Below are 72,089 nucleotides of genomic sequence, written 5' to 3'. Positions count from 1 at the left end.
TCCACCTCCGCTGGCATTGTTAGCTTTGATTTGCGCCATGGCGGCTGTCACGGCTGCTGTGACTGCAACTTGAAAAGTTGTAGAGTCTATCTGTAGAATTGGTGCCTTGCTAGTTGACTGGTTACCTCCTTGTGAAAACATAATTTTGTTGCATGGCGAGAAACGATCTTGTGAGTAGAGATGATTATTACTAGATACATTCTTACGATTTATATACACATATGTAAATTTCGCACTTTGCTGAACTATTCTCAATGTTTCTGCTAAACATTCTTGGGACGGGGTTATGGTGGTGGGTAAGTTTTGTATGTGTGTTAAGTTTGTCCAAACTAGTACTATACTCGCTCAAGCACGCTTAACTGCAGAGTTCTGATGGGATCCGGTGCATTAGTGCTGGTATGATCGCACCCTATAGGTCTACGAAGAAGACATCTTTCAACCATAAGGTTTAACGATGTAATGAATGTAAGTCTTTTAGTAGTGGTATAAGTCGAGTGTAGTTTAAACTAAGTTATCTTAGTTCCGTCATAAGTTTGTAAAGACGAACAGACGGTAAATTTTCAATAGCAGTGACAAGTCGGATGTTATTGAACTAGATTTTTCTGTATTATGGTTCGACTTAAAAGTATCTTGCATGCAATTCATAAAGAAAGTCCATATGAATGAATTTATGAGTTTAGTAGTAGTGACTCGACTGTAATCTTATGATTTGTTCCATGCCTGATCCACTCCTAAGATCACCCGATGTATACCGATTGTGTGCAATGAAAGTTTAATAGGCCGTTGAACTTAATGAGTCTGCCCTAGGTCCATAACCAAACAAGGAACAGGACCCAAGGCGGACTCATCATTTCTAAGTCGATCGTCCCTTAATTACACATAACCTTGAGGTATACATTAAGTACTTTTAGAGTTATCATAAGTAAATCGTTTGTAATACCAAGTTATGAAATGTATGGTAAACTCCTAATGAAATGAAATGCATGCCAATTTTTATTGATATAATTAGGTGCATAGGGTTCAGGAAAATTTGACCTTTAAAAAGGTCTACATTTTGTAAATGAAATGGGAAAATTTTTGACGGTGACACGACCCCTTGAATAGTGTAGTCTCTAAATTTGGAGAATCGAATTCATGTATAGGACGGGGCAGTGTTCAAACGCACGCCAGGAGTTTGAGTCTATAATGATATGTCAGTAGTGTACACACTACTCGCGGCGGGTGATGTTCCGTGGGCCATAGAATGAAGACATGAAAGTTTGCATTGTCCTAAACCTTGGCCTGGCTTCTGCCATTTGATGTTCTGTTTTTACCACGCGTTTTCTATAACGTTGTTTGACGTTCCCGATATTCTCTAATCTCGGCTCGAGTTGTGGTCACTTCCCTCTGAAGGCTTTGACGTGGTTTCTGATCTGTTCATGGCCTCCATCCAGGTGACGAAAGCGAATTGTAGTGATCTTGGTGGTAGCGCAAACCTCCATGATTTCGGCTGACCGATGCTCGTGTTTGTACGCTCTAGTGAGTGATGCAGCGTACCATGAAAAGGAGATCCCTGTCTACTAATCCTCCTCTTGTTGGGGTTGTAAAATCCTCATCCATGTCATACGGAGGTGATGGGTTTTGAGCATTCTAACACTTCCTAAGTGTACATGCAACCCTAATAACCTTGGATCTATGTTTGTCTAATAATCATGCAAAGTTGAATTCCAAGGTTATATTCCTATCTAGCATACATGGGGAACATTTTTAACTTGAATGAAAGATAGAATAACTTACCTTGTTGTTGATTATGATCCCTGAAACCTTGTGAGCCTAGCACCCCAAGTGTGATACCTCAAATGCTTCACACAACACCAAATGCAAAGGAGTAAACTTTGAGAGAATCTTACACTTGCAAAATCGGCTCTAGCCCTCTTGTTTCTAAGTGTTCCCGATTTTGGTGGAGAATGGGTTTCTTATATAGTGTTGACACATCTAGGGTTACACCATGTAAACCCTAATGTGTCATGACTCTTCATTTCCATGACCCATGGGTTTGTAACTCCCATGGAGCATCCTATGGGTGGAACCCAACTTGATAATCCATGGAGCCTCTTAGCCCACTATATAAGATATGGAATATTTACATAATCTACCCATATATTTAATTAGTTATCTTTTGATCACTTAATTAATTCTAAATTAATTTTTGATCAAACTAATTAAATAATATTATTAATATATTAGAACTTATAATATATTAATAAACCATAAGTGTTATTTCTCTCATTTTAGTTTATCCAATTGCATGGTGTCATGCAACTCAAATGGACCATGTCGGGTCGGGTCAAGTACATACCAGAAATAGTTATGGACTTATACACCTTATCCAACAGTCTCCCACTTGGATAAGTCTAATAACTATAACTGCAATACTTCAGGAACCGATCGGCAATCGTAGCTCTTTCAAGGTCTCTCGGAACTGAGAAGATGATGATACGCCATTTAAGATAAGTGATCATATAATCCTCTGTTCTAGATATCAGCCGGACAAATACATGGAACAATGTCTTACTTATTGTCCAGCAGTTTGTTTCCCAATTTCCGATTTGTTTGACAAAGAACTTAATCGAAAACATCAACTTAGTTCTGACCGGGCCCGGTACATAGGTCAAAACAAAATCATCGAGGGGCCCATATATCAGCTTCTAATCCAAGAAGGAACAGATAAACTTCGACTCATATGTTTGTTCTACTACTCATTGAATTATACACAAGAGCACGTTTTATAACATCGAGTTACCAATGCGTTTTCGTACACTCAATGCATAACCAACTCATAAGTAACAAATCATATATCTAGGTTTGAAGACTTATATGATATTACCGTCTCACGATCACTCGAGATAAATTCCATGAAGTGATTCCAGTGAGTGTGGGTTGAGTCCAATGCTCAGAACTTATGAGCACTCATGAGTGTTGTAGCCATGTCCAACAACTTATACCTCTGCAACCAATCATGACAGTCTTGATTCATACCTACTTCCGAAATATGACCGACTGTGGAGGTTCGAATAATATGATATACCAAACATAATTATTCTGGAAGTAAAAACATGCAAAAGAAATATAGTAAACGATCGAAAAGAGATAGCAACACTTTACTCATAAATAAAACACCTTTTATTCATCATCTAATGTCAATCACACTTTACAAATTTCAAGGTTATCTAACTACTAAATCTAATATCATCCTTCAGCCCTATGCTCCGAGCATGCTGGAGATGCTTAACCCGAGTCAGTCCCTTCGTGAGGGGATCTGCTGGATTCTCATCCGATGATACCCTCTTTGCCACGAGGAGTCCTTCTTCTATTCGATGTCTGATGAAATGGTATTTTCTGTCGATGTGTCTGGATCTCCCGTGATCCCTTGGTTCCTTGGCTAAGGCAACTGCACTTTCACTATCACAGAAAATTTCCATTGGCTCTTTAATAGCTGGTACAACTCCAAGGTCTCCAATGAAGTTCTTCAGCCATATCGCCTTCTTTGCTGCCTCGCTAGCTGCTATATACTCTGATTCGCAAGTTGAATCAGCCACTGTCTCTTGCTTGGAACTCTTCCAAGAAATTGCTCCTCCATTTAAGGTAAAGACCCAGCCTGACTGAGAGCGGAAATTATCCCTATCAGTTTGAAAGCTAGCATCACTATACCCTACAACTCTCAAGTCTTCACTCCCACCGAGGGTAAGGACCCAGTCCTTAGTCCTCCGTAGGTACTTGAGGATATTCTTTACCGCAGTCCAGTGTGCCTAGCCAGGGTTCCCCTGATACCTGCTAACCATGCTCAAAGCAAAGCCTACATCAGGTCGAGTACACGTCATAGCATACATGATCGATCCTACAGCCGAAGCATAAGGTATTCGACTCATTTCTGCTATCTCAGCCTCAGTATTAGGGCTTTGTGTCTTACTCAATCTGGCATTACTCTGGATGGGTAACTCTCCTTTCTTGGAGTCCTGCATGCCGAATCTCTTCAACACCTTATCCAAGTAACTACTCTGACTAAGTCCAATTAGTCTTTTACTCCGGTCTCTCAAGATCCTTATCCCTAGAATATAGGCAGCTTCTCCTAGGTCCTTCATAGAGAAACACTTCCCAAGCCAAGACTTAACTTCCTGCAGAGTTGGGATGTCATTTCCTATGAGAAGTATGTTATCCACATACAATACCAAAAAGCTAACTATACTCCCACTAGCCTTGACATATACACAAGATTCATCTTCACTCCTAGAAAAGCCAAATTCCTTGACTTTCTCATCAAAGCCAAGATTCCATCTGCGAGGTGCTTGCTTTAACCCATAAATGGATTTCTCAAGCTTACACACTCTATTAGGGTACTCTGTGTTGACAAAACCCTCTGGCTAACTCTTGTAAACATCCTCAGCCAACTTTCCATTAAGGAAAGCGGTTTTGACATCCATTTGCCATATTTCATAGTCATGAAATGCAGCTATGGCTAACAGAACCGTAATAGACTTAATCTTGGCCACTGGAGAAAAGGTCTCATCATAATCAACTCCCGGAGTTTGTGAGAAACCCTTTGCAACCAGTCGTGCCTTATAAGTGTGTACATTACCATCCATGTCGGTCTTCTTCTTGAAGATCCATTTGCACCCTATAGTCTTACGACCTGGTACATTCTCAACCAAGTTCCAAACTTGATTGTCATACATGGACTGTATCTCGTTGTCCATTGCCTCTTTCCACTTGGCTGACTCAGGGCCTGCCATGGCTTCCGCGTAACTGTTAGGTTCATCCATACCTATCAGTGTCTCATCACTGATAAGTGTATCACCTTCCGCAGTAATATGGAATCCATAGTAATGCTCAGGTGCATTCCTAACCTTTGTGGAACGCCTCAGAGGTACAGACTTGTCAATTGGCTCAACAGGAGTTTCCTCCTCAAGTTGAGTGCTAGGGTTTGAAGTTCCTTCACCACTTGACTCTTGAATTTCTTCAAGGTCAACTTGCCTCCCACTGTCTCCTTGGCTTATGAACTCTCTCTCTCTCGAAAGCAAGCCCTCCTAGCTACAAAGACCACATTCTCACTAGGTCTGTAGAAGAGGTAACCAAAGGATTTATGTGGGTAGCCGATGAAAATACACCTCTCACTTCGAGGTTCGAGCTTATCATGAGTCTCGCGTCTCACGAAAGCCTCGCAACTCCAAATCTTAATGTGGTCTAGTTTGGGTACTTTGCCAGTCCACATCTCATGAGGAGTTTTGGCATCTTTCTTTGTGGGAACTAGATTAAGGATATGGGCGGCAGACTCTAAGGCATACCCCCAAAATGAGATTGGTAGCGAAGCTCGACTCATCATGGAACGAACCATATCCAACAAGGTTCGATTACGCCTCTCAGCTACACCATTCAACTGCGGTGTCCTGGGAGGTGTCAATTGTGAGACAATCCCACATTCCCTAAGATAGTCGAGGAACTCTGAACTAAGATACTCACCACCTCGATCGGATCGAAGCATCTTAATGTTCCTGTCCAATTGATTCTCGACTTCCTGTTTAAACTCTTTAAACCTCTCAAAAGTCTCTGACTTATGCTTGATTAAGTAGACATATCCATATCTACTGTAATCATCAGTAAAAGTCAAATAATAACGATTAGCATCCCTTGTGGCATGTTTGAAGGGCCCACACACATCCGTGTGTATAAGATCCAACAAACCTTCACCCCTCTCACAAGAACCTGTGAAGGGTGACTTTGTCATTTTTCCAAGTAAGCATGATTCGCAACTATCATCTGACTTTAGGTCAAATGACATCCTTTTGGAGTTGGCCTATGCGTTTCTTGCTTATATGTCCAAGACGACAATGCCATAATGATGCTTTATCCAAGTTATTATCATTAGCAGAATCAATACACAATACATTATTTCCTAAGTTATCAACCACAGATACAGTTTCATACACACCATCACAAGTTAATGCTTTAAAATAAAGAACATTATTAAAGAAAGCATTAATCGAACCAACTTCATTATCAAATGAAAAGGTGAAACCTTGTTTATACAATGCATGAAAGTAAATAATATTTCTTGCCATTTCTGGCGAATAACAACATTTATTCAAATCTAAACTAAACCCACTACTTAGCGATAAAGTATAAACTCCAATCTTGGTGACAGTTAAAGCTTTCCTATTCCCCATGATTAAGTTTATTCTTCCATGCTCCACATTCTCACTTCTTCTTAGTCCCTGCAAATCAGAACAGATATGAATACCACAACCGGTATCAAGGACCCAAGAGTTAGAATGGGGTGAGTTATTAGATAAGATAGTGTAAATACCTGCATGGTTGGGTTTAACTTTCCCATCCTTCACATCTTGCTGGTACTTTGGGCAGTTCTGCTTCCAATGTGACTTTTCATGGCAATAGAAGCATTCAGCCTCTTTAGGGTCAGAAGAAGGAGTGACAAAACCTTTCTTGGTTCCACTTGAAGAAGAGCCATCAAGGGTCCTAGCCTTGGTACCCTTCGAAGAGCTCTTCCTCTTCTTCCTTCTACCTTTCCCGATTGCCAAAACCGGGGCGGAGTTTGGAGTAGGAGTGTTAACAACCGACTTACCCTTAAGAACTGTTTCTGCGGTCTTGAGGAGTCCCTGAAGTTTGCTGAGTGTGACCTCTTCCTTATTCATGTGATATGTGATGTGGAATTGATCATAGCACGATGGTAAGGAGTGCAAAATGATATCTATTGCAAGCTCCTCAGGGAAGTTCACATTAAGCTTCAGCAACCGATCCACATACCTTTGCATTTTCTGCATGTGGCTCGTGACGGATTCCCCGTCCTTCATCATGGTTGTTATGATAGAGCATATGATTTCATACCTCTCTTGTCGTGCACTTTGATGGTATCTTTCCATCAGATCTTGGTGCATTTCAAAAGGGTAGAAGTCCTCATAGGACTTTTGGAGTTTCGATGTCATGGTGGCCAACATGATGCATGCCACTTTTGTAGCATCCCTTTCATGTGCCCGGAAGTTAGCGATCTCCTGGGGAGTTGCAGTGGTCTCATCAATCTCCTTAAGCTCCTTGTCAAGGACATATTCTTTGTCCTCGTAGCGGGTAATCATCCTGATGTTTCTGATCCATTCATTGAAGTTGGATCCATCAAAAGTGACTTTCCCACACAAGTTCATAAGGGTAAAGGAGCCATTAGGATTAGAGCCAGAAGCAGCATTGTTTGAAGACATCTGAAAGAAGAGGACAAGATTAGTTTAGATATTAAGAGAGTCCTTAATAAAACACCCAAATGTAATATTAAGGCTAGGATCCAATCACAATATATTATAACTTAGAAGAGGTATGTCGTAATCCAAGCTATAATATATTTGAAAGGTAGGCGAATGACGATTCACCAATTTCCACCATGAAAAACGAAATATAAATATTAGGTTTTTAATTGGTTCTTCGAAATTCCTAGATTCTTTTGAGATTCAATGAACTTTTCAAAGGCATGTTTCAATCTCGAGTGTGCCCTCCAAGTTTTGTGACTGGGATACCGAGGATCACAAAACAAGGTGTGAAGTAACCATGCAAATCACTTGGTACCCTTAAAGTTTATCACTCAATCGATGTGCCGGTAAACCACACACGCTCCACCGATACTATGATAAACCTTAAGTCATCCTTTACCTACCTTGTTAAGTCCAAGTTAGTGTGCCGGTTAACCACACACGCTCCACCAACGACTTAAACAAAGTGTAAAGTGTAATTTCATGGATTAGCACCTTATTCACATTTTCCTAAAGTAACTAAGATTGGGAATTTAATAAAAGCATTTAGTTACTTTATAATATTCATCATACTTTTAATGAGAATTTATAAGTCCTTGTCTTACCCGTTCGGCTAACGACCCTCCACCGATCAAGGAAGCGGTGGGTGAGAGTGGACACCCATTAAGTTGCCATTTTATAGGCAACAACCTTATACCCCCCTTATAGACCGGCTTAGACCGGCTTCGTGAATGAGGCGTAGTAGCGGTAAGACGACTTGACGTTATACATATATATATATATATATATATATATATATATATATATATTAGTAACTTATAATATTATAAAGTATAAGGGTTGAATTTTAACTTTTAAAATTCTAAGGGTTGGGACTAAAGTTTTAATCAAGACTTTACATGTTCCAAAACTTGAGGGCAAGTTTTGTAAACTTCCAAAACTTTTCATTTCTTATAACTTATGAATTAATTGAGTAATAAAAATGAAGACTCTTCATTTTTATAACTCTTGTGTTCTTTTAATGGCTTTAATAAAAGTGAGACTTTTGGTTTTCCATAACTTGAGGACAAGTTATGGACTCCATTAAAACACATTATGATCATGAATTAAACTACCATGAAGGTTACAAACAATTCCTATGATCATCTAATCTTCATAAGTTCAAGAACATGAATATGAACACTTTCAAGAATCAAAAATTACACTTAAAAAAAACTTGTAATTTTAATAATTGCCATTGTAAATGGATTAGCATAAACATTACACCATCTAAAACAAGCTTTAAAACATCAAAGCAGTTTAGGGTAATGTTTCTAGTCCATTTCCAGCAACAAATGTGCAAACTTTCATACGAGCAGAAAACAGAAAAACGATTTTTTTTCAAGCTGTTTGAACACAAAAAAAAAAAAAAACAACAAACGAACCTGGCTCTGATACCACTGATGGGTTTTGAGCATTCTAACACTTCCTAAGTGTACATGCAACCCTAATAACCTTGGATCTATGTTTGTCTAATAATCATGCAAAGTTGAATTCCAAGGTTATATTCCTATCTAGCATACATGGGGAACATTTTTAACTTGAATGAAAGATAGAATAACTTACCTTGTTGTTGATTATGATCCTTGAAACCTTGTGAGCCTAGCACCCCAAGTGTGATGCCTCAAATGCTTCACACAACACCAAATGCAAAGGAGTAAACTTTGAGAGAATCTTACACTTGCAAAATCGACTCTAGCCCTCTTGTTTCTTAGTGTTCCCGATTTTGGTGGAGAATGGGTTTCTTATATAGTGTTGACACATCTAGGGTTACACCATGTAAACCCTAATGTGTCATGACTCTTCATTTCCATGACCCATGGGTTTGTAACTCCCATGGAGCATCCATGGAGCATCCTATGGGTGGAACCCAACTTGATAATCCATGGAGCCTCTTAGCCCACTATATAAGATATGGAAGATTTACATAATCTACCCATATATTTAATTAGTTATCTTTTGATCACTTAATTAATTCTAAATTAATTCTTGATCAAACTAATTAAATAATATTATTAATATATTAGAACTTATAATATATTAATAAACCATAAGTGTTATTTCTCTCATTTTTGTTTATCCAATTGCATGGTGCCATGCAACCCAAATGGACAATTACGGGTCGGGTCAAGTACATACCAGAAATAGTTATGGACTTATACACCTTATCCAACAGGAGGGGCGTTAACCTTGTTCCTAACTCCGTATTTGTAAATCTACAGCTTATCGAGGCGTCGGACTATGGAAGCCTCGTCGGGTCTTCTCCCATTTCTTCTTTTCCTTTTTTCCCTTCGGTTTCTCTTCCGAATTGTCTTCGGGGTCTTCCTCTATTATTTCTTCAGGATCTTCTTCGAATTTCGCTCTGATCCAACCACCATTTTCCTGGTTAGGAAGAATAGGGTCTCTTGGTAGTTGAGCTCCCGTCACGTGGCTTGTGCGAGAATAGGGGTAGAAAAGATAATTAATAGACGTCTAATCCTATAATTACTTATAGGGGTGATCCTTATTAGTCATGTCTATAATCACATAGTGCATACCAGTTATACATAACCTGAGATAGTTTAGACCTTCGAATAAATGGCTCTACTCTAAGTCCACAACCAAACAAGGAACAGGAAGTAGAGCAATAGCCATAGATTCTGAGTCTATAATATCTTTAATTATGTATAACCTTAGCGTATGCACTCGGTCATTATAGACCTACTAATAGGGGTCTTTAGTTTTCACATAAGTTGGTTATAGTATCACCAAATACTCCTATAGTATTTTTAATGTTTGCCTTATGTTTTCAATGTTTCTTTGTAGATAGAGTTGGTAAGTTTTTAGACTTGTTGCAACACCACAACCATTCCTGGGCATATGTTAATCACTTATGGGTTAGACATAGTTGACCAGGCTATGTCATTCCCAGACCTGACTATACATCCCCAAGCCTACTTGTGCCGTTCAACAATCACCACTTTTGTTTTGTTCTAGTATGATGCTGACCTTAGTATGTATGCATGCATGTATACTTTTAACAAGAAACTATTTATTTCTAAAAGTATAGTCATTTGAAAATGTTAAATAAGAGACTTTAGTCCCAATGCATTTATAGTTTGTATATCTTATGTGGTTCGATATACTTAGTTCACTATAAACAATGCTCTGATACCAATCTGTCACACCCCCAAACCAAGGATGGCGTAAACGTCCGGGGGTGGAGGACTTCATGTATAGTATCACAACAACGAGTATAATAGTGCTCAAAGTAAATACAACCATCATAAATATAATTGAAAAGGTTACATCATATTTTATGTTTACATGTTCAAAATCAATTACATTATGATGACAAATGAACTGTTTGACGATTTAACGTCCCATCCTCAAAATGCTGTTGGTTTCCTGTTTCACTGATTTCCTGAGAATACAAGTAGTTTTGAAAGGTGTCAACAATTAAGTTGGTGAGTTCATAAGATTTTTAGTTGAGAAAGAAATCGTTTTTCCTTTGTAAAAGAGAATGAGTGTGATTCCAGAAAATCCAATATGTTCTTTATGAGATGTGAAATGAAAGTTTCTATGTTAGGAAATAATTTACTCTAGAAGATCCATAGATTCCTCCTATAATCACCCAGTGTGTATAAGTTATATAAAATTAAAGTTAAATAAACTGTCGAATATAATGGGTCTGCCCTAGGCCCACAACCAAACAAGGAACAGGAAATAAGGCGGACCCACCAATGCTAAGTCGATTTGTGACTGAACTCTTATATAACTCCAACTTATACACTCAGCAATTATACCCGGAACCTACAACTCTAGTTGAGATGTAGTCTTAGATATCCTAAGACTAGAACTGTATCCATGTTTTTTGCACTTATGAAAATATGCACAAGTTTAGGTTGTCGTAAATACGATTTAGTGATAGAACATTGCGTAAATCTTATCTTTTGCGAATACCCTAAGTCAGTTATTATAACCATGCTATGACCTAGTTGGCCTGAAACGACGTTCCTCAGGCGTCGGAACTGTTATGACATTTGTCACCCGTAGACCTCGAGGTCCTACTGCAGCTAACAGCGAGGTGTGGGGTGTCAATCCCAATATAGATCTATACACAACTACCACGCTCTCCCTCAAAGAGACTCTGGTTACAATTACAAGACTTTTGATTTCGTTACCTTAGAAGTAACGTGAAGCGAATGTCTCACAAAGTTATTCATTAACAGATTTACGTGAACTGAACTGAAAACCCCTTGGTAATGAGTTTGACTGGTTAATGAAACATAAACTATACCCATTATAGTTTAACATAATTGTTGGTGTTGTGTATGAAACATAAACTATACTATTATGTAGTATATGAAAAACCCATTTGTTTTGAGAGTAAAACATTTCTCATGTAGTAAAAATCCGTAAACTATGCTTATTATAGTTTATTATATGAGTTCGAAATGAATGAAGAATCATTATCATGAATGACTAAATTTCAGTTTATGATGATAAACTAACAAGAAAATACATTCAATATTTAGAACTTATGGTTATACACTTTGCTCAACATACTACAAAGTGTTATGAAAGTTGTAAGCTGTTAACTAGTTTCTAACCTTTCTGCACTATATTAGAAAAATCATAGAAAAATCATACGAAGTCGAAAACTGAATCCGTAAATTCTTAGAGGTCACAAAATTTGTCTAGTTTATTCATAATTTTTATTATGATTTTTAGAAGTCTTTAACTTGTGTTAAAATGTTCATATTCACAGACTGGTCCGAATTCGTTTCTGAAATGATAGGCAGTTTTGTAAAAATCACCATAAATCGTAGAAAAATTGTATGGAGATGTGCAAGTAGTCATTTTAAAGGTATGAACCTGAACTATTTTCATATTAAACAGTTTGAAAGATATTAAGTTTAAGATAGTCAAAACAGTCCGTGAATAACACTCAACTTTTCTGATGAAAGCTGTTGTTTGAGTTTAGTTAAGTTTTTAGTGTTTTGACTTGTATCCCCCCCCCCCCCCCTTAAAACTTAAGAAAAACATGAAAAAATAGGGGTATGAACTCACCTTGAGTGATTTTAGTAGATGGATGATGAAGAAAAGGAGTGTTCAACTCAAGAACACTTAGAAGATGCTTGATGATTCGAAGATCTAACAACAAATATGACGATATTTGTGTAAGGAACCCGTGATTTGAGTGAAGAAGTGTAAGGAAATCAAGTGTGGGAAGAGATTTACTTACCAAGGTGTGTGAAGAGCTCAAGATCAGCCTTGAATCTCGAATTCTTGGTGAGAGGAAGTGAGAGAGAATGTGTTTTGCTTTTTGGTGAAAAGTGAGTGAAATGGGAGGAGAGAGGAGATTTTCAGCTTTTGATGAACCTTTACAGCTGGAGGAGGGGTGTCAAAGGACCAATAGTTGACTAGGTAGGGGGAATAGTGACTGAGGATTGTACTATGAAGGTATGGGGGAGGTTGCTTGTGTCATACTCTAGATAAAGTCAACACTCTACCCCAAGATCTAACTTAATAGATTTTATTCTTGGACAAGGATTTCCCCCAAAAATATGATTAAAAATGAATATTTAGGGTCTATTATATTAAATTATGAGTTTTGGTGAAAATCCCGCGTTAAAATCACGAAAAACAGGCTTAAAACGAAGATTGGGTCAAAAACTAGGAAGAAATTGCTAATTTCCGAAGTCTGGCCGAAGGTTGGGTCTTGAGAGGGTTAGAACCGAAGGTAGGGTTCGGTTGGTGCATTGGAACCGAGAGTAAGAGGTTCGGTCCGAGCCTCGCATGCGAACTCACCAGAAGGGACCGAAGGCGAGGGTTCGGTTCAGCAGATCGGATCAGCAGCTTTGGTTCGGTCCTCCTAGTTCGGTTCTTAAGGTTGTTTAGTCCAGGAAGCTTCTTAGGGTTTCGCTTCTTAGGGGTTTCGGTTCCTTAAGGGAGGTTCAGTTCCTAAGAGGGTTCGGCTCCTTAAGAGGGTTCGACTCCTTAAGAGGGTTCGACTCCTTAAAGTTGTTTTTCGCGTAAACTTCCGTTTTCGAGCGGTTTTCGACTAAATTAAGGGTCGGGATGCCCCGAGTGATTATAAAAAGTTGAGAGAGATTTTGAGAGAGATTTGGGAGAGATTTTACATACTTGGAGAGATTTCTCATACAGAGAGATTTGGGAGAGATTTCACATACTTGGTGGGATTTCTCATACAGAGAGAGATTTGGGAGAGATTTCACAAACTTGGAGAGATTTCTCATACAGAGAGAGATTTGGGAGAGATTTCACATACTTAGAGAGATTTCTCATACTTAGAGAGATTTGGGAGAGATTTCACATACTTGGAGAGATTTCTCATACTTAGAGAGATTTGGGAGAGATTTCACATACTTAGAGAGATTTGGGAGAGATTTCACATACTTAGAGAGATTTGGGAGAGATTTCACATACTTAGAGAGATTTGGGAGAGATAGAGTGAAAGAGGTTGAGAGAGACTTCGTTTGCGACCTTTTTAAGTGTTTGGCTTCGTAACTCAAGGTTTGTACACTCTGTTAAGCCTTGTTATGAATGTTATACGCTCCCGAGGGGTTAAGGAATAATGTTTTATCGAATAGATTCATCACTTACCCTGATTAGGGTTTAGAATTTCCGAACACGTGAAAACTCTAAGTGATACTTTGTATTAAGATTGCGAGTAGTACAATAAGAATCACAATGGAAACCCTAATATACAAGGGTTAGATGAGTTGACCGGTTTGACTTGTTGACTTTGGTTGACTTTGACTTGACCAAAAATTGACGGTTGTCACACTTAGACACCTAATCCAACACGCTGCGCGTACTAGCCACCGAGGTAGAACGCAGGGCATAAGATTGAGTACGTCGTGCATACTCAGCAACCTTGACTTACGGTTGACTCTCTCGGTTTGGGCCATATTTTGGACTTTTAGGGTTTGGGCCTTGTTGTGCCATTAGACTTCTGACTTTGGGTCGTTGCTAGGTTGTGGACCTTCTTGGATTTAGGCCCATTATGGGTTTTTAGGCCCATTTGGGATGTTGGGCCATATTGGGCTTTGGGATGCCATTTCGGAATTTGGGCTTTTGAGAAAATAGGTTGGGCCTTGGTTTTGGGCCAAGTAAGAAAAGGGTAAAGTGGTCTCTTACCTTGGACGTTGGACAAGTAATCTAGATTCTTAATTATAGGTTGAGACTCAATTATTAATTGGGTTTTATTTGATTGGTTTGCGCGGGGATTTTCCGGATCAACAGTCCGAGATTTTACCTAAGATATCAGCAGCGTGAGGTGAGTTTTCTCACTTTGTTTAGTGGGCCGAAGGCACCAATGCTGGCCCATGGTTTATTATGATTAGGATGCTTGTTTTCTGCGTGACTCTCCATGTATGTTTCCTGATATGTATATCGGGCGGGGCCAATGCCATGCATGGCCTGATGACTATCTTGTATGTTATTTATGTTTGTGATTTGTGCATGTGTTTGTGTTTTTATGTATACCAGGAAAGGACTGATGATGGACAGGGGCTATTATTTACTGTCAGATCTGTTCGGAGCAGGTACCGATGCCTAACGAGGCCCGATGACGGACGAGGCCGATTATATGTTTAATATGTATGGTATGTGGTATTTTGGGGACCTCACTAAGCTTCGTGCTTATGGTTTTTAGTTTATGTTTCAGGTACTTTAGGATCGAAAGGGAAGTGATCGCATCACACACACTATGATTGTTTCGCATTTTGTTTGACTCTGATGCATTGGGATGTTTTGATTACATTTTAAGTCTATTATGGTTCCGTGAACATGTTGTTGAAATATGGTTTTTAATAATCTAAAAATAAAATTTTTTGTCTTAAATTTTGGGACGTTACAACGTCTTTCCAAAATCTTCAAGGTACTACTTTTTGCGATCTTTGGTTAAATCTTGAACGCTCCTAAGCATCTTATACCTCTTCAAGAGAATTCATGTTGAAAACTTAGTTGCTAAAAATATAAATAAAGGGTGAAGAGAGCCCAACCGCCTATCTCACTCGGGTAGATCAGTATGTTAATGCTCTTTGGTTAAATCTTGAATGTTCCTAAGAATCTTATACCTCTTCAAGAGAATTCATGTTGAAAACTTAGTTGCTAAAAATATAAATAAAGGGTGACAAGAGCTCAGCCGCCTATCTCACTCGGGTAGATCAGTATGTTAATGCTCTTGATAATATTGGACAATCTATGTTAGAAAAAGACAGTGTTTGTTAGTTATTTCAGGCATCTAGGATGAATACAACAGGGTTAAACAAAGCCTCCTTGCTAGACAATTCATGGTTGTCTTTTTAGAACTTTATGGACTGTTGGTTATTAGAAAGAGTCTCCAAGGTTCTTAACTATTTGTAATATTTCTAATTACAACAGAATCCTCTTGTGGTGCCCTCATGATCAATATTGAGAAGAATAAATAAATAAAAATTAATTTATTAATTATTATGGTTTAATAATTAATTAGAAACTATTTGGAAATTATTTTGGGAATTATTTAAATAGTTTTAAATTACTGAAAGGGTTGAATATTAATTAATAAAATGTTAACTAACTGGAATACTCTAGAATCCTTGAAAATGATGATAATTTCGAATTTGGTCTCCATCCTACATAGGTTGGGAGATGAAACTAAAGAAAGGGTCCAATGTTATAAATAGGGCTATAGGGATCTCATAATTCATAGCACCTTGGCTTGACAAAATCGTTAGTTCCCTTCCTCCCTCTATAGTGGATGAATTCCTATCCCTCCTAGGGTTTGTGAATTAGAACCTCCTCCTAGTTAATCTTATTCTACCCTTTGGAGTTCATTGGATGTGAACCAAGAGAGAGATACTATTTTGGATCGCTCCATCCAAACAAGCCGACACACATACGGTCTCAAGAAAGAAGGTCACTAGCTACAAAAGAGGTACGCAGTTATCCATTTTTATTTTTTTTATAGCAGTAATAGTATGAAACTTAGATCATTAGGTTGCATGAACACATATGATTTTGTTTTGTTTCCATTGCACCATGATCATGTTTTTAGATGCATAGAAAACCTAATAGTGTGTATCAGAGCCTTAGTTCGTGGTTACTTGTACTCTATAAAACATATGATTTGTGTAAAACTTCTTTGTAAGTGGAATAAGAAAATCAAAATATAAAACTAGCTAGTAATAGGTTATTGCGCCCCACTGAATGTTTGTTGTTGAATTACTTTTCATATTAATTTCAAACTTGAAGGTTTTCAGATATTAGATAATCACCTTATTTAAAATGTTTTAAATCTGGATATTTATTTTAGATAAATATTATTTAACTAAAATATTTTAAATTTAAATAATCATACTTGTATTAATTTAATATTATTTAAATGGAGATTTAAATTAGATTATTTGAAATTAATATTAATATTGTTTGTAGTTATGATTTATGAATTTCAAATTTATACTAATACTCATTATTAATATTATATACTCGCAATTTAATTAGAATTAATAATAGATAATTAAATTTAATGAATTTTAATTTATATATATATATATATATATATATATATATATATATATATATATATATATATATATATATATATATATGTCATTGCATGTTTAAATATTAACATTGTCAGTCTTACTATGACTAAGCTCACCCACTCCAATGCTATAAAAGATGTTTAACGCGGTCTTTTTTTATTCCAAATGAGGTCGGTTTTTAAAAGCTCAATAGCTTACCATCCTCACAACCTCTTTGCATTTTGTGAGTAGAGTTATTGAAAGGGTTTGACAGGATAATGTTTAAGTTAAAAGTATTAACTTAAAAGTATAAAACAAAATCTCGTTTTATTAATAAAGTGTGAATCTTATGTTACCCATGAAATATTTACATTTTCATTATAGACTAAGGTTTAGCTTATGTTAGGTTTCAGTAGTTTGGGTAGCTAGTTCTTTGGACTTCGAGTAGTTGAATTCAGTTTAGGGTTTCAAGTGAGTCTTCTCATTATACTACAGGAAACTAGGTATCGTTATGTGCTTTTGTCTTTGTGAACATTGCATGAATGTTATGTGGGCGAGGTCTGTTAGGTGAGACATATTGGGCGAGGCCCATTTATATGCATGTTGGGTGAGACTCGTTGGGTGAGGCCCGATTGCAAGATTATTTGGGTGATACCCGTTATGGTATGTGCTATCTTAGGGAACTCACTATGCTTTTTGTTTACGGTTTTAAGTTTAAATTGGTTTAGGTTGTTCTGGTTGCAAGGGGAAGGACGTAGCTTTATTGTAGAGCATCCATTGGATATTCTGAATTTAAAGTTTATAATATGTTCAATATTTGAAACAAATGTTTTTTTTTAGATATTTGAAGTTGGGTTTGGAACAAATGCTTTTATTTTTAAATGAAAATTTTACTATGAATTTTTGGATGCTACAAATTGGTACCATAGCCTTTGTTTGAGAGATTCAGCTATCTCTCACACCCCCGGCTGGCGGCGGAAACAACATTACATAATTCTATTCAGATTTGAAAGTGATTACATCATTTGGAATTTCAGGAGTAACAACATTACATACTTCTATTCAAATTTGAAATTTACGCCATTTGGAAATTTAGGAGAACAATAAAAGAAATACAAGTTCAGCAAAACGAAACATAATACATAAAAAGTACCTAAACAGATAGGCAACAATAAAAGCATAAAACAAAAATGGATATCAAACTATCCTTATTTATCGGTGTGTGAACTACAATGTGTAGTTCCTAAGAATATATGCGTTTTAAAATATGTCAACAAAGTTTATTGGTGAAATCCACAAGTTTTGACTCAGCTTCATTTGGTAATAAAAAGTGTATTTTATATAAATGACCGATTATCAAATTATGTGAAAAGTGTAATATTCAATGACCAAAAAGTATAAAAATGTGGACTATATGTATTACTTGTAACTCCGTATATGTGCATTATTTATGTCATATAACTTATTAAGTTTACGTTATTAAACAATAATATTTCGTGTTGTATATTATTAAGTATTTATCGTACTTAGTTAATAGGCTGATACTCACAAGTTATCGTGTGTATATTCAAGCTACTTATAGTCATAGTTCAACTCGTATGAGTATCTACTATGTATAAATCTTATTTTCATTCTATATGGGGGACAACATCATTTGAATCATAGTACTAGCGAGAGTGTTGTTTATATTGATAACTTATTAAATGTAAGTTTATAAACAATAAAAGTCGTGTCATAACATTATTAAGTTTTTTTCACTTAATTAAACGACACTTATCTATTGAGAAAAATGATCCTACTCCATACAGTCCTATTTCAACTCGTACAAGTATTCCAACTATGTATACATAACTGTTTCCATTCTATACGATTTCTTTTATAGTGCACTATGGGGTCTATCATAAACGTATAACCGAACTATGGACGAGAAAACATTTGCAGAAACACTGCAAAGGGGCATATTTAAATCATCACTAATGCTTTATCCACGTCATTAAAAAAAATAAAAGAATGAACATTAACGTCCGTTTCGTCCGACGTAGGTTATAGCTACCAACAATAGGAAGGGGCTATCACCCGTATAGATCTATACAAAAAGTTCCAAGTTCGTTATGGATTAACGGTTATAACACAAAGTGTTTTCCTAAGCTTAGGTATTCTTAGTTGATGAAGAGTATATCTCAGACAATAAATCCTGACTTTTATAGATCTAAATGTGTGTGCGTACATTTAAGTCCTAACTGAAAGCTGATTAGACTTATTATTGGTTTCTTAAGTTCAATTCGTTCAAATATAGAAACCCGTGACTTAAACCTTGAATCATAAAGTTTATCAGATTTGACGCTCATTTATTGTTTAAAAACTACTTTAAAGTTTTCTAACAAAAATCAGACAACATAACGAATGCAATTTGACCAAAACCAGATTTCATCCGATGTGAAATCAATTAAAACAGAAGAATTGTACAAATATATGAAGTAAATAACACAACATAAATATATAAAATCGCTTTTTACTACTTTTCTTTTTATAAACATCAAATAAAAGCTTTCGTTTATAAATTTACCCAAAACTATAATTTTAATGATTTATAACTTAAAATATAGATTTTGCACTTTTGTTACACATATATGTTTATTTCGTCCATCTTAATTTTTTCTTACAATATAACCACATATATGTCAAAATATAAACTATAACCGGTTTATATATATATATATATATATATATATATATATATATATATATATATATATATATATATATATATATATATATATATATATATGAAAAGTGAATATGTGGCTGTTATGTATGTAATATTAGGTATAGAACTATCAAATTTGACTTTATTTTGATTAAAAAACACATTCTTTTCATTCTTAGCTTCTTCCTATTGGTTTTGAGCTCATATTATTTTTTATTTCATAATTTATCCCCAACATCTATGTATTTCGAATGTGTTGTTTATATTAGATCTATAGTAGCTTCATAACTTTATTCGACAGCTACCATATATATACTTCCATGGTTCTTTTTGATGTGTTATGGAATGAAGTTTATTGGATTTTTAATGAACAATTTCAATATTTCATTATAGTTTTCTATATAAATTTTGAATATGAAGACTTATAGGTAGTTGATAATATGGTTTGTGGTGCAAAATTAAATATTTAAAACTTCATTAAAAATATATACAAAGCCTATCATCTAGTCTTATAGAGGATACAAAAAATATGGCAGAGAGATTTGATTGCATTTTGTGAAAACTACGTAGTTTTTTATGGTTCTACCTAATATTACGTACATAACATATTCCCTAAACCCTAATATATATAAGACTAGGTACCTAATATATATATATATATATATATATATATATATATATATATATATATATATATATATATATATAAACTAATTTATAAAGTGTAATATTAAGGAGAACGTAAATAATCATAAATATTAATGTAAAGATTAACGAAAATGTAAATAACGTAACTATGAATGTAAACATTAACAATAATGTAAATAAACATAAACGTGAATGATAACTTAAATAAACGTAAATATAAACATAAATCTTAACGGTAACATAAATAAACGTAAACGTTAACGTAGAAACGAGTAATGCCTGTATCTTCCCCCGAAAGCTTAAAAAATATAAATGCGGCAGTAGAACTCACACATGAAGTTTGAAAAGTGTTCGTTTTGAGAATAAGCTGTCGTTTTGCGTTTCTTGTCTCTTGAACTGCAAAAAATTTGGATCGACCGACACTATAAGCTTGTAGATCTACTTGCCTCCTCTTACATTTATGAATGGGATACCGAGTATCACAAACACTATGTAAATAACCATGAAAACTCGCATGATACCATCATGTTCATTTTATTATCTTACATTTGATGTTTCGGTTCACCGCACACGTTCCATCAACAATCATAAATTCTAGTTGTCTCATCATTTTTACTTTATAGTCCCAAATTAGTGTGTTGGTTATCCATATACGCTCCATTAACGAATTATAAAGAAATTATGTGTGTTTTCATGAATTAATATACAAGTTCACATTTTCATAAATTATGTGTTTTTTAATGCGTTAGTGAGCTGTTAATATTTATCCTAAGGCCTTGATTAAAGTCGGCTTCCCCGGTACCTATAATTGTTAATCTTGCGAGAGCCAGAAAGATATGTATAGATCTATACGGGGATTGACAACCCCACCTGCGATTGCTAGCTACAATCCCGACATGATAACTTTCTTATTATTCACTATTTGACGTCCGATGAAGCGTCACTGTTGGATTAGTGTCTAAGCCTGTAACCATATTTGGTAAGTACTTGACCCGGTTGTGCATGGTCCTTTTGGGTTGCCTTCACCAAAGCAAATTGACTGGAGAAATAATAGAGAAAGAGGTTATTATGGTTTACTAATATATTATAAGAATAATATATTAAGAGAGAAAATCATATTTTTTTAATTAACATTGGTCAAGAATTAATTTTGTGATTAAAAGAAGTTAATTGAACTAGGGGGACTGAACTGTAATTATGTGATAGTTACAATGTTGGGCAAGGAAACCCTACGGATAGGGTGGACGAATTCAAGGGGATAAGCCCTTAGAATTCGTCCAAGATAAAGGCTTCTGGAATTATCCTTGGGCTGCTTGGTGGCTAAGCAATCAGATAAGGATAAGGACTAAAACCCTAATTCCTACATCTATATAAAGGACCCTTGGCATAAGAAATTCGGCCACTTAATCCCTAGAGTTCCTAGAGCCGAATTTTACCTCTCCCCCCCCCCTCTTTCTCTCTCTCTCTTGCTTCTTCAATTGCTCTTGGTGTTTGTGAGCCATTAGAGGTACTACACTTGTGGTACTTGCTTTCAAAGATAAGAAGATTCAAGAAACAAATTGTTATTACAATATAACAACAAGAGGTATGTAATTCATTCTCCTTTATGATTTTTGAAATTACCTAGGAGCATGTTAGGTTTCTTTTGTGTTCATAATGTTGTATAACTAATAGTGAAAATATAGATCCGTATCTAGGGTTGCGTGCACACATATGATTGTTTGTATAAAACCCATCAGTGGTATCAGAGCATTTGGTTTTGTTTTTCAATTAGTTTTATACAAAAGTATGAATTTGACATATTAGGGTTTATAGCAAATAAACCCTAGGGGATTGATTTTCGAAATTAGGGTTTCTAAACCCTAGATTTCGAAATTTTGATAGGGATTCTCAAACCCTTTTTCCTTAGCCTCCAAGATTTCGAATTTAGGGTTATCCAACCCTAGGGTTTTGAGATTTGCCTCCTCCCCAAGATAAGATCCCTAAAGTTTATGGATTTGGATATTGTCATATCTTATGATTATCTCTTTAATAGTTTAATTTTGTAATTAAAGAATTTGAATTATCCCATCCCATATTTTCGGATTTTAGGGGATTTAAGGTATTAGGTTAAATTAATTGTTTAATTTAATAAGATAATCCTTCAAGATTTAATAATTCAAATTAATAGTTTAATTTTGGGATAATTATTAAATCAAAGTTTTAAACCAAAGTTTTAATATTTAAAATTTTAAATTAAAAGGTTTTAAATTTTAGAAATTTTAAATTTGATTAAAACCCTAGTATTTTTGAAATGTTTAAAATACACCATTATACTATTATAATATTATAAGATTAATAATATATGTATATGATTAAGCTAGTCTTACCGTTAGTAGGCCTCATTCACGAAGCCGATCTATAAGGGGGGTATAAGGTTATGGCCTATAAAATGGTCGTTTAATGGGTGTCCACTCTCACCCACCGCTTCCTTGATTGGTGGAGGGTCGGTAGCCGAACGGGTAGGATAGGGCAAACCTTTCCTCATTAAAAGTATAATGAATTATAAAAGTAACTAAATGTTTTTCAAACAATTCCCAATCTTAGTTACTTTAGGCAAAAGTGAATTGATAAAATTCCATGAAATTACACTTTGTACCCTTGGTAAGACGTTACTGGAGCGTGTGTGGTTAACCGGCACACTAATTGGGCTCTAAGAAAAGGTGGAAAAGGGTGACTCATTGTTTGTCATAGTTCGATGGAGCGTGTGTGGCTAACCGGCACATCAAATAGGTGATTGTAACAATGAGGGCACCATGTACATTTGCATGGTTATTCACACCCGCTTTGTGATCCTCGGCATCCCAGTCACAAACAAGAGGGGCATATCAAGATTTAAACATGCTATTTAAAAGTTCAATGAATCTCAAAAGAATCTAGGAGTTTTCAATACATTCGATGGGTCCAACTTCAACGATTGGATCCGCAACATCCAAATGGTCACTCGCTACGAGGACAAAAAGTATGTCCTTGATGAAAAGTTGAAGGAGATCAACCTTAACATTGCCACTGCTGAAGAGATCGCCGCCTTTGAGGCCCATGAGCGTGATGCCACGAAAGTCCATTGCATCATGCTAGCAACTATGACTGCAGAACTCCAAAAGTCCTATGAGGACATGTATCCCTATGAAATGCATTAAGACTTGATGGATCGATACCACCAAAGCGCTAGGCAAGAAAGGTACGAGATCATCACATCGATGATCACTGCCAAAATGGGTAATGGAGAGTCCCTTACCGCTCATATTCAAAAGATGCAGAGATATGTTGATCGCCTGCTGAAGTTAAATGTTAACTTCGATTAAGAGCTGGCAATTGACATCATCCTTTAATCCTTGCCTCCCTGCTACAACCAGTTCCGCATGACCTACCACATGAATAAGGAAGAGGTCACCTTGAGCAAGCTTCAAGGCTTGTTAAGGACTGCTGAGAGCAATCTCAAGGATAAGTCTGTTGCACCGACTCCTATTCCCGATGTTGCCCCTGTCTTGGCAATAGGGCAAGGGAAGGGTAAGAAGAGGAAGGCTCCCTCAAAGGGCCACCACAAGGGAAAGTTCCAAGATAGTACCTCTTCTAGTGGAACCAAAGTTGGTTCTGCTAAACCCAACTCTAACCCTAAGGAGGCAGAGTGCCACCACTGCCACAAGATAGGGCATTGGAAGAGAAGCTGCCCAGAATATCTGCAAGCCATCAAGGATGGGAAGATCAAGGCATCTTTCGCATGTATTTACACAATTAAATCTAATGATTCATCGCATGCTATTTATTGGGTTCCTGATACAGGATGTGGTTTTCACATATGTTCTGATTTGCAGGGACTAAGAAGAGATAAGGATGTGGAGCGTGGAAGGATAAATCTAATCATGGGAAACAGATGATCGTCGCCTGTCACCAAGATTGGAGTTTATTCCTTAGTGCTTAGTAATGGATTAGGTTTAGATTTAAACAATTGTTGCTATTCGCCAGATATGGCAAGAAACATCATTTCATTTCATGGTTTATATAGACAAGGTTTTAGATATTCATTTGATAATGAAAAGGGTTCTATTTATGCTTATCTTAATAATGTTTTATATTTTGAAGCGTTGCCTTGTAATGGAATATATGAGACTGTGATGGTTGTAGATAACTTAGGAAATGATGTGTTGTGTGTCGATTCTTCCAATAGTATGGATAAAGCATGCTTGTGGCATTGTCGTCTTGGACATGTCAACAAGAAACGCATAGCCCAACTCCAAAAGGATGGAATGTTGGAGTCATTCGACCTTAGGGACGATGACATGTGTGAATCTTGTTTACTTGGAAAGATGACCAAGTCACCCTTCACTGGCACTTGTGAGAGGGGTGTGGGCCCTTTAGATCCACCACAAGGGATGCGAACCGCTTCTATGTGACTTTCACCGATGATTATAGCAGATATGGGTATATCTACTTAATCAAGCACAAGTCAGAAACCTTTGAAAAGTTCAAAGAGTTTAAACAAGAAGTGGAGAATCAATTGGGCAGGAAAATCAAGATGCTTCGATCCGATCGAGGAGGAGAGTACCTAAGTCTTCAATTCCACGACTACCTCAAGGAATGCGGAATAGTTTCACAATTGACGCCACCTAGGACACCGCAGTTGAATGGTGTAGCTGAGAGGCGTAATCGAACCCTGCTAGACATGGTTCGTTCCATGATGAGTCGTGCTTCACTACCTATCTCATTCTGGGGGTATGCCTTAGAGACTGCCGCCCATATCCTTAACTTAGTCCCTACGAATAAGGTTGCCAAAACACCTCACGAGATGTGGACAGGGAAGGCTCCCTCGTTAGCACATATCAAGGTTTGGGGTTGCGAGGCTTTCGTAAGACGAGAGACTCACGACAAGCTCGAGCCTCGTAGTGAGCGATGTATTTTCATCGGCTACCCGCAGAAGTCCTTTGGATATCTCTTCTATAGACCAAGTGACAATGTTGTCTTCGTTGCGAGGAGAGGGGTTTTCCGAGAGCGAGAAGTCATAAGCCAAGGAGACAGTGGGAGGCAAATCGATCTTGAAGAGCTTCAAGAGTCGAGCGATGAAGAAACCTCTAACACTGGCGATCAACCCGAGGAGGAAACTCCGGTTGAACCGATTGAAGAGTACTTACCTCTTAGACGTTCCGAAAGGGTTAGTGTTCCACCCTAGTTTTATGGTTTTCATATTACTATAGAAGGGGATACGTTCATTAGTGATAGTACACTAGTGAATCTGGACGAACCTAACATCTATAAGGAAGCCATGGAAGGCCCGGAGTCTGCAAAATGGAAAGAGTCTATGGACAACGAGATTCAGTCCATGTATGACAACCAAGTTTGGAACTTGGTTGATCATGTACCAAGTCGTAAGACGGTCGGGTGCAAATGGATCTTCAAGAAGAAGACCGACATGGATGGGAATGTGCACACTTATAAGGTGCGATTAGTAGCGAAGGGCTTTACTCAAACTCTCAGAGTTGACTATGATGAGACCTTCTCACCAGTTGCAAACATAAAGTCTATTAGGGTGATGTTGGCAATTGCTGCATTTCATGATTATGAAATATGGCAAATGGATGTCAAAACCGCTTTCCTTAATTGGAAGTTGGCTGAGGATGTTTACGTGGCTCAGGCAGAGGGTTTTTTCAATGTGAAGCATCCAAATAGAGTGTGTAAGCTTGAGAAGTCCATTTATGGACTTAAGCAAACGTCTCGCAGATGGAGTCTTTGTTTTGATGAGAAGGTCAAAGAGTTTGGCTTTCTGCGAAGCGAGGATGAATCATGTGTACATGTCAAAGCCAGTGGGAGTATAGTAAGCTTCCTCGTATTGTATGTCGATGACATACTGCTCATAGGAAACGACATCCCGACGCTGCAGGAAGTTAAGTCCTAGCTTGGGAAGTGCTTCGCTATGAAGGACCTCGAAGAGGCTACCTATATTTTGGGAATAAGGATAGTGAGAAACAGGAGTAAAAGACTAATAGGACTTAGTCAGAATACTTACTTGGACAAGGTACTAAAACGTTTTAGTATGGATAATTCCAAGAAAGGGGAGTTACCGATCCAAAGTAATGCCAAGTTGAGTAAGACTCAAAGTCCGAGTACCGAAGTCGAGATATCAGAGATGAGCTGAGTACCTTACACTTCCGCAGTTGGCTTGATCATGTATGCTATGACTTGTACTCGCCCTGATGTGGCCTTCTCTTTGAGCATGGTCAGCAGATATCAAGGGAACCATGGCAAAGCACATTAGACCGCAATCAAGAATATTCTTAAGTACCTTCGGAGGACCAAGGAATGGTTTCTAGTCCTCGGTGGGAGTGATGACTTAAAGGTGCGAGGGTACAGTGACGCCAGTTTTCAAACTGATAGGGATAACTACCGTTCGCAGTCGGGCTGGGTCTTTACCCTAAATGGAGGAGCAGTGACTTGGAAAAGTTCCAAGCAAGAGACCGTAGCTGATTCAACGTGTGTATCAGAGTACATTGCAGCGACCGAAACATCAAAAGAGGCAATATGGCTGAAGAATTGCATTGGAGCCCTTGGAGTTGTGTTGGCCATACAGGAGCCTATGGAAATTTTCTGTGATAATGAAGGAGCGGTTTCCTTGACCAAGGAACCGAGGGATCATGGTAGATCTCAACATATCGACATAAAATATCACTTTATTCGACATCGGGTAGAAGGACTCCTCGTGGCAAAGAGGGTATCGTCGGAGGATAACCCAGCAGATCCGCTTACGAAGGGACTGAGTAGGTTTAAGCACTTGCAACACGCTAGGAGCATTGGGCTGAAGGACGATATTAGTTTGGATTAGATAGTTTAGAAACGTCTAATAGATAAATGTAATTAAGATTTGATGATTAAATAAATGAGTATTATTTATGAGTAAAGTTACTGTCTTATGTTGATTGTTTACCGATTGTTTCATTTTTCATGTTTTGACTTCCTGAATAATAAGATTATTCGAACGGACCACAGTCATTCATATGTTGGAAGTAGATATGAATGAAGACTGTCATGAATTGGTGTGTAGATTGTCTAAAGTGTATTAGACATAGCAAAAGTTTGCTACAACGTTCATGAGTGCTTAGGAACAAGTTTTGAGCATTGGAATAAACCCACGCTTGCTGGAATCACTTCATGGAATTTATCACGAGTGATCGCAAGACGATAATATCATATGGCCTTAAAACCTAGATATATAGTTTATTGTTTGCTAATTGGTTATGCATTGATAATGCGTAAACGCATCAGTAACTTGATGTTATAAAACGCATTGTTGTGTATGATTTAATTAATGAATAGTAAATGCATATAAGTCGAAGTTTATCTATTCCTTTTATCCTAAGATGGTAAAAGCGATATCAGGGACCCTCGATGATTTGGTTTGACTTATGTGTCGGGCCCGGTCAGGACTGAATTGATGTGTTCAATTAAGTTCTATGTCAAACGAATTTGAGACCGAGAAACAAATTGTTGGGCAATGAGTATGACTATGTTCCATGTGATTGTCCACACAATATCTAGAATAGAGGATTATACAATCCCTTATCTAAAGGACATGTTGCTGATAAGATCAGAGTTCGACAGCATCTTTGAGAGCTACGATTGCTAATCGGATTCTACTTACATTTATGGTTACTAGACTTATCCAAGTCGGAGACTGTTGGATTAGTGTCTAAGCCCATAACCATATTTGGTAAGTACTTGACCCGGTTGTGCATGGTCCTTTTGGGTTGCCTTCACCAAAGCAACTTGACTAGAGAAATAATAGAGAAAGAGGTTATTATGGTTTATTAATATATTATAAGAATAATATCTTAAGAGAGAAATCATATTTGTTTAATTAACATTGGTCAAGAATTAATTAAGAATTAATTTTGTGATTAAAAGAAGTTAATTGAACTAGGGGGACTGAACTGTAATTATGTGATAGTTACAATGTTGGGCAAGGAAACCCTATGGGATAGGGTGGACGAATTCAAGGGGATAAGGCCTTAGAATTCGTCCAAGATAAGGGCTTCTGGAATTATCCTTGGTCTGCTTGGTGGCTAAGCAATCAGATAAGGATAAGGATTGAAACCCTAATTCCTACACCTATATAAAGGACCCTTGGCATAAGAAATCCGGCCACTTGATCCCTAGAGTTCCTAGAGCCGAATTTTACCTCTCCCCTCTCTCTATCTTGCTTCTTCAATTGTTCTTGGTGTTTGTGAGCCATTAGAGGTACTACACTTGTAGTACTTGCTTTCAAAGATAAGAAGATTCAAGAAACAAGTTGTTATTACAATATAACAACAAAAGGTATGTAATTCATTCTCCTTTATGATTTTCGAAATTACCTAGGAGCATGTTAGGTTTCTTTTGTGTTTATAATGTTGTATAAGTAATAGTGAAAACATAGATCCGTATCTAGGGTTGCATGCACACTTAGTATTATTTGTATAAAACCCATCAGCATCGTGGCAAGGAAAATTATTAGTCAAACGTCGAGTATGGGGGCTCATGGTAAGACATTACAAAAACCTTAGATATCCTATAAAGATAGTAATCTGGATTTAATAAAATATCTTGAAAGATAATAAGTTAGGATGGTTAGATATCCTATAAGATAATTAAGATAGTTTGGTTTGATATCCTAAGAGATAATAAGATATGATCGTTAGATATCCTGCAAAGATAGTAAATTAGGATTAATAAAGCAACCTAAAAATATTAATAAGATAGGATTAGCAGAATGTCCAAAAAAGATAAGGAGGTGATATAAGAAAACGTACGAAACTAGGAATCTAGGAAAGTAAAGATTTCTAAAAAGTTTTCAAAAGAGTTTATTATACCTTGTACCTCAAAACATGTCAACTCACCAACATCAAGTAGATATTTTCAAAAATTGCATGTGTTCCTAGGATAGAGTAGAGATCAAGTCAGGAAAGGATTATCAACATGAAGACATGTAGATTTTTGTAACGTCCCTAAAATTACCAAGCAAAAAATTTCATTTTAAAAGCCAATAGAAACATCATTCATTCATTTCAAAACCCATCAAAATGCAAGTAAAAAACTTAAAGTCAATGGTCAAAGTTGACCCTCCACGTCGTGGCCATCCTTACCACGTCGAGGTCTTCAAACGAAAAGACAGTCGTGATATCCCAGTAGCCATGTCGTGGTGACCTAAGACACGCCATGGGCACTGGGTTCAAAATAACTTAATATATTAAGTCGAATCCTCAAGTACCAAAGTTTCTAAAGTCCATGTCTGATCATCTCCAATGTCTAAATGGATAAAGTTTCCACCTTTATGCCTTGAGACCCCCCAAAGGTCTAGATCTCATGTCATAGATCCAAAAAGCTAAAAATTACAAGGACTCAACGCTTAAGCTCTTAACCCCAAAAGTCCTTAGCCCAAATTTTCCAGAATGTTTCTAGGACTCCTAATGATCCATAAAAATCCAAACTTTATGGACATGCATGACCCATGCATGTCCTTCTTAAAACTAGGTGAAAAGGGAACAAAATATCCTAAATCCTTGCATGGTTCCCATCTTACTACAGAAGTCCAGATCTATGAGATATGATATTCAAAGGACATAGAGAAACCATAAAGTTGCAAACTTTATCTCTTAATATCGCACAAACCACTTCAAAAAGGACCAATCATGCTCCAAAACCTAGATCTATGAAGAATAACACAAAGGATTGAACCTTAAGGAATGATAAGGAGTACATAAGATGCACACCAAAGGAGGAAAGGATCACTTGAAGAACTAAGCACTAATTCTTCTTCTTCTTCCTTCAAAACTACCACAAATTCACAAAAATGAGCAGAAGAGCACCAAGAAGGATTAGGTTTAAGATTTATGGGTTTGAGGGTGATGGAGGCTGAATATAGGCAAGCCAACCCTCCCCACTTTCCTTTATATACCTGAAAATTAGGGTTATCACAACACAGGGTCGCCACGTCATGGCCACAGGATGCCACGTCTTGGTGACCATTAAATGATCCGCGAAACTTCCATCATAACCACGTCGTGGGATGCCTTCACCACAATGTGGTCACTTCCAAAATATAAATTAAAATTAAAATTAAATACCTCCAGGAATCCAGATGTTACAACTCTACCCTATTTGAATCAAATTTCGTCCTCGAAGTCTGATGTTGCAAACAATCCTGGGTAATGGACCCTCATCTCATCATCAGGATCCCATATCTACTTTGAACCCTTATGGTGCTACCAATTCACATTCACTAGGTTCACAACCTTGTTCCATAAGGACTTCGTGTTCTTATCTAAAATCACGATCGGTCTCTCTGTTTAGTTCAGGCGCTCGTCCACCTGAATGTCCTCCAAAGGAACCATTATGGAATCATCAACCATACACTTCTGCAGTTGGGAGACGTGAAAAGTGTTATGGATCTTTGATGTCTAAATATTACTACACCTAATTTTACCTACTATCTAACTAGCTATTCGACTAAAGCCAGTGTACCTTTTCTCAAATAGTATAACACAAACAGTCGCGTATCGATCACAGGGAACGGTTTTTGTTAACTAATTTACCTACTAAAGTTAATTTAAGAAAAGCAAAAGTTAAATTGGTTTTTATTTGATTTTAAAAGTTCAGACACACTTAATCTCCTACTTATCCAATTCAATCAATGACTAAGAACACTCCTGTTTAGTTTGCATCCACTTCTCCTCAATGGTTAACTGCTAATTATGGATAATTCATGTTGGTTACCGATATTTATATTATAAGTAATTTAAGTCCAAATATACTAATGTTTAACTAGTTCATGTAGAACTATGCATGGCCATACATAATTTAACACAGAATCAATTATGAATATTGAATGGAGCTATGTAAGATTGATTAAACAAACACAATTATATTCACAATATATGTTCTCCAGCACAACAAAATTTAATAAGTTTAATTACTTATCTAAGACTGATTCGATCCTAGCTCTAGTAATTTAGTGGTCACTAAATTACTAGGTATCAAGTTCATGCAATTCAATATTCACTAAGCTACACAGAAACATGATTTCAAGAAATTTAAGTATCAAATATTAGCATGCTAGGTATTAACAATCAAAAACTTGCAATTTACCAATTAGCAAAATCCATAACTAGATAACTAAACTATGAGTTGAAGTTTCATCTAGCTAAACAGAAGTAGCTAGATTCAGCTACTCATGGCTGAATTCAAACACGCAAACTCAATCAATAAAAACATAGTTAATTGTACCAAATAAGTAAAAGCTTATAATCACTTCTTATTCCTTGGATGTTAATGCTCGAATTCTCTACCTTAAACTCTTCCAGAAATCATCTTCTAACCTCCTCAATCTCCAAAAGTCCTCAAAATCGTAAGCACCAAGGATACATAGTTTTCATGATTTTTGCACTCCACGTCGTGGACTAAGACTCCACGTCGTGAATTAGGATGAATCCTTTATCGGGCAAGGACTCAGACTTCCTGTGTACTCATCTTCTAGAATCACCAACTCTGCGTCGTGTAAGTGAAGTCCACGACGTGGATTTAGCTTTTCATTGGGATTTTCTTTTCCTTAATTCTTCAATCCTTCAAAGTTCCGCCACTTGTCGATTTTGGTCCTTGTTATTCGAGATTGCTCCTTTTGACTGCAAAATACAATTCAATCTTATAAGTACCACTTATCTTTGCAAATTACCAAAATATTAATCAAAATGTATTAAAATATTGCCTAAAAATGTGTATAAATATGGCAATATCAAATACCCTACACTTATCTTTTGGTTGCCCTCAAGAAAAACTAATTAAATTTTAAGTTAAACTCTTATTACCAACATCCCATGAAGCAATCCATTTTGAACTCAGCCATTATACCACGACCACAATGCGTATATTTGTGTCTAAATTTCCTAATAACTTCCCAATCCTAAATACTCACAATCCATATGAACCTTCACCCCTTAGCTTATACGATACTCATTTCTGCAACCCTCTGAATCAATCCTCAAAAATCTTTCTTAACCTCAAGCTATTTTTGTTAAGCTGCCCAAGCATACATAATCTAGAAAAATTACAACTTTAGATACAACAATGTAGCTCTTGGAATTCTTCACTTCTTTGAATAATTGATCTTTGATTTCTTTGAATTCACCACCTTTTTGTTTGATTTTTGGTATCTTCAACTTTTGAATTTCTTCAGAATTTTGATCTTTTGATCTTCATACTTTGACAGCTCCAAAATTCTTCAACTTTTCGGTAATTTCTCTCTTTTTTTGTATATTTCTCACTTTTTTCTCTCAAATCCTACATGCTTAAGCAATGAGCTTAACTTCAACCTTTATTTGTTAGAGGTATTAGTCTAAGTGCAATGACTACATAAGCTCTCCTTGATAGATTTCAGGTTTAGGCTGCAAAACATATTGTGTCATATAAACTACCAGATTACCTTTCATATCTCATGACTTTTCACTAGAAATGGGAAGCCACAAATACACTATAACATGTGTTGGCTCAATTAAACATTTGAGCTCGCATCGGATCATCCCACACAACACTAGCAACTTAAGTTTAAACTATTACTAGATTTATTTTTTACATTATTATTTTAAATCTATTTATAAACTTTAAAATTTTTAAATTTTCTAGCAATTTACTTTTTCGACCCCCTACCCCACACTTATTACATACAATGCCCTCATTGTATGCAAAAAATAAATTAAAAACAAGAAAAGGGAGAAAAAGGAATAGACTGCCCTAGGGTAATATCGGCGAGATCGATTTCTTCACGCGTGTGGAAAATTTCAAACATCTTGAGTATGGACATCTTCAAATATGGAGAATGGTACTTGGATCTTCAACAAATAAGATATGTGAATGTGCCGACAAAAATGTGAATCCGAGACTTGAATCTTCAACAAATGTAGAGGATAAAATCTTCATAGCATATTTCATCAATGTGGGAAAGCATACGCCACATTGCATGGTTGAAAGAGAAAATATCCCAATTATCAGATAACGTCGTGGTGTTCATGTCCACGACGTGGTTTCGATTGAAAATCACATCTAAAATCACTATGGGTTCTAAGGGCACGACATGGAGTTATAGTCCACGTCGTGTAAACTAAGCGTCACCATACGTAATTGCATATTAATTCTTTGATGCAAAACTAACAGCAACTAAACAGATGGACCTTTTTTGACTCTTCCAAAATTCTATGACTTCTTTTGACTCTATCTATCTCTTAATTGACTTATGAAAGCAACCCCACACCTATTAACAATTTTGGGTCTCAAATCTTGACTCTAAACGACACGGCTTCACTTGAACGATCCTATCTCTAATCTCTCATCATCTCGCTCACGAAAATACACGAAATCTGCAATAAAGCAAATAAAAGTGGAAAGAAGAAAACAATCATCCAATATTTGGTTACAAGTTCAAAATAAAGAAAATAAAAACAAACCAAACTTAAAAACCAAATAAGGAAAACTAAAAGATAAAACTAATAATCATCCTTGTCTCCTTAAGCTCCACTTGTTCCTGCGGCATCTCCACCTCTCGTCCTATACTCCCCCCATGTTGGACAAATCGGATAATGATCTCCCAAATGTGGTGGTTGTGTAACATTGAAGTGTCGGACCATATTCTCTATCGTCCCTCCAATCCAATTCATGCTCAAACTCATTTGATCAAAATAACCAACCAAATTATCCTCACCAAAAGTAGCAACTCTCATTGTTGCATTTTGATGCACTGGCTGTCCTCTTTTACCTCGCCCCGTACATTCCTCCTTCCCCTCGGGTGCGACTGTTCTTCTTGTTGACCAACGGGTTGCTCAACATCTTCCAGAGGTATCACAAATCCTCCACCCGTGTTTACCAAGACCCGCATAACACTCAAAAATTGGACTGTCAAATCATTGTCCTCGAAGCGTGTAAGGTTCCTAATAAAATTAGGACTCAAAATACCATAGGATCGGGCGAGCCGGGTAACCAAATGTCCACCCGTAATGGGACTACCGGGCCGAGAACTAGCCGTTTTCCTTCCCAAAAATCATGCAATCATATAAGGAAGGTCGCAAAAAACTTTGGGTGTAATGATGCTCCAAAGATAAAACAAATTCTAAGTAGGCACCTTATCCCCATGATGTTTATGGTTGATTGAGAAAGTGACAAGACGATGCAGAAACCGGTAAATGGGAGACCGAATTGTCCTTCACAAGCATGATTCTCAATGCTCCTCCAAAACTTGACATCTATAACTCCCGATGTGAAGTCCCGAACACAATCTTGTAAGAATAACACAAATTGAGGTGATTGTGTCTATTCTTAGGTATAAAGTCTCATCCTCCATGCAAACTCACGAAGGCTACACTCTCAATATACACCTCCAATCTGAATGCAAGAGTCCATTGTCATTTGGATCGGTGGTTTTGTCTTCAACATTCACGGTAGGAAGGAATTCCACTGATAACTCCTGATAAATGGGTTCTTGGATAGAGAAAAGATTCCTCCATCCGTTGCATGGCAATGAAAATCCATCTCCAAAAAATAACTTGGACCAATGTCTTTCCATTTTTGTAACCATTCCTACCCCACGCAGCTATGCTCAATCCACAATCGGAGCAATTGCGTACTCCCGGTTGTACAACCATCCCAAACGGTTCATATAATTATTTAGCTTTGCTTGAGAGATGTTTTGAGGGAAACGGTAGAGCGGATGAAAGCTTGACACATCAATGCGATATTGCTCTTGTGGAACTGCTCGTTGAGGACCCATTATTCCTGAAAATAACGAATAGCAAACAAAAAAAACGAACACCAAGGAATTAAATCATAAAGCAAAAACATAATGTTATTAGCCCAGATTCCACGTCGTGGTTTTCCAATCCACGTTGTGGACTTAGTTCGTGTCGTGATTCTGATCGATCCGTGTAGGCGTCAAACGAACTAAAATTTTCACTTGGGGTTTGTCTATTCTGTAAATCTAAGGCCCTATATCACACATGCAATCGAAAATTATCAACCAATTGACTCAATTCCGGGCATTTCAACTTCAAGAACAACCCTAGACTCTTAATTTATAAAATGCGAAGAAATTAACAAGAACATGGAATGTACAACTTATCAAATGTACATAGGAAACACTTAAGCAAGAAATTTTGGAAGAAAAGTGCAAAAATTTAGATTAGGGCTGCTAGAATCGTTCGTCCGTACATATGAGTGGTAACGGTTTGGTCAAAGTATAGGTAATATAAACTGGTCCCCCCCCCCCCGGGGTGACTTTTTAAAGTCCACGACGTGGATTTCTAATTCACGACGTGGATTTCCTAGCTGGGCTAACTGTCGGTTCAGATCAAAAGAAACACGAGGTGGGCCTTGGACCACGACGTGTTGTCACTATTTTCATCAAAAAATCCAAACTTTTGTTCTTAAAACTTCAATTTATTTACCACTCAATACTTATGAACCCCACACTTTATTTTTACCATTTTCTAAAATAATTAAGGTGACTTGATGATCAAAAAGTTTAATATCCTAAAATTTAATCAAAAATGCAAAAAATAAAAAATGCAAAAACAAAAATAAAATCGCAAACCGAACTCGGGTTGCCTCCCGGGAAGCGGTTCTTTTTGTTGTAGTCATAAGCCGAACTTCATGCCGCCTCACGTTGAATTTTCAGGAGTGTCCATCAGCTTTTGCACCTTCTGATATTTCCATCTTTTCTTGTATGCTTGAACGCGACGAAGATAGGCCTGTTTAGAATTTTCCTTTTTACCCCTAGCATCACCCTCTTGAAGCTTTCTTTTCAATCCCTTATTTACCACAAGTTTATTTCCTTCTTTTTCTTCATTCTTTAGCTCCATAGGTACCACCCTCTTGTCCAAAGTTAATCGTTTTTCTTTTGAAGTAACCTCTTCCTCATCACTTGATACTAAGTCTTCTTCACTCTCCTTACTCACCCAATATGTCGGAGTTTTATAAGAAATTACTTCAAAAACTGTCGGAATGGATGCTCTTGGCTTCACACGTTTGACTTATTGAATTGACAGAATTACTTCTTCCATTAGCTTCTCTAACTGTTCAAGTTCATTTTCTTTATCAGTATTAAAGACTTCACCTTGAGCATAATCATTTTGAAAACCATCTTCCAATCCAAAGGTAACTTCTTCATCTCCAACTCTCAAAGTAAGTTTAGATTCACGAATGTCAACCAAGGCTCTAGCAGTATTTAGTAAAGGGAGACCAAGAATTATTGGAACATTGGTATCTTCCTTCATATCTAAAACGAAGAAATCAATTGGAAAAACAAATTTCCCAATTTTGACCAATATGCCCTCCACTATGCCTCGAGGATGAGTCACTGAACGATTAGCCATGTGAATCGTCATTCTAGTAGCCTTTAAATCTGGAAGATTTAGTTTTTCATAGAAAGAGTAAGGCATTAAATTTATGCTTGCCCCCGAATCGGCTAAAGCATAAGTCTTAATGTTATTTCCAAATTCACACGGAAGAGTGAGGCGTCCAAGATCTCCCATTTTCTTTGGTAATTCTCCCAATATCACTTTAGAACTCTGCTCGCTATGGATTACCTTGGATTTCTTCTTTAATTCTTGGCGGGTATCGAGTAAGTCTGTAAAAACTTAGCATATTCAGGAACATTGGACAATGAATCGATAAAAGGAGTATTTATTGGAATATCCTTTACTTGCTTAATAAATTTCAAATGTTCCTACTCCACTGGATGAATTCTTGCTCGAGACGGAAATGGACGCGGAGGAGGATAAGCTTGAAAATCATCAAAAACCTTCTGATCAGACTGTCTCCACGTCGTGGAGATTGAATCTCCACGTCGTGGTCTCGGTATTTCAGCAATCATATTTTCCTCGATTTTTGACATCTTTGGCTTTGGTCTGGGCTGATGTGGCTCGACTTCCAGAGCTTCTAAGAACTCAAAGATGGTATCTTCTTCAGTTTCGATCACCATAACTTGCGGTTGAGGCTTTTTGTCGGGAATTTTTGGAGAAAGTCTTTCATTAACCAAAGTGGTTAATTGTCCTAGTTTTGCTTCGATGTTGTGTATTGATGCTTGATGATTCCTCAACAAAGCTTGCTAGTCCCTCATTAGAATTTCATGGTCCCTTATCACCGCATCAGTGTCATTATGTCTTTTCTCCGAAGCCTCCATGAATCATGTTAGCATGGACTCTAAATTAACCTTCTTTTCAGGTGGTTGCTCTTTTTGATATAAGCCTCGCTCAGTTTGCCTATACTTTTATTCTTTTTTCTTCTTATATTCATCATATGGCAACCAGTATTTCTTTGGCTTCCTCCAATCTGCATCATATTTGTCTCCGTTTGAGTAACAAACTTGAGCCTTCTTATTCTCGTTCTCATCCAAGTGGCAATCTTTGGTTAAATGAGGACCATTGCATCTTTCACAACCAACTCGCATAGCATGTATGGATTGATCCATCTTTGTCATCCTTCGGTCCATAGTGTTTAGCATAGCTAAAACAACAGCCATATCTTCAGAAGTGCCACCCCCAATTCCTTTCGCTCCATCATGTCTAGGATTGTGATATTCACGCGAATACTTGAAAAACTCTTCAATTAAGTCCTTGATTTCTGCTGGATTTTTCTTTGTTAGTGGTCCTTGAGAATCAAGGAGTTTCCTTGTCATGCCATTAACCCCATCATAAAAGATTGACACTTCTTGTTGCTCATTCAAATCATTTTGGGTACAATTTCTTATCAATCCCTTGTAGCGTTCACATACCTTATAAAGTGACTCACCCGATTGTTGCTCGAAATTTGCTATGGCTTTTTTGAGTTTAGCAACTTTTGAAGGTGGGCAAAAGTGTTCTAAAAATTGCTCACGCATTTGCGCTCAAGTAGTAATTGCACCGGGTGGAAATGCCTTCAATATTGTTTTCGTCCTTCTTTTTATTGCTTGACTATCCTACATTCTTCCATTTCTTCTTTCCAAAAACTGATTTAAGATCTTTAAAAGGCGACTTCTTTGGTGGGTTGGTTTCTCCTACGTTTTTATCCGTCTTTTTGTGAAGGGCTGACTCTGGATCTTCAAGCGGTGGTATCAAAGGTGTGTTGGATCCACGGGTCATGAACTATTGCAACAAAAACAAAAATAAAAACGTAAAAACGAACAAAAACTACTTAAAATGCCTACTGACTGTTCACCACGACGTGGTAAAGAGCACCAGCTCGTGTTGTCGCAGAAAATCTAAACATAAATGAGAAATAAAAAAACGTGAAATTACTGAATTCACGTCGTGAGCTTAAGGCTCACGTCGTGACTTTAGTAAAAAAATATTTAAAGCAATTAAATTTTAACTTTTTACAGGTTTTACCCCACAAAAAGGATATAAAAATCTAAAGCAAATAAATTTTAAACTAATAGTCGTTTCCCGACAACGATGCCAAAAACTTGATGTCGAAATATTACTACACCTAATTTTACCTACTAACTAACTAGCTATTCGACTAAAGAGAGTGTACCTTTTCGCAAATAGTATAGCACAAACATTCGAGTATCGATCACAGGGAACGATTTTCGTTAACCAATTTACCTACTAAAATTTAATTTAAGAAAAGCAAAAGTTAAATTGGTTTTTATTTGATTTTAAAAGTTCAGACAAACTTAATCTCCTACTTATCAAATTCAATCGATGACTAAGAACACTCCTATTTAGTTTGAATCCACATCTCATCAATGGTTAGCTACTAATTATGGATAATTCACGTTGGTTACCAATATTTATAGTAGTAGTAATTTAAGTCCAAATATACTAATGTTTAACTAAATCATGTAGAACTATGCATGGTCATTCATAATTTAACACAAAATCAATTATGAATATTGAATGGAGCTATGTAAGATTGATTAAACAAACACAATTATATTCACAACATATGTTCTCCAACACAACCAAATTTAATATCTTTAATTACTTATCTAAGATTGATTCGATCCTAGCTCTAGTAATTTAGTGGTCACTAAATTACTAGGTATCAAGTTCATGAAATTCAATATTCACTAATGTCACACCCCCAAACCAGAAGGCGGAAACGTCCGGGGGTGGATGACTTCATTTGTAGTATCACAACACATGCATCATAGTAATCAAAGTACAAACAACCATTGTATTTAAAAAGTATAATATTTACATGTGTTCAATCACTGTATATTGACACCAAAATAGTTATACAAAAGAAGAAGACATGACTCAAAATAGCTCCAACTTCTCAAAAGCTCGGGGAGTACATGTCTACTGATTCCCTGAGAATACAAGTAATTTGAAAATAGAGTATCAGCATAAAGTTGAGTGAGTGCATAAGTATTTATGTTTGAAAATATGTTTTTTGTTTCTTGAATATGTAAACTGTTCCAGAAAATCCTATATTTTCTACTGTATATGAAAAGTAGTTTTAATCTCATAAAACCGTTATGTTTGTAAACCAATGTTTTGTATTTGTATTCCTTTATGTAAAACTTGTAATTGTGAGTATACCTGGTTCCACCAGCTGTTATTGTATACTGTAATGTAATACTGTAAATTGTATCTTGTAAACCAGTACTTTGAAAATGTACTTATGTTTAGTTTAAATACACTAACTTATTGTTAATATGTTTTTAATGAGTTATTATAACCATACCGAGACTAGAGGGCCTGAAACAACGCTTTGAAAGCGTTAAAAACTGTTGATACCAACTGTTACTCGTAGGCGTGTATGCCCGGCTGTAGCTAGCAGTCCGAGTGCGGGGTTGTCAATCTCAATATAGATCTATACACACTTGTTTCGATCCCCGAGTGGAGATTCTGGTTATAATGTCAGGACTTTAACTATGTTGTTTAAATGAACTAAACAACCTGAATCAATTGACTCATAAAAAGCATATAGATGTTACGTGTATAATATAAGTGAAAACCCAATCATTCTGAAATAATGATTGATTGTATACTCTTGAATTAGTATTCTTAATATGCATATGAAAGATTTATACCCTTGATTTGTTTTGAATGCAACCCTTGTTCTTTATAAAACGGTGTACTCTAGTATACTTGACTCGTGAATTAATGTTCTATGAAACATAAATTATACCTATTATAATTTATATGTACTTTCTAAATTTGGCACTAACTGTTCATGAATGTAACCCATTGCTCAACATGTTACAAAGGGTATCTACACTGAATGAAATAACTTTTATATCTATATACATATACAAATATATATATATAAGTAAAATTTAAATGACATTCGGACAAATAACCGATACTATAAGCCCACAGCCAAACAAGGAAAAAGTACCAAAGTGAGTTATCAGTCCTAAGCCTTTTAAATCTTATATATATATATATATATATATATATATATATATATATATATATATATATGATTTTTGGGGAAAAATATAAGTTTCTAAAATCATTTAAAAATTTTAATATTTTGAAATACTTTTGGTGACTTGATGTCATTTTAACACGATTTGAAATCATTTGATTTGATGATAATTGAAATCCATTTTGGTAAGATGTTTTGAAACCATTTGTTTGTAACACAAAGTTCTTGTGTTAGACTTGTATTCCCCCCCCCCCCCCCTTAAAATAGTAAAAACTATGAAAATATGGGGGTATGAACTCACCTGTAGTGAGTGATTTGAATGAAAGATCGATATAGGATGCTAAGAATGCCAAGTGAAGCCTTGAGCAAAAACGGATCCTATTAAGCATATAATGACACGTATATGTGTATAATTAGTGTATATAACAACTAATCATGTAAGGTGAACAACCTTAGGTGCTAGGAAACACTCTTAATGGAGTGTTAGAATCACGTATGATTGTATGAAAGGAGTTCACGACCAAACAAATGGATGTTCACGACCTTAGGAGGGTTCACGGCCAATGAACACATGATGTGTTCACGGCCCAACCTTGATTCTATGAAGTGTTCACGGCCATGGATGAAGTGATCACGGCCAAACCATGATCTTATGAAGGGTTCATGGCCTAATGAACGGTTGACGGCCGTGAACTCTTGAAGATCTTGCAATATGGTGCTTGTTTCATGGGTGGAATCAAGTGATTTAATGGACAACAAGTTTATGGAAGAGATACTTACGTTTTGATAGCTTTGAGTAGTGTTCACGGTTGGAAAATTTAGAGAGAATGGGGTGTGTTCACGGCTAGAGTTGAAGTAATGAAGAAAATGAGCCATTTCTTATATATATGTAGGATGTTCACGGCCAAGAATGGGTTCACGGCCGTGAACTCCTTTTTGATGATTTTCCGACTCGATTTCAATTCAATTAACAGAAGCTAACACTTCCTATTACACAATCCTTGAGTGTACTAGGCTTAGAAACTCATAGAATAACCCTTAACATAGATAAAAGATAACAGAAACAAGTCTAACTTTTGATTGATTTGCTTGACTTACAAGATAGAAATTTCGGGTTGTCACAACTAAGCTACACAGAAATATGATTTCAAGCAATTTAAGTATCAAATATTAGCATGCTAGGTATTAACAATCAAAAACTTGCAATTTACCAACTAGCAAAATCCATAACTAAATAACTAAACCATGAGTTGAAGTTTCATCTAGCTAAACAGAAGTAGCTAGATTCAGCTACTCATGGTTGAAATCAAACTCACAAACTCAATCAATAAAAACATAGTTAATTGTACTAAATAAGTAAAAGTTTATGATCACTTCTTCTTCCTTGGATGTTAATGTTCGAATTCTCTGCCTTAAACTCTTCCACAAATCGTCTTCTAACCTTCTCAATCTCAAGAAGTCCTCAAAATCGTAAGCACCAAGGATATATATATAGTTTTTGTGATTTTTGCACTCCATGTTGTGGACTAAGACTCCACGTCGTGAATTAGGATGAATCCTTATCGGGCAAGGACTCAGACTTCCCGTTTACTCATCTTCTAGAATCACCAACTCCATGTCGTGTAACTGAAGTCCACGACGTAGATTTAGCTTTTCACTGGGATTTTCTTTTCCTTAATTCTTCAATCCTCCAAAGTTCCTCCACTTGTCGCTTTTGGTCCTTGTTATTCAAGATTACTCATTTTGACTGCAAAATACAATTCAATCTCATAAGTACCACTTACCTTTGCAAATAACCAAAATATTAATCAAAATGTATTAGAATATTGCCTAAAAATGTGTATAAATATTACAATATCAATCATATATATATATATATATATATATATATATATATGTGTGTGTGTGTGTGTGTATGTATGTGTGTGTGTGACTGTGACGGTGTGTGTGTGTTTTGTAAAAGTTGTAGGCCGGCTCGAACCTGATCATGTATAACTTTTTTTTATGTAAACGATAACGACTTGTATGATGGCTTGTATGTACACCGTTTAAAAAGGTCGTGTAATGGGTGTTATATATATATATATATATATATATATATATATATATATATATATATATATTTTCTAATAAAAGATTCATTATTTTACCACGTTGCATATATATATATATATATATATATATATATATATATATATATATATATATATATATATATATATATATATATATATATATATATATGCAACGTGTAATGGGTGTTATATATATATATATATATATATATATATATATATATATATATATTTTCTAATAAAAGATTCATTATTTTACCACGTTGCATATATATATATATATATATATATATATATACCATTCTTTTATTTCAAATTCCTACACCACTTAGTATCCAACATATATGATTACATTTGAAATCCCTAAAAAATAAGAAATTTAAAGGAAATCAAAATTTTGTTTTTAGATTGTTTGGTCTTATGTGAATATGGTGATGAAGATTGATGTGAAGACACTCATAGTCTTTAGTATTTTGAAGATTGATATCAGGTATGCCCATCTGTCCACCATACTTAACCATGGCATGGTATGTTCCTTGTACCGTTCTTGTATATAAACAGAGGGTTAGGAGTTGTTCAAAAGTGTGTCTTGTACCCTTAACATTATCATCAATACAAGTTGCATTCTTCAGACTTATGTCGTTCCTCATTCATTAACTTCACGTCTTGCAAGCAAACTTAGTTAATATACAACTATGTTTTTTATTACTTTCTTTATGTTTAAGTTTTAATTGTTGCCTTATAATTTCGTTTAACTGTTCTTCATTCCGCATCTTATTTATTGTTGAGCTATTAAAGATCCACTAAAGAACATTTATTCTGTATATGTTTTATTATCATCCAGTTCCTTTCTTAACAATGTATAAATACTTTTAAATCAAAAAACACTGAAAAAATGATTTTTAAGGTATAAAAAATATAAATACATTTTTCATATGTATTTATTATATTTATACGTATTGTTTACGTACAAATACATTTTATATGTATAAATATGTATTTAAAATATATTTATATATGCATTTATTTAATAATATTAATAATAAAAAATTTAAAATATAATATATTTATTTCCGTTTTCAAAAAAATAATTAAAATAAAAATAAAAATAGAGGTTTTTGCAAAAAAATCTCAATATTTTGGGTTAATTTTCAAAATAGTCCCGAATTAATTTGTTACCGGCTAAATAGGGAAAAAGATTAAGAATGCAACCTTTGTTTTTATGATACTTTTTGTAAAAAAAAGTAAATAATTTTAGACTATTTCGTAAGCTGACCCAAAATATTTAGGTTTTTCTAAAGATTTCTCATGACTTTGGAGATCTATTCCAATGGTTTTAACATTTATGTTTATATTTTGCTAGATCTAAGTTTAAATCTTCATTTGGTCCCTTTTGATCCTACGTCTTTGGAGTTTGGATACTATAGGTCCTAAATGATGATTTGTATTGCTTTCTGGACCGTTTGAGGTAATATGAGTGCATGTTCGTGTCCCTTTAAGCCATGTATGACAACCGAGGAAAAAGCGTCACCACCTGCCGATTTGAAATAGGTACATACATAAATTTAATATGATAAGGTTAAAACATTAACATCATGTTAATAAAGGCATACCATTTCGTAACTACATACTCGTAAAAACACTGCCAATTAGGCAGTAAAGCTATGAATTATGAGCACAAAAAGTCATAATGCCCTACTAATTAGAGAATATATTTGGAAAGTACGCGTAGACTAAATCCCGAAATATAAAATTTTTGAAAATCCTATTTCGTATGGAGGAGATGACTTTTCTAAAATATAAAAATCAACCGCGCATAAAAAGTTGCAACGTAAAAATTTACGAAGAGAACGGTTGACATTTAGTTAAAGTCACCAAAAGGAGAATCGTAGTACTCCTCGATATAAGAATTTTGAGACAAAGAACGCAGAAAACGGAAGCCGTATGAGAGAGTTATGATTTTTATAAAATCATCGTGGGTATCAAATATAAACTAAAATAAAATTTAGAATTATCCAAAAAATAACTATAGGAAAGTTGTAGTACACGTGGAGACCTTCATGTGGGTATAAGAAACTTCGAAAACAGAGCTCGTATGCGAGAAATACGGAACTTAGAAAACCGTTTTTTGTCATGCACATCGCTCGATCTGACGCTGATTCATATGGATATGGGTGACGTAGCAGAACGAGAGGATGACACGTGGCAGCTCCCTGATAGAACCACGTGCACATGCACGTCGCGCGACGCGCGCTTCAAAACGTCCTATAAATAAGGAGGTGTTGCAGCTCAGTTCTACACACCTTAAACTCACATTCTCTCTCGACTTTCGAGCCTTCTTACCTACCGAGCGGTTCTCGAGCTCCCAAAGACGCGACATCGCTCCCTGGGTATACAGAGCACATTTCGAGGGTGAGTTCACGACCCCACTTTTACGATTTTCAAATGTTTTACCGGAGGAATACATGTTATAATGCTACATATTGATTTTATAATTATTGCTAATTATACAATATTATATTTATATAACTATACCTAGAAACGTTAGGATGGTATTATTGTTGGTAGATACCCGGAAAAACTTTTAAAGATAATATTATGCCTAGTTGTTATATTGGCCAACTCACTAGGAAAACATTATACCTAGCCGTTACCCTAACCAACTTTTGATACAACATTGTACCTAGATGTTATGCTGGCCAACTCTCTAGGAAAAATAATATACCTAGTCGTTACTCTGGCCAACCTTTGGGATAGCATTGTATTCTATAGCTACTTTATCCGAATGTTCTACTGGAATAATATATATATATATATATATATATATATATATATATATATATATATATATATATATATATATAACATAACAAGAGAAAGCAAAGTACCTGCTACGACTACACAAAAACAGTTGTTAAATGAGACATTATTCATCCTTTAGCTAAGTAACATTTAGCTAACCCCGACCTATAATACTTAAATCTTAAATGAGCGGGAGAGGTCTGTATAAATCTATACGGGGATGAAACCCCCACCCGCGGTTGCTAGCTACAACCTTGACGGTCGAGTCATAGCAGGCATAACTTTCTAAACTTTGGCTACGTCCGATGAAGCGTCATCTCGGGGAGGTTCAAAATTCATAAGCTTAGTTATAAGAACCCATTGTAACATTGTTCAACCTTAACTAACATAACTACTTAAAAGGGGAAAACCTAAGAAGTAGTCACATTATACACTAACTCAAGGAAGCGAGTCAAGGAAAATAATAGTATTTTTAAACTATTAAACCGTTAAAACTATACTAAACATTTTCAAAAAGTATAAAACCCTATGAACTCACTAACATTGTTTTCACCTTTCAAAACCACATGTATTTTCAGGAGAATAAGTACTGAAAATGGCAAGTGTTTTAAGGAAATCATCGAGAATGAAGTTGGAAGCATTTGTTCTTTGATTATTTACCTTGTATTCATATTGTACTTGTACCTAAGACAAATCTGTAACCTCTATTATATAATAAGTAAAAAGTAATTCATTCTGATGAAGCTTTGTGTATTGTTTATTATATTCGATAATGGTGTACCAAGTCCCAAACGTCGCACAGCCCGACGTTTCCGCCGCCAGCCAGGAATGTGACCGATTGGTATCAGAGCTATTGGTTATATAGAACTAGTAATTCCTTAGAAATACGACTTTAACCTAGGACTTACAATATAATTAGGTTTCACCCTTAAGCCTAATAAATAAAAGTATTATTATTAATTACCCTATGGATATACTACTTACGGGAGAATTGCCTAGACTGGAAATTATCGCTTTGGATTGCTGGATTTTAAAACAGTTATATCCCAAAACGGTCATGCTCTCTGACTTTTCCTACCTGGTTGATCCTTACTTGATAGTCTTGAAGTACAAACCAAAAATTAATAAAAAAAACTTAACAAAACAAAATTCAGATATAGAGTTATATATAAACTCAAATAAACATACCTAATTATCATAACAAGAATCCATGAAATCATAAAGTTAAGGTTTCAGGTTAATACAGTATCTAGATTTCGTATAGTACAATGGCCATACCACAAGTAGACCTAGAATGTACAACTAAGGTTTATTATGGTACGACCGACGCATGAATAAACTTAAATACGATTGTTGACAAACTAAAAACTCGAGGATTTTTTGATTGGTGACTTAGTTTGATTCATGGATTGGAGAAGATTCTTGGACTAGAGGCTTAGAGGATTCTTGGATAGGAAGTTTAGCTTTGAGTGGAATTAAAATAGGATTCCTGGATTGATGGTCTAGTACCGAATCGTGTGTCAGGAATACCTACGTAGGGAGTCACATGAGACACGGGTACTATCTACTACATACTTATAATTGAAATTTTATATTGTATCTTTTTATTCTCGCCCTATCTCTCATAAACATCTATAGTGTTTGATGTCTTATGTAGAATTTTCGGAGTACCATGGCTGATATGGGGATTTGGATGAAAGTTCCCTGCACGGAGGAGGATCAGGTAGTGCCCAGTCCGACGAAGCCTAAGGACACACAATCTCCAAAGGTCCCATCACCATTCTCACCATTGGCTTCAGAGGAGGAGGAGACGACTGAGGATGACAATGAGGAAGAGGAGGTTGTTTGTGTTGCCGGTTCAGATACCTCTGAACCCTCTGAGTACGATTCTACCAATGAGGAGTCTAATCATGTTGATTACTCAGAACCAGATTCCGGTTATGAGCCAAAGGAGGTTGATGACATCGCTACACCATCCGTGGAGGTCCTATCATCACTGCCACCACATTCTCGCAGATCCTTTCGGCTACACATCATGGGACCCCGAACTAAAAATATCCTGAGAAAATCAACTCCTATTCCATCGAGGAAAAGGTATGCACAACTCTCATAATCCCCACCACCAACCAAGAAGCCATATCATATTGAATAGTGGACACTACAAATCAAGGAGTGGCAGGAAGAAGACAACATCGGGTTCCATTACGAAGTGGGGGAGTCCTCCAAAGCTCGACTACCTACTCCTGGCTATGATACCCCTCTTGAGAAGGCCATATCCGTGATAGTTCCTCGCACTGCACGGAATACAAACATGATTTTCTCTATGGAGGAATAGGTAGGACTGTCATGGAAGGAGACTGGATGCATCACTGGTAGGATTTAACATTTAGAGGAAGAGCGGGAGATCTTTTTATATGAGGGAACTACTTGTTTTAAATCATCTAGAGGAGGCACATGCAGAGATTCAGGTACAACAGATGGTGATTGAGGAGATGAAGCTCCATATTAGCATGTTTGGCTAGAGGATTGTGATGACCGAGGTGGTAATGTATGAGTCAGATGTGAGGGTCGACTATGTATGTCATCAACTAGTGCATTTGGTTGCACTTTTGATTGTGTACTTTGGGTTTTAGTGGATAGCCCTAACATGGATTGCCATGAAGGATATTTATGGGTTTCGATACGTGGAAAAGTTAGTAAGCAAGACTATAGTACACTTTTCTTTTGTTGTAAAATACCCTACTTTTCCTATCCTAACCACACTTTTTGAGTTTTTTTTTTTTTTTTTTTTTTAAATCACTATGTAAAAACAACAATGTATGCATGAAATATATGAATATATAAAAGTTAGGGTTTCATGAAAAGAAATGTTCTCTTTAAATATGTACTAACAAACTTAATTGGATAACATTTTTGATATCTTATTGCATTGTGTGACACAAAGAAATTTGTAAAAATGATTGTTACAAATTATACGAACTATCACAAATAAAGTACCTTTATGTGTTTGAACGACTAAATGAGATTACGAATGACTAACACATACCTTGATACTAACTATAGGATCAAGAAAATGATACCAACAAAAAAAACCCAGGACCCCTATGGATTCTATAGCCATAGAGACATTAGTGGCCCAACGCGTCGCGGTCGCAATGGCAAGCTTCGAAGCAAACAGAAACACTGGGTCAGGTCAGGGTGAGGCAACAGGCGGTGACATTTCTCAAGGAGATAACAAAAGTCCCTTAGGACATGTATATACAAAGATTTAATGAATTTCAAACTTAAGTTTTTTTTATGGAAATGAGGAAGTCGTGGGACTAACCCAATGGATTGAGAAAAAAGAACCTATATTCAAAATCAGTTTTTTTACTGGGGATAGCGAACTAAAGTTCGCCACCTCCACTTTTTGTAGACGCTGCTTTATCATGCTCGAACAATCATACAAAAACATTCGATATATGTAACGAGAACGACCTGTCTTGTGAAGAACTGAAGCAGATGTTGATTGGTGAATACTGACCTCGTGAAGAAATGTAGAAAATTGAGTAGGAGTTATGGAACCTGACCATGAAGGCCGCAGACATCGCGGCTTACATCAATCGATTCAATGATCTTGCCACCCTCTGTCCTAGCTTCGTAACTCCAGAATACAAGAAGGTGGAGAGATACATATGGGGTTTGGTTCAACCCATTCAAGGATTGATTACTGCTTCTCGACCATCTACTTATGACACTATCAAACAATTAGCCTTCACTCTAACTAATTAAGAGATCCGAAGGGCACTATGGTACAGAAAGCCGAGATTTTCAGATCTGGTGAAAACAAGAAAATTTATGGAAATGGGTACAAAGGAAATTCGAGGCGAACCTCAGGGAAGAAACACGAGACAGTTAAGGCTTACGTAGCCACAAATCAAGCTCCGTTAATTATAGCAACCACCGCCACCCAAGGACAATATACGGGAAAACTCTAGAAGTGAAATTAGTGTAATTTCCATTATAATGGTAATTGCATGGCCTACAGCAAGTATGGCTGGGTAAGTCACATCCCCGAATACTACAGACAACCGACGGTTACACCGACAACCATGACAAACCTAGGATTTGCTGCTACGGGAAGTCGGGCATGCTACAAGTGTGGGGAGACCGTGCACTTTAAGAGGGACTATTCGAAATTGAAGAATTTAAGAGGGAATGCCAGAGGTATGACATTCGTGATTGGTACAAGAGATGCAATCCATGACCCATCTGCGGTAACTGGTATGTTTCTCGTTAACGATTTATATGCAACTATACTTTCCGATTTTGGTGCTGAGAAAAGTTTTATTACCCTTAAGTTTAGGCAACTATTAAACCATAAGTCCAGAAAATTAGATGAACCTTATTTAATACAAATGACTAACGATGAATTCATTTGTACCCAAGAAATCTTAGAGAACTACATATCAACTTTAAACGATCACACCTTTCACGTCAAACTCATGCCCATGACTATCAGAACCTTCGATGTTATAATTAGCATAGATTCGTTACCCCTTCATCGAGATGAAATACTATGCTATGAAAAATCCGTACGACTTTCCCTACCCAACGGATAATCCCATATTATCTACAGGGATAAACCTATCGAAAACATTCAAATCATCTCCTGTATGAAAGCACAGAAGTACCATCACAAGAAGTACTACGCTTTCTCCGCCCATGTCGTAGATCAATGGAGAGAAAAGAAAGACATCAATGACATACCCTAGGTATGTGATTTCCTTGACGTATATCCATAGGACTTACCGCAATTTTCACCAGTTCGAGAAGTCAAATTCCAAATTGATATGGTCCCAGGGGAAGCTCCATAAGCAAAATCTCCTTACAGATTAGCCCCCTTTGAAATTAAAGAGTTATCAGGACTACTCCAACAGCTTCTTGACAAAGGCTTCATTAGACCAACTTTTTCACCTTGGGGAGCTCCAATATTATTTATAAAGAAGAAGGACGGATCCTTCAAAATATGCATCGAGTAGTTAGAGCTGAATAAGCTGTCGATCAAGAATAGATACTTGCTTCCTAGAATCGATGACCTATTCGATCAGTTGCAAGGGTCATGCTTCTACTCGAAGATTGAACTATGTTTACGATACCACTAATTTCGAGTGATGGAAGAATATATTTTGAAGACAACATTCAGGACTTGCTATGGCCATACGAGTTCCTGGTAATGCCATTCAGACTAAACAAGGCCCCAGTAGTCTTCATGGATCTTATGAACTGTGTCTACAAACCTTACTTGGTCAAGTTCGTGAACGTATTTATCGATAACATATTAATATACTCACAAACCAAGGAAGGAAGAACATTGTAAACATCTACGAATTATCTTGGACCTACTTAGAAAAGAGAAGTTGTACCCCAAATTCTCAAAGTGAGAATTCTGGATCAGAGAAGTACATTTTCTGGGGAATGTCGTCAGCGAAAAAGGAATTCACGTGGATCCATCCAAAATCGAAAAGATCAAGAACTGGGAAGAATCTACAACGCTGACTGAGGTACGCTAATTCTTAGTATTGCCAAGCTACGACCGAAGATTTATCAAGAATTTCTCTAAAATAGCTAAACCACTCTCAACATTGATGCAGAAAGACACAAAATTTAAGTGGGAAGAGAAATAAGAGTCTGCATTTCAAAATTTAAAACAAATGTTGTGTAGTGTGCTAATCTTATCGCTCCTAGAAGGAACTGACAATTTCGTCGTCTTCTACGACGCCTCACACCATGGACTAGGATATGTCCTAATGAAAAGGGACATAGTCATTGCATATCCTTCATGTCAGCTTAAGGTACACAAAAACAATTACATCACCCATGATTTATAATTGAAAGCAGTAATTTTTGCCTTAAAGATTTGGCGACATTACCTCTACGGTACCAAGTGTACCATATACACGGATCACAAGAGCCTTTAACACATCTTCAATCATAAGGAACTCAACATGAGACAACGAAGATGGTAGAACTATTGAATGGCTATGAATGTGAAATTCATTACCACCAATGCAAGGCAAATATCATAGCAGATGCCTTAACCGAAATAAAGCGAGCCAAACCTCGCAGCCTTAAGGCACTCACATTCACAATCCAGTCAAATCTACCCATGCAATCATAGAAGCTCATGTCACACCCCCGAACCAGACGGCGGAAACGTCTGGGGGTTGGGTGACTTCATTTTTGTAGTATCATCACAGTTTATATAATTGAAACCAAACATCATCATCATCACACATGCAATATTACAACTGTCATTGTTTACATCAAGTATTGTATTTCAATTACATGCCAAAATCACCAAAGTATGATGATAACAAAACACAACAAAATATCCAAGTATTCTTGCTGACCAACATGCTCAACGCTTTCCTGAGAATACAAGTTAATTTGAAAAGGTCAACATATATAATGTTGGTGAGTTCATAAGCATGTTTGAGTAGAATGTTTCGTATTACTTTGTTCACCAGAAAATCCGATATTTTCTGAAAAAACAATTTGAAAGGTTTGTGTCCGATCTTGTATTAATGCACGTGTGTTAATGTTTGAAAATGTATAAAGTGAATGGTCCCAGACAATCCGATATTGTCTGTCTATAAAAACGTTTTAGTCTTATCAGTGTAAGTTTCTGTGTTACCAAACTGTAATGGTATTCCGTAAATTTTATAATGGAGTTAATTCCTCTAAGTGAGTCGTTATAACCATACTTGATAATGACTAATCCGCCTGGCACGATGTTTTCGGATGCCGACATGTTTATGGTAAGGTTTGTCACCCTAGACTGACCTAGTCCAACTGTAGCGAACAGCTCAGGTGTGGCGTGTCACCCCTGTATAGATCTATACACAAACTCCCGCTATCCCTCCAGGAGACTCTGGTTATAACTACAGCCTACGGTTGTACACTCGATAGGTGCCAAACGAAGTGTCTCACAAGATCCTTAACTAAATTTACGCGAATTATGAAATTGCACAATTTATATTGTTTACGTGTAAGTATTTAGTTTTCAAAGCCCAACGAGTGCGTATGTGAATGTGTGAAGTCAACAAGCATGTAGATGGACCACGAAGGCCCAATAAACATGTAAAAGGACAACTAAGGCCCAATAAACATGTAAAAGGACAACTAAGGCAGACTAAACACGTAAATTATATTTCAGGCCCAATAGACATGTAAAAGGACAACTAAGGCCCACTAAACATGTAAATTATATTCCAGACCCAATAAGCATGTAAATGACGTAATTGATATGTTTGTTGTTACGTTGGTTGTTAAGTTTAGTTGTTTACCAAAATGACATAAAAGGCCCACTTTTTGTAAAAAGACATTTTTGGTTCTTGAAACCGAAAATTACAATTAAGGCACATTTTTAGTAAAAATGACACTTTAGGTCTTTCAAAACCAAAAGTTTACATTTAAGGGATTGATTCGCGTGAAATGACATTTTTAACCCTACTTTTACCAAAAATGGCACTTTGGCCTCAATTTTATAAAAATTGACATTTTCGGCCCAATTGTGAATAATTTATCTTTTTGACCCAAGATTTAATAAAATTACATTTTGCAGCCCTTTTTAACCAAAAATTTACATTTTTCAATTTGTTTAAAATGACACATAAGTCTACAAAAGCCCAAAAATTTACAATTTAGCCCAAAAACCATGAAAGCCCAAAATGAGGCCCATTTGTGAAAATTTACACTTTTAGCCCTTTTAAAATCACAAATACCATAAAGATTCATATTTATCAAAAATAAATCCTTTTTGGTCGTGAGTTATATATAATAACTTCACCTTTGATTATTTTATAATTTTTGGCCCTCTTATGCACTTTTCATAGTTTTAAACAACTTTGAAGTGTTTTAAACCTTTTCTTTGTATAATAAGTTGTAACAAGTGTTATTTTCTACAAATATCATCGTATTTTCGCATATTTTCAAGTTCATGAAGTTTTTAACACATAACCATAACTTATATCATGAAAAACACACATAATCATGCATATACTCCTAGATCTACACAAAACAACTTGTATTCTCCCCCAAAACATAGTAAAAACCGAAAATAGAGGGTATGAACTCACATTGATTTGATAATTTTGGTTTTTGATAAAGAATGAGAAGGATCTCGGTCCTAATAAGCTTCTTGACTGGAGTTTTCGAACCTAAGATGGATCTAAGAGCATGATCACGAAATGATGTGTTAAGGAGTGAAGATTATCATAAAATGAAGTTAATCATCATACTTAGAGAGTAGCTTACCAAATGAGTAGATTTTTGGTGGAGTATCCTTGGATTTACACACCAACACCCACGATTTATCTTGGAGGAGAAAGGAGAAGTTTCTTGAGAGTTAGAGAGGATTTTTGTGCTTAGAAAATGAGAGAAGTGAGGTTGGTTAGGGTGCTCTCGGCCTAAGGTAAGAAGAAGGAGGGATGAGACAAGATGTTGCATTGAAACATGAGATTAGCCTAGATACATGTTGTGTTTAGTGCATAGATATACATCATGTAATGATGAGGTGTCATTAAGCCAATAATCCATGTTTCTTTTTCTTTTTTTTTTCTTTTTTTTATATATATGGTCGAGAATGAGGGGGGAAGAAAAGAGAAAGAAGAGTTTGGGCCATATTTGATTAAATTCGAAATTATGTGGCCCAAATTGAAGGTTTTCGGCCCATTGGGCCCATATGATGGTTTACGGCCCAATAATGTTCAAGAGAGTTGTTTACGGCCCATAAAGGCCCATGAGAATGAAGTAGGTCATTTGAGGTCCAATAAGGCCCATAAAAGTGGAATGAGATATTTTAGGCCCAACATGGTCCAAAAGGTTATAGTTTCATGAAAGTGGGTCCAATTAGAGCCCAAATAACCAAGTTGTGAGTTCATTGGCCCATTAGGCCCAATAAATGATTTCTAGTCCAGTAGGGTTTGAACTGGGAAATTAGGGTTTCAAACCCACAGTTAAGTATATGAGATGTATTGAATTAGGTTTTGGAATTCACGAGTGAATTCTGGTTCAACTAGTTGTTTTTGGAATGATCATTTGTACAAAACTTCAACTTAGGTTACAAGTTACACTGGAGTGGCTTACATGAATACATAATTTCCTAGCCAAAAATGCTAGTTGTGACATCATCCCCCCGTTAGAGGGAATTTCGTCCCGAAATTCTTTTGAAAGATAATTTTTAAGAGCTAGAGAAAAGGTGAGGGTACTTTTGCATCATTTGGTCTTCGCGTTCCCATGTGAATTCCGGTTCACGCTTAGCATTCCATCGAACCTTCACCGTTGGAATGTGGCTTTGTTTTGTACGCTTCACTTCCCTGTCCATTATCTCCACCGGCTCTTCGACGAACAGGAGATTCTTGTTTATCTCGATCTCATCCAAGGAAATGGTGAGGGTCTTATCTGATAAGCACCTTTTTTTAAATTTTTGACACGTGGAATGTTGGGTGTACGTTGTTGAGTTCTGGGGGGTAGTAGTAGTCTATAGGCCACCGGACCGATTCGGGAAAGAACCTCGAACGGCCCGATGTATCATGGGTTTAGTTTGCCCCACTTTTCTACTTGGATCTTCCTTTTCTAGGGAGAGTTCTTCAATAGCACCCGATCTCCGACTTGAAACTCCAGAGGCTTTTACCGTTTATCGGCATAGCTCTTTTGTCGGTCTCGCGATGCTCGGGGTCGTGCCTTGATTGAAACTATTTTCTCCGTCGTTTCCCGAATGATCTCGGGGTTTGTAAGAGTGTTGTTTGATGCTTGTCCTCTTGCTAGCTAGGTGTTGGTCATCTCAGCCCAACACAGAGGTATTCTGCCTTCGCGTCCTATATGGTGAGGTGGATTGATGGTCATGGTCAATGAGGATCGTATACTTGACGTCCCAAAAGTAGTACCTCTAAACCTTAAGGGGAACACTATTATCACTAGGGTTAAGCTCGCGTAATGTGGTTGGTCTCATACTTTTTAGGTTGTCATTGGAGTTTCTTACTGGGGAATTTTAAACTAGTAGGATATTGATCTTTGCTTGTTTCTGTGGGCAGGTCGAGTAAGTCTTCATTTCGGGATAGGGGATGTCGATCCTTAAGGATGGGTTCGTTTGATTCTTAGTAGTCAGTGGTCCTATGGACACTTAGCCTTTCCTCTTTATGAGTTGGATAGGCGTTCTCTGAGGTTCAAGTCTTGGTTTGGTAACTCTCATACTTACTGGATCATTCCCTTGACCGGATGGCTTCGGTGTTTTTGCTGGCACTTAGTGTCCTTGTTGGTCTGGCTATGGAAATAGCTTCATTAGTTGAGTCAATTTCCGAACTCGACTTGCCACATATAGATAACACTTTCGAAAGGACTTCTGGAATTCACTTCGAAAAGATTATAAATCTCTAGGTTACCCTCGATGTCCTTTGCTTCTCGTTTCTTATCTCTATTGTAGGCTAGGAACGAGTGTGGTATTTCTTACATAGGAACTTCGGAGTCTAGATGTCAGGAATGATTCGGGGATCTATCCTTATAAGTTGTAAGGACTTTCTTAATTGATTGGTCAAGGCGTAGGGTTTCTACATGAAGTTTGTGTGGTGAGGATCAAGCCAGCCTCTGTCAAGTGACGATGTTGGGTTCCTTAGAGTCTGTTGTAATAGATGTTGGATTGACTTGGAAGGTATGGTTGTTCGGAAATGAGAGTGTGTTTCATGTACTCGTTTGTAATGTTCCCGGTTTCATCCTTGTTATCACTACCGTGAACGTTCTTGTACCAGGTTTAGTGAGTATTAGTAGTATGAGTGTTTCGATTATTAGCGATGAAATTGGATAGCATGGTCCTCACAAGGTCTTTCTATAATCGCTTGGCAGGTAAGAAGCATGTATAGTTAAGAATGGAAGGATGTCGAATGAGGGGCTCTGTCCTAAGTCCATAACCACACAAGGAACAGAAAACAGAATGAAATCACGCACACTAAACCTTTAAAACCTCAATTATATATGACCCTAATATACACTAAGCCATCGTGGCTCACCTGCAAAACCCTTGGTTTTTATACGAATGATATGCCTTGTTCGGACGATAGCGTAATATATAATTAATGACTAAAGCCTTTGAATATCTTTACTGAGAAAACGTACTGCTGTTCATAGGTGATTCCAGGAGGGTCTCTCCTGTAGTGATTGTCGGCACTCTACCTTCCCTGCCAGAGTTCCTTGTTATTGGACAGTCCCTCCTGAAGTGTCCAGATTCATCATACTCGTGATAGGTCGGGCTCATTCTGATGTTGGGGGTCTGGGGGATTGGTCGTGCTGATGCCCTGCAGGAACGGGTAGGGTGCCCTTTCCTATTGCAATTCTTACAGTGTAACTTTCGGCAGGCACCCTTATGATGGAAACCACACTTGCTGCATTTTGGGAGGTTTCCAGCATATGGTCTTACTAATGTTGGTGTGGTAGGTGTCGTGGCAGCATGAACCGCAACAATATGTTGTCTCTTCGAGGGTTCTTGTGTTTTTTTTATTCTTCCTCTCTTTTCAGGACTTTCCTTTCTTGCTCCTAGGTTTGTCGTCGGGGGTGTTCCTTTCGGCAGCCCTTCGTTGGTGCCCTTGGTTGTTATTGCGCTTGGAGTTGTTGACACCTTTTTCATTTTCATTTCTCTTTGTGTTGTTGAGTTGTGCCATGACAGTTGTCACAGCAGTTGTCACTGCGGCTTGGAAGGTAGCGGAGTCTATTCGTAGGATCGGTGCTTCGCCGGTTGGCTGGTTGTTTCCATGGGAGGACATAATTCTGTTGTATGAGGAGAAACAAGTGTGTGAGTAACCAAGGTCAGTTCTAGTTGTATTTATCTATTTATATTCGCATATAATTTCACATGTGGTTGTATGATTTTAAATGCCTCAACCTACATCCTGATGATGTATTTGTGGTAAGAGTAGAAATGGACATTGTACGAATGCTATGTTTATCATAATACGATATGGCTATTAATACACTTAGCGAATCAGGATTGCATGGATTCTTGGAGGGCGCATCTCTCTTGATTTACAACTACTAGTTGTAACGAGGACATAATAAACCTAAGACGTAGTGCATGCATTGTAGGGACTCCCATATGCTGAAGTGGCGCACCAGGCGCCCAGTCATTTCGCTCATTTCACGAATGGCCTCTTCCGTTCTCAGTTCTACTAAGGCCGCCCTAACCTTAGTCTTAATGAGTTGTTGCCTTAGGGTGATGACTTCTACCTCTAAGGAGTGTAGATGGTTGGAGGGTCCTCCCGCTCTGCGGGCTGGATTGGTATTGCTCCCGATGGGTAAGGCTCACTAAGGATTCCTCTGGTGCTGCGGGATGGTCCTATATCATCTCTGAAGAGTGAGGCTCGCTGGGGACTTCCTCAATGTCCCCTACTTCTTCCATCTCCTCATCGGATTCCTCGTACTCATAGTCTGGCTCCACATACTCATCAGGTCCTAAACCTAGATCTGCCCCTTGAATCATACCCGGTTCTCCTTCGATCAACCCATTGGCCATCAGGGCCTGATAGTAAAGGACTCCCTCTTGGAACTCTTTTATGATGACTTCGCGAGAAATGGAGGGGTGAGAAGTGTGTGGGGAGTGTATGTAGATAGCATTCCAAAATGCTCCTATTGTATTTTAATTGTTTATGTTTGAGTTCCTTAAAGCTTTTTGGATACAAGGTTGGTACGTTTCTAAATTAATTGCCCACTATTATCACTCCCAAACACATGTTGGTTGTATTTTGAACAAATATAGTTGATTAGGCTCAATTTATTCCCAATACGACTACCTAACTGTCCGGGTTTAACCACAATGTTCAATTTCCTCTAGAGACTTTTATTGTTATTGTATTAATGCATACCTAGGTATGTATTTTAATTATTTTGTTCAGAGTAGTTTCGTCCCATTGTATTTATAGTTGCATATCTGGTATGATTAGATATTTCAGTTCACTATAAACAATGCTCTGATACCAATCTGTCACACCCCCAAACCAGACGGCGGAAATGTCCGGGGGTCGGATGACTTCATTTTTGTAGTTTCAGCACAGTGTATATAATTGAAACCAAACATCATCATCATCACACATGCAATATTACAACTGTCATTGTTTACATCAGGTATTGTATTTCAAATTACATGCTAAAATAACCAAAGTATGATGATAACAAAACAAAACAAAATATCCAGGCATTCTTGCTGACCAACCTGCTCAACGATTTCCTGAGAATACAAGTTAATTTGAAAAGGTCAACATATATAATGTTGGTAAGTTCATAAGCTTGTTTGAGTAGAATGTTTCGTATTACTTTGTAAACACCAGAAAATCCGATATTTTCTGAAAAACTATTTGAAAGGTTTGTGTCCGATCTTGTATTAATGCATATATGTTAATGTTTGAAAATGTATAAAGTGAATGGTCCCAGACAATCCGATATTGTCTGTCTATAAAACCGTTGTAGTCTTATCAGTGTAAGTTTCCGTGTTACCAAACTGTAAAGGTATTCCGTAAATTTTATAATGGAGTTAATTCCTCTAAGTGAGTCGTTATGACCATACTTGATAATGACTAATCCGCCTGTCATGACATCGACGTGTTTATGGTAAGGTTTGTCACCGTAGACTGGCATAGTCTAACTGTAGCGAACAACTCAAGTGTGGGGTGTCACCCCCGTATAGATCTATACATAAACTCCTGCTCTCCCTCCACGAGACTCTGGTTATAACTACAGGCTACGGTTGTACACTCGATAGGTGCCAAACGAAGTGTCTCACAAGATCCTTAACTAAGTTTACGCGAATTATGATATCGCACAATATATATTGTATACATGTAAGTATTTAGCTTTCAAAGCCCAATGAGTGCATATGTGAATGTGTGAAGTCAACAAGCATATAGATGGACCACAAAGGCCCAATAAACATGTAAACGGACAACTAAGGCCCACTAAACATGTAAATTATATTCCAGGCCCAATAAACATGTAAAAGGACAACTAAGGCCCACTAAACATGTTAATTATATTCCAGGCCCAATAAACATGTAAAATGACAACTAAGGCCCACTAAACATGTTAATTATATTCTAGGCCAAATAAACATGTAAAATGACAACTAAGGCCCACTAAACATGTAAATTATATTCCAGGCCCAATAAACATGTAAAAGGACAACTAAGACCCACTAAACACGTAAATTATATTCCAGGCCCAATAAACATGTAAAAGGACAACTAAGGCCCACTAAACATATAAATTATATTTCAAGCCCAATAAGCATGTAAATGACGTAATTGATCCGTTTGTTGTTACGTTGGTTGTTAAGTTTAGTTGTTTACCAAAATGACATAAAAGGCCCACTTTTTGTAAAAAGACATTTTTGGTCCATGAAACCGAAAATTTACAATTAAGGCACAATTTTAGTAAAAATGACACTTTAGGTCTTTCAAAACCAAAATTTTACATTTAAGGGCATGATTCGCGTGAAATGACATTTTTGACCCTACTTTTACCAAAAATAGCACTTTGGCCTCAATTTTATGAAAATTGACATTTTCGGCCCAATTGTGAATAATTTATCTTTTTGACCCAACATTTAACAAAATTACATTTTCAGCCCTTTGAAACAAAAAATTTACATTTTCGGCTCAACTTTGTTTAAAATGACACTTAAGTCCACAAAAGCCCAAAAATTTAAAATTTAGCCCAAAAACCGTTAAAGCCCAAAATGAGGCCCATTTGTGAAAGTTTACACTTTTAGCCCTTTTAAAATCACAAATACCATAAAGATTCATATTTATCAAAAATAAATCCTTTTGGTCCATTAAAACCGTGAGTTATATATAATAACCTCACTTTTGATTATTTTGTCATTTTTGGCCCTCTTATGCACTTTTCTTAGTTTTAAACAACTTTGATGTTTTCTAAACCTTTTATTTGTATAGTAAGTTGTAACAAGTGTTATGTTCTTCAAATATCATCATATTTTATCATATTTTCAAGTTCATGAAGTTTTTAACACATAACCACAACTTTATCATGAAAAACACACATAATCATGCATATACTCATATATCTACACAAAACAACTTGTATTCTCCCCCGAAACATAGTAAAAACCAAAAATAGGGGGTATGAACTCACATTGGTTTAATGATTTCGGTTTTTGATGAAGAATGAGAATGTTGTCGGTCTTAATAAGCTTCTTGAGTAGAGTTTCCAAACCTAAGATGGATCTAAGAGCATGGATCACGAAATGATGTGTTAAGGAGTGAAGATTATCATAAAATGAAGTTAACCATCATAATTAGATAGTAGCTTACCAAATGAGTAGATTTTTGGTGGAGTATCCTTGGATTTACACACCAACACCCACAATTTATCTTGGAGGAGAAAGGAGAAGTTTCTTGAGAGTTAGAGAGGATTTTTGTGCTTAGAAAATGAGAGAAGTGAGGTTGGTTAGGGTGCTCTCGGCCTAAGGTAAGAAGAAGGGGGAGATGAGACAAGATGTTGCATTGAAAGATGAGATTAGCCTAGATACATGTTGTGTTTAGTGCATAGATATACATCATGTAATGATGAGGTGTCACTAAGCCAACAATCCATGTTTCTTTTATATATATATATATATATATATATATATATATATATATATATATATATATATATATATGGCCGAGAATGAGGGGGGAAGAAAACAGAAAGAAGAGTTTGGTCCATGTTTGATTATATTCGAAAGTATGTGGCCCAAATTGAAGGTTTTCGGCCCATTGGGCCCATATGAGGGTTTACGGCCCAATAATGTTCAAGAGAGTTGTTCACGGCCCATAAAGGCCCATGAGAATGAAGTGGGTCATTTGAGGTCCAATAAGGCCCATAAAAGTGGAATGAGATATTTTAGGCCCAACATGGTCCAAAAGGTTATAGTTTCATGAAAGTGGGTCCAATTAGAGCCCAAATAACCAAGTTGTGAGTTTATTGGCCCATTAGGCCCAATAAATAATTTCTAGTCCAGTAGGGTTTGAACTGGGAAATTAGGGTTTCAAACCCACAGTTGAGTATATGAGATGTATTGAATTAGGTTTTGGACTTCACGAGTGAATTCTGGTTCAACTAGTTGTTTTTGGAATGATCATTTGCACAAAACTTCAACTGAGGTTACAAGTTACACTGGAGTTGCTTACATGAATACATAATTTCCTAGCGAAAAATGCTACTTGTGACAGCTCAACTAGAGGCTCTTAAAGAAGGAAATAGGGAAAAGGAGTGTCTACGGGGGAATGACAAACAATTCAATTCCATAGAGAATGGAACATGATGTTTCATAGACCAAATTTTGGTGTCAAAGTTCGGCGACATCAAAATTCTGGTCTTGGATGAAGCTCACAAGGCAAGGTATTCAGTTTATCTAGGCTCTGATAAAATGTACTTGGACTTGAAGAAGCGATATTGGTGGCCCAATACGAAGGTAGATATCGCCACCTACGTAAAATAATGCTTGACTTGCGCTAAGTTCAACACAGAATATCAAAAACCTTAGGTCTACTACAACTACTGGAAATACCCTAGTGGAAGTTGGAGCAAATTTCCATGGAATTCATCACGAAACTGCCCAAAACACCCAGTGAATCAGACACTATTTGGGTTGTACTTGATCGTTTAACTAAGTCCGTCCACTTCCTACCAATAAAGGAAACAGATAAGATGGGGAAACTGGCCAGAACTTACATCAAAGAGATAATCAGACCGCATGGTGTGCCAACTGTTGGATTAGGTTTCTAAGCCCATAACTATAATTGGTATCAACTTAAATTGACAGTAGCACAATCCTTTTGGGTTTCCTTCAAACCTGACAATTGAATAGGATAATTGTTAGAGAGAGAAGAATGATTTATTAATTTATTATTTTGTTAATAAATTAATTAGAAATCAAGATAAATGATTTATTAATGTATTATGGAAATAATATATTAATTAGGAATAATATTGTTTAATTAATATTAAATCAGAAATTAATTTGGAATTATTTTTGGGATTAAAGGAATTAATTAAAATTAGAGGGACTAAAGGTGACAATGTTCAATAATTGAGCATTGGGCAATTCTAGAACCTCCCTATAATAGGGGGGAACGAAATCTAGAGTGTCCTAGGGTTTCCTTGGGCTCTAAGGGTTCCTTGGATGCCTTAGGGAGGAAGTTAATGGATTAGGGTTATCTTGGATACACCTGCCTTATCTAATACCTTCCTAACACCTATATAAATCCTCCTTAGGGTTAAATTTCAGCTATGACTCCTCTAAGAGCCTAAGGACCGAAATTTCTCTTCTAGTACTCTCTCTCTCTCTCTCTCTCTGTAATATTCCTTGGTTGCTTGAGTTTGTTTGTGAGCCATTAGAGATGTGACACTTGTGGCGCTTGCTACCAAAGGTCTTTCAGGCAAGGATTCAAGATTGTTTACAATAACAATCTTAGAGGTATGTATTATAACCCTATTATTTGACTATTATCCATAGATCTAGGGTTTGTACTTTTTTGTTCATTATTGTATGTTCAATTAGAGAAAATGTAGATCTTCAATTAGGGTTGTATGCACACATAGGATTGTATGTTATGCTTAAAACTCATCAGTGGTATCAAAGCCTAGGTTTAGTTTTCTATTGAATTGATACTAATATGATCTTGAACAAGGAGGAGAAAACAGAATCGTCATTCTGTTCTTCGAACTCGTCGAGTTGTTTCTTCGGACTCGTCGAGTTTATGTGTCAGATTTTGATTTCGTATTTCTTGCCTAACTTGATTTAGTTGGTTAATATTTGGTAATTATCTTTTATTAAATCTACCATAATCCGATTTTTGGTAATGTTAGATAATTAAATATGACCTAAATGTTAGGATATAATTATGAATTGGATAATGTTGGTTTTATTTGATTATAATTATCCTTATGGATATGATTAATAATTTAATTAATTGTTTAACTAAAGAATACTTAATATATCCATAATTGGTTACTAAATAATTAATTTGATTATTAATTAAAGTTAATTTTAGGGTTGTTTGAAATTTAAATTAAAAGGTTTAATTTTTGAAATTTAAAGTGTAAACCCTAAATTACATTGTTATGGAATTTGTAGATAATTTAATTAAATGATTAATTAAAAGATAATTAATAAATCCATAAAATGTTTAAATTTAATCAAATTAAACGTTTAATTTATTAAAGGATTAAACCCTGGCTATTTTAAAATGTTTTAAAATGCACCTTATATATATTATAAAATTAAAAGTTTAATATTATATATGTATAAGAAAAGTCAGTCTTATCGTTAGTATGCCTCATTCACGAAGCCATACTATAAGGGGAGTTTAAGGAAGCGGCCTGTAAAATAACCACCATTGGGTATCCATTCCTACCCACCGCTCTCTTGTATGGTGGAGGGTCGTTAGCCGAACGGGTTTGATCGGACAAAATAATTCTCACTAATAAGTATAATGAATTATAAAGTAAATAAATCATTTTTCTAAAAATCTCACTCTTAGTTACTTTAGGAAAAATGTGAATTTGATGCTAACCCATGAAATTGCACATTACACCTTATTGGTCGTTAGTGGAGCGTATGTTGTTAACCGACACACTAATATGGGACTAATATTATTGGCAATGGGTGTCTCGTAAATTATCATTAATTAATGGGGTGTGTGTGGCTAACCGGCACACTAATTAGATGATAAATGACATCGAGAGTACCAAGCTAATTTGCATGGTTATTCACATCTTGTTTTTGATCCTCAGCATCCCAGTCACAAAGTGAGAGCATAATCGAGATTAAACATGCCATTGAATAGTACAATGAATCTCAAAAGATCTAGGAGTTTTATTAGATTGAAACTGGTAAATGCTTGCCTACCTCAAATAGATTTGAATTTGATTACGACATCCCTCTTCAGAATTCGAATCGAAAATATGGTTCCTAGCCTTAATTTAATTTTTTTGGGTTAATAATTAAGGATTAAAATCAACTGACTTGAATTCTCTTTTCTTCCTATCATAGATGTCGAGTTCCCACAACAATGGTCTTCCTCATCCTTCTGGAAATGTTTTTCCTTCTGAAAATGATCTTCCACATGTTGATCAAGGTGAAAGAATGTTCCCTTCTTCAAGCAATGGTGGAACTGGAAATCATGCTTCTCTAACTCTTCCTCCACCTCCTCCACTGACTCTCCCTAAGTATGTATTTTAATTATTTTGTTCAGAGTAGTTTCGTCCCATTGTATTTATAGTTGCATATCTGGTATGATTAGATATTTCAGTTCACTATAAACAATGCTCTGATACCAATCTGTCACACCCCCAAACCAGACGGCGGAAATGTCCGGGGGTCGGATGACTTCATTTTTGTAGTTTCATCACAGTGTATATAATTGAAACCAAACATCATCATCATCACACATGCAATATTACAACTGTCATTGTTTACATCAGGTATTGTATTTCAAATTACATGCTAAAATAACCAAAGTATGATGATAACAAAACACAACAAAATATCCAGGCATTCTTGCTAACCAACCTGCTCAACGATTTCCTGAGAATACAAGTTAATTTGAAAAGGTCAACATATATAATGTTGGTGATTTCATAAGCTTGTTTGAGTAGAATGTTTCGTATTACTTTGTAAACACCAGAAAATCCGATATTTTCTGAAAAACTATTTGAAAGGTTTGTGTCCGATCTTGTATTAATGCATGTATGTTAATGTTTGAAAATGTATAAAGTGAATGGTCCCAGACAATCCGATATTGTCTGTCTATAAAACCGTTGTAGTCTTATCAGTGTAAGTTTCCGTGTTACCAAACTGTAAAGGTATTCCGTAAATTTTATAATGGAGTTAATTCCTCTAAGTGAGTCGTTATGACCATACTTGATAATGACTAATCCGCCTGTCATGACATCGACGTGTTTATGGTAAGGTGTGTCACCGTAGACTGGCATAGTCTAACTGTAGCGAACAACTCAAGTGTGGGGTGTCACCCCCGTATAGATCTATATATAAACTCCTGCTCTCCCTCCACGAGACTCTGGTTATAACTACAGGCTACGGTTGTACACTCGATAGGTGCCAAACGAAGTGTCTCACAAGATCCTTAACTAAGTTTACGCGAATTATGATATCGCACAATATATATTGTATACATGTAAGTATTTAGCTTTCAAAGCCCAATGAGTGCATATGTGAATGTGTGAAGTCAACAAGCATATAGATGGACCACAAAGGCCCAATAAACATGTAAAAGGACAACTAAGGCCCACTAAACATGTAAATTATATTCCAGGCCCAATAAACATGTAAAAGGACAACTAAGGCCCACTAAACATGTTAATTATATTCCAGGCCCAATAAACATGTAAAATGACAACTAAGGCCCACTAAACATGTTAATTATATTCCAGGCCAAATAAACATGTAAAATGACAACTAAGGCCCACTAAACATGTAAATTATATTCCAGGCCCAATAAACATGTAAAAGGACAACTAAGACCCACTAAACACGTAAATTATATTCCAGGCCCAATAAACATGTAAAAGGACAACTAAGGCCCACTAAACATGTAAATTATATTTCAAGCCCAATAAGCATGTAAATGACGTAATTGATCCGTTTGTTGTTACGTTGGTTGTTAAGTTTAGTTGTTTACCAAAATGACATAAAAGGCCCACTTTTTGTAAAAAGACATTTTTGGTCCATGAAACCGAAAATTTACAATTAAGGCACAATTTTAGTAAAAATGACACTTTAGGTCTTTCAAAACCAAAATTTTACATTTAAGGGCTTGATTCGCGTGAAATGACATTTTTAACCCTACTTTTACCAAAAATAGCACTTTGGCCTCAATTTTATGAAAATTGACATTTTCGGCCCAATTGTGAATAATTTATCTTTTTGACCCAAGATTTAACAAAATTACATTTTCAGCCCTTTGAAACAAAAAATTTACATTTTCGGCTCAACTTTGTTTAAAATGACACTTAAGTCCACAAAAGCCCAAAAATTTAAAATTTAGCCCAAAAACCGTTAAAGCCCAAAATGAGGCCCATTTGTGAAAGTTTACACTTTTAGCCCTTTTAAAATCACAAATACCATAAAGATTCATATTTATCAAAAATAAATCCTTTTGGTCCATTAAAACCGTGAGTTATATATAATAACCTCACTTTTGATTATTTTGTCATTTTTGGCCCTCTTATGCACTTTTCTTAGTTTTAAACAACTTTGATGTTTTCTAAACCTTTTATTTGTATAGTAAGTTGTAACAAGTGTTATGTTCTTCAAATATCATCATATTTTATCATATTTTCAAGTTCATGAAGTTTTTAACACATAACCACAACTTTATCATGAAAAACACACATAATCATGCATATACTCATATATCTACACAAAACAACTTGTATTCTCCCCCGAAACATAGTAAAAACCAAAAATAGGGGGTATGAACTCACATTGGTTTAATGATTTCGGTTTTTGATGAAGAATGAGAATGTTGTCGGTCTTAATAAGCTTCTTGAGTAGAGTTTCCAAACCTAAGATGGATCTAAGAGCATGGATCACGAAATGATGTGTTAAGGAGTGAAGATTATCATAAAATGAAGTTAACCATCATAATTAGATAGTAGCTTACCAAATGAGTAGATTTTTGGTGGAGTATCCTTGGATTTACACACCAACACCCACGATTTATCTTGGAGGAGAAAGGAGAAGTTTCTTGAGAGTTAGAGAGGATTTTTGTGCTTAGAAAATGAGAGAAGTGAGGTTGGTTAGGGTGCTCTCGGCCTAAGGTAAGAAGAAGGGGGAGATGAGACAAGATGTTGCATTGAAAGATGAGATTAGCCTAGATACATGTTGTGTTTAGTGCATAGATATACATCATGTAATGATGAGGTGTCACTAAGCCAACAATCCATGTTTCTTTTATATATATATATATATATATATATATATATATATATATATATATATATATATATGGCCGAGAATGAGGGGGGAAGAAAACAGAAAGAAGAGTTTGGTCCATGTTTGATTATATTCGAAAGTATGTGGCCCAAATTGAAGGTTTTCGGCCCATTGGGCCCATATGAGGGTTTACGGCCCAATAATGTTCAAGAGAGTTGTTCACGGCCCATAAAGGCCCATGAGAATGAAGTGGGTCATTTGAGGTCCAATAAGGCCCATAAAAGTGGAATGAGATATTTTAGGCCCAACATGGTCCAAAAGGTTATAGTTTCATGAAAGTGGGTCCAATTAGAGCCCAAATAACCAAGTTGTGAGTTTATTGGCCCATTAGGCCCAATAAATAATTTCTAGTCCAGTAGGGTTTGAACTGGGAAATTAGGGTTTCAAACCCACAGTTGAGTATATGAGATGTATTGAATTAGGTTTTGGACTTCACGAGTGAATTCTGGTTCAACTAGTTGTTTTTGGAATGATCATTTGCACAAAACTTCAACTGAGGTTACAAGTTACACTGGAGTTGCTTACATGAATACATAATTTCCTAGCGAAAAATGCTACTTGTGACAGCTCAACTAGAGGCTCTTAAAGAAGGAAATAGGGAAACGGAGTGTCTACGGGGGAATGACAAACAATTCAATTCCATAGAGAATGGAACATGATGTTTCATAGACCAAATTTTGGTGTCAAAGTTCGGCGACATCAAAATTCTGGTCTTGGATGAAGCTCACAAGGCAAGGTATTCAGTTTATCTAGGCTCTGATAAAATGTACTTGGACTTGAAGAAGCGATATTGGTGGCCCAATACGAAGGTAGATATCGCCACCTACGTAAAATAATGCTTGACTTGCGCTAAGTTCAACACAGAATATCAAAAACCTTAGGTCTACTACAACTACTGGAAATACCCTAGTGGAAGTTGGAGCAAATTTCCATGGAATTCATCACGAAACTGCCCAAAACACCCAGTGAATCAGACACTATTTGGGTTGTAGTTGATCGTTTAACTAAGTCCGTCCACTTCCTACCAATAAAGGAAACAGATAAGATGGGGAAACTGGCCAGAACTTACATCAAAGAGATAATCAGACCGCATGGTGTGCCAACTGTTGGATTAGGTTTCTAAGCCCATAACTATAATTGGTATCAACTTAAATTGACAGTAGCACAATCCTTTTGGGTTTCCTTCAAACCTGACAATTGAATAGGATAATTGTTAGAGAGAGAAGAATGATTTATTAATTTATTATTTTGTTAATAAATTAATTAGAAATCAAGATAAATGATTTATTAATGTATTATGGAAATAATATATTAATTAGGAATAATATTGTTTAATTAATATTTAATCAGAAATTAATTTGGAATTATTTTTGGGATTAAAGGAATTAATTAAAATTAGAGGGACTAAAGGTGACAATGTTCAATAATTGAGCATTGGGCAATTCTAGAACCTCCCTATAGTAGGGGGGAACGAAATCTAGAGTGTCCTAGGGTTTCCTTGGGCTCTAAGGGTTCCTTGGATGCCTTAGGGAGGAAGTTAATGGATTAGGGTTATCTTGGATACACCTGTCTTATCTAATACCTTCCTAACACCTATATAAATCCTCCTTAGGGTTAAATTTCAGCTATGACTCCTCTAAGAGCCTAAGGACCGAAATTTCTCTTCTAGTACTCTCTCTCTCTCTCTCTCTCTCTCTCTGTGTAATATTCCTTGGTTGCTTGAGTTTGTTTGTGAGCCATTAGAGATGTGACACTTGTGGCGCTTGCTACCAAAGGTCTTTCAGGCAAGGATTCAAGATTGTTTACAATAACAATCTTAGAGGTATGTATTATAACCCTACTATTTGACTATTATCCATAGATCTAGGGTTTGTACTTTTTTGTTCATTATTGTATGTTCAATTAGAGAAAATGTAGATCTTCAATTAGGGTTGTATGCACACATAGGATTGTATGTTATGCTTAAAACTCATCAGTGGTATCAAAGCCTAGGTTTAGTTTTCTATTGAATTGATACTAATATGATCTTGAACAAGGAGGAGAAAACAGAATCGTCATTCTGTTCTTCGAACTCGTCGAGTTGTTTCTTCGGACTCGTCGAGTTTATGTGTCAGATTTTGATTTCGTATTTCTTGCCTAACTTGATTTAGTTGGTTAATATTTGGTAATTATCTTTTATTAAATCTACCATAATCCGATTTTTGGTAATGTTAGATAATTAAATATGACCTAAATGTTAGGATATAATTATGAATTGGATAATGTTGGTTTTATTTGATTATAATTATCCTTATGGATATGATTAATAATTTAATTAATTGTTTAACTAAAGAATACTTAATATATCCATAATTGGTTACTAAATAATTAATTTGATTATTAATTAAAGTTAATTTTAGGGTTGTTTGAAATTTAAATTAAAAGGTTTAATTTTTGAAATTTAAAGTGTAAACCCTAAATTACATTGTTATGGAATTTGTAGATAATTTAATTAAATGATTAATTAAAAGATAATTAATAAATCCATAAAAGGTTTAAATTTAATCAAATTAAACGTTTAATTTATTAAAGGATTAAACCCTGGCTATTTTAAAATGTTTTAAAATGCACCTTATATATATTATAAAATTAAAAGTTTAATATTATATATGTATAAGAAAAGTCAGTCTTATCGTTAGTATGCCTCATTCACGAAGCCATACTATAAGGGGAGTTTAAGGAAGCGGCCTGTAAAATAACCACCATTGGGTATCCATTCCTACCCACCGCTCTCTTGTATGGTGGAGGGTCGTTAGCCGAACGGGTTTGATCGGACAAAATAATTCTCACTAATAAGTATAATGAATTATAAAGTAAATAAATCATTTTTCTAAAAATCTCACTCTTAGTTACTTTAGGAAAAATGTGAATTTGATGCTAACCCATGAAATTGCACATTACACCTTATTGGTCGTTAGTGGAGCGTATGTTGTTAACCGACACACTAATATGGGACTAATATTATTGGCAATGGGTGTCTCGTAAATTATCAGTAATTAATGGGGTGTGTGTGGCTAACCGGCACACTAATTAGATGATAAATGACATCGAGAGTACCAAGCTAATTTGCATGGTTATTCACATCTTGTTTTTGATCCTCAGCATCCCAGTCACAAAGTGAGAGCATAATCGAGATTAAACATGCCATTGAATAGTACAATGAATCTCAAAAGATCTAGGAGTTTCATTAGATTGAAACTGGTAAATGCTTGCCTACCTCAAATAGATTTGAATTTGATTACGACATCCCTCTTCAGAATTCGAATCGAAAATATGGTTCCTAGCCTTAATTTAATTTTTTTGGGTTAATAATTAAGGATTAAAATCAACTGACTTGAATTCTCTTTTCTTCCTATCATAGATGTCGAGTTCCCACAACAATGGTCTTCCTCATCCTTCTGGAAATGTTTTTCCTTCTGAAAATGATCTTCCACATGTTGATCAAGGTGAAAGAATGTTCCCTTCTTCAAGCAATGGTGGAACTGGAAATCATGCTTCTCTAACTCTTCCTCCACCTCCTCCACTGACTCTCCCTAAGTCATGTCCTCTTCAAGTTGAAAACTACGAATTCACTCAAGCCCTATTGGCTAGTAAACATCAAGTTGGAAGGTATGTGTATGCGTATGTTCTGAAAATGAAATCGCACATTGACAGATTGGGAAAGGTGGGTGTTGTTTTCCCAAGGGAGATAGCCATTGATTTGGTTCTACTTTTGCTTCCTGACTCATATAGTCAGTTCATTAAAGACTTCTATGAGAAGGACCATGACGCGGCCCTAATCGATTTGACATATATGTTGATTGCTGCTGAAGCATAAATGCTTAAGAGCACAAATCAAGGGAACATGTTTCCATGGACATTAACAATGGAAAAATTGGTAGTCTAGAAAAGGCTTCTCTTCCCAATGGAAAGGGATCGTCCAAGGTCAATGATTAGATTATTGCGCTATTAGATCGATAGATTCAAAACAGATAAACTAGAATGAAGCAATCAAAGAACACAAGAATGGATCAAAAGATGTCGAATGATTAATATCTCACGCCTCAGAAGAGCTCGATGAAGAACTTTGACTGTAGAGGTGTGTTTAGGGTTACAATGCAAAAGCTATTAATGAGAACGTTTTTCTGAAAGCTATACATGCATGCATAATATATAAGCTAACCCTAATGATAATCCACGGTTGGACAGGCCCAAACCGGGTAAACAAAATGGACTATTAAACGAGCCCAAAGACGCAACACTTAAAACCCAACAATCTCCCCCTTTACGTCAATAGAGGCGAGAGATCAATTCGGTTAAGCAAGTGTAGACTTCTTCAGTGTCTTGAATACATTCGGTATAATGTCCAAAAGAGTGTGACGAAATGCTATATACCACCGAAGCACGTCAGAGAAGTTCTTCTTATCTGAATCACTGTTCTGTTTACACCTGTGAGTTATATCAAGTACGTGCTCCAAACAAGTTGTGGAGAACATGTGTTTGTCAACAAGAGTGAAAAGAAATTTTTCACCTTCGCTTCTAGTGAACATA

The 72,089-nt window shown here is 36.2% G+C and overlaps 1 non-coding gene across 1 annotated transcript; it reads left to right on the top strand.

The window, feature by feature from the left end:
• The first annotated feature begins 37,963 nt into the window (after positions 1 to 37,963).
• Positions 37,964 to 38,070, top strand: LOC145151810 (small nucleolar RNA R71). The gene has a single exon (XR_013732363.1). It is a non-coding gene; the product is annotated as a small nucleolar RNA R71 (small nucleolar RNA).
• The last annotated feature ends 34,019 nt before the right edge of the window (positions 38,071 to 72,089 follow it).

The sequence above is a fragment of the Lactuca virosa genome, chromosome 1, assembly GCF_052849685.1.
Source record: "Lactuca virosa cultivar CGN04683 chromosome 1, Lactuca_virosa_CGN04683_v6, whole genome shotgun sequence".
In the NCBI taxonomy this organism is placed as follows: Eukaryota; Viridiplantae; Streptophyta; class Magnoliopsida; order Asterales; family Asteraceae; genus Lactuca; species Lactuca virosa.
This window is presented reverse-complemented; position numbering and strand designations above follow the sequence as displayed.